We start from the raw sequence: 72,089 nt of genomic DNA on the forward strand, positions 1-72,089 counted from the left end.
GGAGCGGGTACTCAGGCGACGAGCTACGCTGTGGGACTTGACAAGAAGGTTCATGCAATTATTCACCTTGTCTCTTTAATAAAATTTAGATTATTGCTTTACCAAGGATAGAATAATCCTAAATTAGCAACAACCTATATAGTTCGATCCAGGAGTTGGGCTCCCCACTTCTGCATCGAATAAAAAGTGTTTGTCTATAAAAAGTGTTACAACCAAATCCCACAAACACAATGAGAAGGTCATGAAACCTACAGGATATGTTAGTTTACAGGTACATGTTACCTCCGGCTACAAATTCCTTGACTTGGCTTAGACATAAGCCTGAGGGCATGTACAAATAAGGAAGAAAAGGCGACATTAATGTGAATGAGGGGAGAGAGAGTGCCCTTCGTGACCAAGGCTGTTTCAACATTTTTGCGGTGCTCATGTTTAGCTGATTTTCTTCTCTCATTTAGTGTACCCACACAATTTATATATAAATTTATATATCTTTAGATATCATTATTTTGATCATCCCATCAAAACCCCCCACTTTTTCTCACTTTTATTTAAAAAATTGTTTACTCATATATAAAAACCCTGTAAAATAGATTCTACTATTTGTAGAATTTACTATTTTGGGGTTTTCACACAAAGTGTACTTCAGGTATGAATTTACAGCTCCTGGTATGTCTCACTGTAGAACAACACCCCAATATGTGTTTAGTTACATCTCCCAAGTACAGTGATACTACTCATGCATATGATATGATTTGACGGGGTAAACTGAATTGGCCAGCTTCAAAGATCTCCCAAATAGGACAGAATTATCACTGTACTCAGGGGATGTTGCTGAACACATATTGGGGTGTTGTTTAACAGTGACATATGCTGTATTTGGTAACTAAAGAAAGCCCTTCTGGTCCTGAGAACCCCCAATATACAACGATCAGCTAGAACATTATGACCACTGATGGGTGAAGTTAATAACACTGATAATTAGACTCCGGTGTCGGTGAAGTCTTCATGTTCATCTTCGTCTTCGGGGGGGGGGGGACATTGTATTCTGCGAATTCGTTTTTCGGTTTGAACGAAGTCCTGGGATCTATTTGCAGAAGGACTGAGAATGTTTACTATACTTTGCAGACTTCTGCATGAAGCCGCCAATCAGTGGCAGGAAAGTTTTCCCACTGAGATCAAGGTGAGTACTTCAATGTATGCCCCTGCCACTGCAACAAAGTCAGGATGTACTAGTATGCCCTAATGGGCATCTTGGCACAGCTTTTAAGGGTGTACTGGTATGCCCTAAGGCAGTGATGGGCAACCTTTTTGGCGTGGTGTGTCAAAAATCGGCAAAAAATCGAGCATAACTCGACAAAAAAACATAATTTTGCGCAATTTATAGTTTAAACTACAAAAATGTATAATTGCAATATATAATTGTATTTAATAAACCAAAAACAAATTATTTAACATACCTGCTTAGTAACTACTTACCTTTCAGGAGTCCTGCGGTGGGGGTGCAAGGCCTCTGTCTCCCAGCTCTGCCACTGTATGAAACAGTATAGAGTGATGGGAGTTATGATGTACTTTAGAGCATAATTATATAATGAAAAATACATTGGAAATGGTACAGCATAACACCCATCACTCTCACACACTTACCAATCCACACATATACCAATCCACATTTACCAATCCGCATTTACCAATCCACACACATACCAATCCACACATATACCAATCCACACGCATACCAATCCACACGCATACCAATCCACACGCATACCAATCCACACGCATACCAATCCACACATATACACTAATCCACACACATACCAATCTACACACATACCAATCCACACACATACACCAATCCACACACATACACCAATCCACACACATACTAATCCACACACATACCAATCCACACACATACCAATCCACACACATACACCAATCCACACACACATACCAATCCACACACACACCAATCCACACATACCAATCCACACACATACACCAATCCACACACATACCAATCCACACACATACACCAATCCACACACAGGAAATCCTGCGCGTGTCACCCCAAATGGCTACGCGTGTCAGCACTGACACGCGTGTCATAGGTTCGCCATCACTGCCCTAAGGGGTACAAACAGGTAATTTTTTCTATGGTATTTCCTTCTAATATCTAAGACTACTGATCATTCTGATCAATCAGCCAAAAATCCAAATTAGTTTTTTTAAAACAATTATTTTTTCTTTGTTCTATGTCAACCTGTGCCTCACGATCAAAGTGATCACTGCCATGAGCAATGTTTACAGATATTGCTGTTGGTAATGTGTTTGTGATTGGCTGCTTAAGCTGTAGAAGTGCCACGGCCAGTTGCTGCAAAACGTATAGTGTTCCTGAAACCTTTAAGGAAGGAGTACGCAATATTGGATTCCTGCAAAAATGACAGTTAAGCCCGAGGACGCAGCACCTGGTTTTCTGACATTGCTATTGATTGGCTGCTTGAAGCTATGTGCGCAGGGTTCTGAAGAGATCCCATGAAGCAACAGTCGCCGAGCCAGCACTGGTTCTGATGTCACATTCAGATGTCACATCTGAGCACGACATTTAGCTGGGGGCAGGAGAGGGGCACATGCATATGGGGGATTCTGCAGAATCCCCCCATGCATTTGCAAAACAGACAACAACAAAATTTGGAATGCCATATGGATATTTGAATATCCCTTTAAATTGCTAGGCCCATATGGAATTGATTAAAAAGGTTGTGTATATGAAACTGTATCTTCCATATTCCTGCATTTAAGACTTGGTTTCACAAGTTATTGCTACCTTAAAATATATAACCACTGTCACTGCCAAATTAATGCTGGTTCATGGCAAGAAAGACCACCAACACCACTGGTATGCACCAACTCACAGGATGTGGGATAAAACAAATAGCCCTACTGCTACTGCTGCGCTTTAATCCTGCTGAACAAGTTGTGCTTTAAGAGACCTTTCAAGATTTCTGTCTCCTCAGTATTGGGTAATCGCCCACACTATGAGAAAGCACAATGTTCACCTGAGGCCTGGTATATTAACTCTGACACTTTGCCTGTAAAACAGGGACGCCACCAGGGGGTACAACCATTACAGTTTTCAGGGACCTGGCTGTTCTTTTTTTGTTTTTTATACAAGAAAAAAAAGTTTGGTGGCAGCTTGTGATCCATATACTACAGGACCATCAATTACAGGGGGCTGCAGGAGCCCTCACTGGTTAGTGTCTCGCAACGCCTCAATGATGGCAGCAAGACAAATATTGCAAATAATGTAAGGTGCATTCTGGAACAAAATTAAAATTTGTAATGAGACTCCAGTACCATCTTAGTATCTGGAGAAAGGACTCTAGACCATTTGTTTTGTAAGGGGCCCCAAAATTTGATGGCAGCCCTGCCTTAAAACATACTGCTGGTGGCAATTAAAGGGTTCATTTTTTAGTTAATTAGACCTTCCAGTTCCTGAATTACTGAACCTGACATGTAAGTACAATTGTTACATTGTTACAATGGATTCAAGATTGTCACCTACCTGAATCGGCAGTTGCTGGTACGGAGGAGAGGGAGACCCCCCTCCGGCAGCCAGCAGTCTCAGCTGCTGCCATGGAGGAGAGGGAGACCCCCTCCTTCAGCCAGCAGTTTTTGTGTGTGTTGTGTGCATGATACATATCAAATACACTGACTTCATTACGATTTGACATTCATAAAACCTTGCTTTTTTCCAAATTTTAAACAGTAACTATTAGACATATTTAAGTTGAATTAATAAATAAAGGTCATACTTGTTTTTATAGCTATAATTAAGATATCATTTTACCATGAAGCTGCAAACATTCATGGATCTGGTGGAATTGTATTTGGCACATAAGTATTATTATTGATTTAAAGAAAGTCATCATGTTCTGCAGAGCTGTACAATGAGATCAATTTGTCCAAAAAGCCCCAAAAAAACGTAAACCTGTTTTCAAATTTAAATTTTTTGGCATACGTGAACATTCCAAAGCTTGTTCAGAAAAAACAAAACTTTCCTTCAAAAAATTTAACCTTGGCATGGGAATTTGGTCTGAGGTATTTAAACAAAGAAAAAAAGCACACAGAATGGAAATAAAAAGCTAATTATAATTATAATTCCTATATATGTGGTATGGTTTAATTTAACTAATCCACCCAAAGCAAGTCTGTTTATACTAGACACAAAACCAATTGTTTTTTTTTTTTTTTGCAAAAATCTAGAATTTCATGATCTTGAAGTAATTTCCATAAATAAATTACACAATTGAAAAGTGCATATAATTTATAAATGTGGTAAACAGTCCACGTGTAAGAAAAATACCATACACTTTTTTTAAAAATCTTGCGTAACTCACCGATATAAGCGATATTGCACTTTACAATGTCACGCTTGCATCGCCACTTAAAACACGCTTCGTTTTTGTCAGCACAGTCATGCGGATTAAAAATAACCAACACATTGAATTGAATTCCCATGAGGCTCATGGGAAGTGCAGCAACAGTAAAGCTGCAGATGCTAGCTGTGAACTAAAATTCCCATGATTCTCAGCCATCCAGGTGTCCACCATAATGCTGGCTGAGCATCATTGAAAGTGTAGTACACAGCAGCGGAGATTTTTATAAATGAAAAAAGGCTAATGTTAGCCTCCCTCCCAGGACCCCTACACACTGCCTTTACACACACCTGTCCATAAACACACATATAGATATACACTGCCCTTACACACACACATATATACACACACTGCCCTTAGACACACATATACATGTACACTGCCCTTACACACACACATATACACTGCCCTTACACACACATATATACACATACACTGCGCTTACACACCAGCTAACAAGTACCTATACTGCTCTTACACACACCGGCCCATACACACACACAAGCTTACAAACACATATATACACACTGCCCTTACACCCCTATCTTCCCATCTCTTACCTCTTCCTCTCTCCTTCAGTGTCCAGCCTCAAGCCTGCATCCTGTAGTAGATTGAGATCTCCCAGCTAGTCTGCAGACTGCAGCTGCTGATCGGGGAGCTGTGCATCCGATCAGCAGCTGATCAGGCAGTGTATATGTTTACACTCTCGCCTCACCCTTTATCTGCCGATGCAAAGCGGGACAGAGGAAGGGATAGGCAGGACAGCGGGACAGAGTCCCAAAATCGTGACTGTCCCGCCTGTGACGGAACCATCCATCACTGGGGCCACTGGAGAGGCCTGACTGCCAGTCCCCTTCCTATTGACTATGGGCCCTGACTTTGTAAAGACTTCTGTGGCCACCCCCAGCAGTATATCATCCCATCACTTGCTGAGGGGATTATCGCCAGCAGACAGCCAGAATCTGCAAGCAGGGAGTGACCGTCATTGTTTTAGTTTACTATCAAACCCCTCCACCCCATGGTTCATTATCAAGTTGTCCCCCCCTTCCCCCCAGTTCCACCACTACAGACATTTACCCTGGCCATCCCTGGAACTGATTTGGGCCAGTAATAGATAGTGGCGGTTGGGACCCTATTGTACTGTTAATCCCGTTACTGCCCCTGTTGTCTCTGGGAGGCAGATTAAGGGGGCAGTTTGTATCCCAATATCTTGTTTTATGTAAATGTGTGTTTTACTGGATATATCCAGCCCTGTGTGTGAGAGTCTCGGCTAGTGACTGGAAACCTGGGAAAGTGTGTTGTCCCAGGCTAAGGGAGCACAAGTCAGCGGAGGTAGTTGGTCGGACTAGCCAGCTGCATGACACTGCTTAACTTGGAACAGTTGGGGGGCATTAAATTATATTGAGGGACTGGTAGGCAAGCATGGTGTTTTATTTTTTAAATCTATTGTGACTGAAGAAAAAAATTTTTTTTATGACTACTGTTATTTCTGTGAATAGTATATAAATATTTTTATTTGTGTTTAGTATCTCACAAGAAGCACCTTATCTTTAAAAATCCCAAAATTGCTGTAGTATTCTTATATGTGCAACATGCTATTAAGCAGATCGGACCCTTACAATTTAAAGGGCATAAATATGCCCATACATAGAGTGTAGTGTAGTCTCCTTAGGAGTTTCTTTATTCCACACTGGTATTTGTAGATAAAGAAGGTAGGCAGCGGAGGGGAGTAGGTAAAAACGATAATTTTAATGTATAAAAGAAAGGCAAACTTGTCCTCCGTCTTGGATGTCACAGAGTCCAGGCTTCAAACTTCGTAGCAGCGCTACCACAAAGAGACGCCGTCTTAGTCCTCTGATCCACTTCCTTGATGCTACTCCTCCTCCCAATGTCGTCAACACGCACTACGCGTTTCGCTTATCGCTTCATCCGGTGCATGCTCTTGACGCTCTGCCTACTGGTTTATAAAGCAGCCAGTCTGTCCTAATTGGTGTAAGGCTGCTGAGGAAATCAAACAGCTGATGCCAGTAATTTGTTTCAGGTGAGTATTCACTATGATTCGTTTGATTTAACCCCTATGTATAAGTCCTGTATACATATACAATTTCTCTTTAAAAATGTATATAAAATGACATACAATAAATGAATATAAAACCCCCACATAGGTTATTCCATATAGTTATATATACAGGGTTCTCAGGAATAATAAAATAAATATAAATATAAAATGGATACAAATATATTTATGTTTATAAAATATAAGATATTTAAAAATACATATAGAGATCCGACTATCGATATTCAAAAATTCCACCTCTCAGCTCCACAATGTTCTGAATAAATATAAATAAATCTGCTTAATAGCGTTTTTTGTTTTTTTTTAAGACCTACTTTGATATACTACACCATAATATTTTCTTTCTTTTTTCTCTTCCTTTTATATACGAACCTTTTGGATACTGTGTGTGGGAACGCTCGCTGGAAGGGTATCTTTGTATATATTATTTTTGTGTTGCACATATAATTTACTCACTTATTATTTGGGTGCGCAGACATTTGTGTGGTTTTGATTGTGTTTAATTTGGAACATTTTTGGGGAGTTTGTTCCTGTGTCTTTGCAGCACCACTTCACCAGAAGGTGCAACACTTATATTTAATTTGAATATTGCGCTTCACTTTTTTGTATTTTGCTGTAGTATTCTGCCTAAAAAAAAAGAAAAGCAGGGTCAATTACCAGTCACTGCAGCAAAAGGAAAGAGTGTCCAGAGAGATGGATCTGTTCAGTGAACAAAAAAATGAGAAACCGAGAAAAAAATAAGGGTGAAACAGGGGTTTAAACAAATAGCAGCACTTTATATCCTGACAAATACTGAGTAATAGGTCTTAAGATAAATCTTGACCTGAAAATAGAAAAAAATAACAATTTTGACTGGTTTATTTACTTAGATAATTCAATAAATACATATTTTACACAGTTCCTGGGAGTATATGATTGCCTCGTACCATCGCCATGGCCTTGTATAAATTTAGCATGCTAGCATACTCAGATGCGAATGACAGGAGCATGGATCTTGTGAACAAAAGAAAGTTGGATCTTAACCCTTCATGCATCCCGAGACACTACAAACCTGTTAATAGTTTGATAAAACCTAAAATGTACATAACCATCATTATTAAACCCAGTTATATGTTTCACTACATTAGGTTTACATTCTTTGTTGCAGCAGTATAGTACATTCCAAATACTTATTTAATAAAAGTAATTTAAATGTACCTAATGTAAAAGTAAAAAAAAAGCAAAATTTTCAGTAATATGATGCAGCAAATTTGCAAAATGTGATATAATTAATAGAAAGAGGGACACTTCTCATTAGAGGGTCACCCATTCCAGGAGGATTCCTTCAGGGCACGCCAGCCAGGTGTACCAACGGCCTGCTTCACACTAGGGCCACAAGCTGTACCAAGACCACAGCTCTAGCTCTTCGCTACCTGACCCTGAACCTGCAGCACATTTACAGCATGGCTCAAGCAGACAGCAGGGGGCAACTGGCATTGTCACACACACACACCTAGGGACACCCTTTTTCCCTTTCAGTTACTACGGCCTATCTCCCTCTTGCAGGACAACGCCGAAGAGGTTCCAGTGGGGGCAGTCCACTCCTGTTTTCAGAGTTCTCATGAAGATCACCAGTTTCAGCACCCACGGCGGTCCCCCTTCCAGTCCTTCATTACACACCTATACAATTGCACCCTCACAATAAGTATCAAAAATATCAGAGCAGGGTCAGCCCAGTTAACTGTAGGGGGCACAGGGGGCTGCAGGCCCCAAAGGGGGATGGTGGTGTGCTTACACAAGTAGTTAGGGATGCACCAAAATGAAAATTCTGTACCGAAACCGCAAAATCGATGATTCGTTTTGCCGAAACCAAACCGAAAGTGACCCCCCCACACTTTTATTAAAAGTAAGTAACACACCAAAATATGACAAAAAAATGCAGTAACAAGTAACAATATATATAATTGTTAACAGCAATCACACTGCTAGAACCTGGACATGATAGGTGTGTGATTTCAATAACAATATTACAGCAATCACACTCCTATCAGCCAGTACATGCTGGAATCTAGGTATGCCTCGGCATGATAGGAATGTGATTGCTGTTAATTTTATATATATATATATATATATAGTTATTGCATTTGTTGTCCAATTTTGGCGTGTTCCCCGCACCGGTGCGCAAAAGTCTCTCTGACAGTCGGGGAAAGTCTGCGCCCATGCGTGATGGATGCAGACAACCCCCACTGCTAACCGCACCTCCTTCCGGCTGCAGCGGAAGTTGCCTACGCGAATCGCGTAGACGTCTACCCACTGCCCGGACAACACACCGGGGAGTCAGAAGCACCGGTAAGTTTGGGGGGGAGTGTTAAATGGGGGGATAAGGCATTTCTGTAGGCAGAGTGCTCTATGAAATGCCTTTTAACCCCCTTAATGCCACTCTGCCTCCAGAAATGCCTTTTAACCCTATATACGCCACTCTGCCTCCTGAAATGCCTTATACCTCCCTATATGCCACTCTGCCCCATAATATGCCTTTTAACCCCTTAAATGCCAGAGTGGGATATAGAGGTATAAGGCATATCATGGGGCACAGTGGCATATAGAGGGTTAAAAGGCATATCATGGGTGGTTCCCAAGAAGGAGGCAGGAAAACTTCACCTCAGCAACCACCTGTCTGATCCCAAGAGCAGGTCGGTGAATGGCAGGATTGACTATGATCTCTGTAAAGTTTCTTATACGTCTTTTGATCAGGCTATTCGGTGGGTGCGTTGCTTAGGAAAACTGATATAGAATCAGCATTTAGGTTGCTGCCAGTGCACCTTGAGTGTTTCTACCTTTTGGGTTGTCAATAGGTGGCGACATCTATGTGGATATGTGCCTCCCCATAGGGTGTGCCATATCATGGTTTTTTTTAGAGGCTTTAGCTCATTTTTGAACATGTGACATCACATTTTCATGTACCATTGTCTCCTGATAAAACTGAGGTACCATCAACAATGATAAAATTCTTGGCCATTAAAATTGACTCGTTACTCCTGGAATGTCTTCTCTCCGACAACTTAATTGGCATTTGCTTCTTAGTGTCCCAAATGCTGGGTTTCCGTAAGGTTCAGTTGAGACAATTGCAGTTACTACTAGGAAAACTAAACTTTGCATGCAGGATAATTCCCATGGGGCGCATATTTTGTCAAAAGGCAGTCAGGGCCTTTGTATAAGTCTGTGGACCATTCTGCTGTGGCTTTGTACCTGTACCGGTCCTGGTTACCTGCTTTTGTGTCCTTATCAAGCGGACTCTCTGCCTTTCGTACCCTTCCAAGTGCACTTTCTGCCTTTCGTATCCTTCCAAGTGGACTCTCTGCCTTTCGTAACCCTTCCAAGTGGACTCTCTGCCTTTCGTACCCTTCCAAGTGGACTCTCTGCCTTTCATACCCTTCCAAGTGGACTCTCTGCCTTTCGTACCCTTCCAAGTGGACTCTCTGCCTTTCGTACCCTTCCAAGTGGACTCTCTGCCTTTCGTGCCCTTCCAAGTGGACTCTCTGCCTTTCGTGCCCTTCCAAGTGGACTCTCTGCCTTTCGTGCCCTTCCAAGTGGACTCTCTGCCTTTCATGCCATACATCCGGTTTCTTGCTTACAGGCTGAATAACCCTTATTTGCTTGTCCTGTCATATACATACAATACATTGCATTACCTAGATTTCTGCTTGTGGTGTCTTTGTTTGTATAATCATGCATTGTGGGTTACAGACCGAACGCCAAGTATCCCCTGCACACGGGCTCCTACCCGACCTGATTACCCGAGTCCTGACACCTGGCAGTGTGAGATTCATTCCTGCAGTCTTACAATGGGCAATCTGAGCCTATGGACAGACGCTTCGGGCTCAGTTGGTATTGGGGCCTTTTTCTGGGGAAAAATGGCTTTGGGGTTCGTGGCCTGAGAACTGGTTTCAGTCGGGCCTCAATAGGAATCTGGTCTTCTTGGAATTATTTCCAACCGTGATATCAGTTATTGCTTGGGGACCAGGAAGGTCAGATTCTGGTGTGACAACTTGGGGGTAGTGCGGGCAATTAACATGGCAGCATCACCCCCAGTGATTAGGCTACTACGGGAACGTCCATATGTTTATCTGAATTTGAGTCCAAGCTATTCCAATTAGCATTTTCCTGGGCCTTTTTTTGGGACATTTCAGGTGAGTGAATTGGTCAGCCCATCAAGGAGCAGGCATGGGGGCATATTATTGGAAGACATGCTGGTCACCAATGATGGGATTCAAACAACAATCCACCTGTCCATTGTAGTGCCTTAACATATTAATATTGTCTAGACCTGTTGGTTCCTTTGCTCTTTTGGTTCATGCCGACAACTTGGCCTTATCCCGATACCAATTCATTACAGTTTTTCGCAATTGTTTGTCAGCATTGGGGCTGACACCCACCTTATTTGGCACACATTCTTTCAGAATCAGTGCCGCCACAGAGGAATCCAGATGGAGCATCTGCAATTACATAATTAAGTGTATTGGGCATTGGGAGTCGGCCAGACTGAGGACTAATATCCGTCCTCAGCTGGCTTAGGCTACAGACATTCCAGTTTGAGGCTTATAGCTCATTTAATACTACATGTTTTATATTCAATTCAAGTTAATTGACGATGTTTATGTTGCTGTTAAAACAAACAAACAAACAAAAAAAACAGATGTAAGTATATTGTTATATTTGTATACTTTCCTGCATACGTTTAAAGCACTTAATCCATTTTGACATGTTGTAGTGCGCTAAGCTAGTCCCAGGCTTAAATAATAGAAATGTATAAAATAAAGCCTACCAAACAGGCGTGAGCTTAGTGCACTGACATTTTTCTTGCTTGTATCTTATCTGTTGTGTAGTTAATCTATTTGTTTCATAAAAGCTGATATTCTCAGACTCTGGCTGCAATATCTAGGTTGCAATAGTGTGGGGGCATACTCCCCCGAGGGAATTGAACGTGCCAGAAAAAAGATAAATGGCAATATTTCCAAATTTGTGGCTTTTAATGGAGGCATTGTTGCCCGCCACACGGAACTCAATGGTGCCGAGGCTTTCTTGTATCATGAGGATGAAGTGCACAGGATTGGAGCTTTGGAATCTGGCAATCCAGTCCGGTATTGAGAAAGCGGTACCTGTGTGGAGGAGTCTATAGCGCACAAGGGATCATGCGCATGGTCTATGGCAAGAGTACCCAACGTCTGATGCTAGAGCTGGGTGTTGGCCGTCTTGGGTATGGTAGTAGCTTTGGGAGCTATCTGCATGGGGTTGATGTTCCTGGAGGAAGAAGCCAAATGACAAATGATCTAGGTAAACTGGAAAAATGGTCAGAGCAGTGGCAATTGGCATTTAATGTGGATAAATGCAAAGTAATGCACCTGGGGCATAAAAACCCAATGGCAGAGTATAGAATATTTGATACTGTCCTAACCTCAAAGTGTGAGGAAAGGGATTTAGGGGTAATTATTTCTGAGGATTTAAATGTAGCCAGACAATGCAGTAGAGCAGCAGGTAATGCTAGCAGAATGCTTGGTTGTATAGCGAGAGGTATTAGCAGTAGAAAGAGGGAAGTAGTGCTCATGCCGTTGTACAGATCACTGGTGAGACCTCACTTGGAGAATTGTGTACAGTACTGGAGACCGTATCTCCAGAAGGATATAGAAATGTTGGAGAAAGTTCAGAGAAGGGCTACTAAAATGGTTTATGGATTACAAGATAAACCTTACCAGGACAGGTTAAAGGATCTTAACCTATATAGCCTGGAAGAAAGACGTGACAGGGGGGATATGATAGAAACATTTAAATACTTAAAGGGAATCAACAAGGTAAAGGAAGAAAGTTTGTTTAAAAGGAGAAATACTACCTCAACAAGAGGAAAAGAGCCATAAGCTAGAGGGGCAAAGGTTTAATGGTACATCAGAAAATATTACTTTATGGAAAGGGTAGTGGACGCATGGAATAGCCTTCCAGCAGAAGTGGTAGATGTTAATACAGTAAAGGCATTTAAGCAAGCATGGGATAGGCATAAGGCCAAGCTAGATATAGGATGAGGGCAGGTACTAAAGGAAAGTACTCAGAGGTTGGGCAGACTGGATGGGCCTACTGGTTCTTATCTGCCGTGACTTTCTATGTTTCTATGTCCACCGGCCGGCCCCGCTAGACACCAGGGAGTCTGGGGGTGCATTAGTAAGTCAGGGGGCAGTGGCACTTCTAGGAAGCAGAGTGGCATATCAGGGGGGTATAGTGCACTTCGAAGGGGCAGAGTGGTATTTCTAGGGGGCATAAAGCATATCTGCGGGGCAGAGTAGCATTTCTAGGGGGTAGGTGGGCATTTCTAGGGGGATGGGCATTTCAAGGGGGCATAAAGCATATCTGGGGGGTCATAGTGGCATATCTGGGGCATAAAGCATATCAGGGGTTATAAAGCATATTAGGGCAGAGTGGCATATCTGGGGGGCAGAGTGGCATATCAGGGACTATAAAGCATATCTGGGGACAGGATGGCATATCTGTATGTAAGGTGCATTACGAATTAAGGGGGGCTATAAAATGGCTTTTGGTTTTCTGTTTGTATATAACATATGCTGACTAACTGCATAATAGATACCAAAAATGTTAAAATACACGTATTCCTGTTCATTAGATAAAATACTGTTTTACCATTTCACTAATGTGTATTTTTTCTTTAAAAATATTTTGTTCTTTAAAATAGCACCCAACTTTAAGGGTGCAGCCTATATTCGAGCCAAAACAGTATATGTACATTTGCATTACTGCTATGGGCTAATGCTTCATTTGTTGGAAAGCTACACAACTCCTCTACTCTAGCCCTTTTCAATGAGCTACAATGTTTATCTCTTATAATCCATTGTATATGTTTTACCAGTGTATATAATTTATAAATTTTAATCATATGGTAAAGTCAAGTATTTTTTGTGGCAACAAGGGTCTGCTACATAACACTCATTTACCATTGCGTTCTCTTTTTATAGATTTTTCCCTCTCCTCTGCTTCCTTCCTTCCTTTTTTTCTTCTCAAGGTATCCTGTACTCTGCGAGCTGGGACTCTCTGAGGAAGCCTGACAGCAAAAAGCGTCAGGGCTCCTCTGCCGCACTAGGGCTCCACCAATTTGGTGTATTTGTTTTTATATGTTATATACTTTAACATTGTATTGTATATTTCTTATTGTATTAAATCACACTTTTATTGCATCTACCTGCCTCTTTTGTATTGTATATCTGACCACCACCTAACCTACTAACCCCTAACAATACAACGTTGCAGTGCTCGCCTTATATTTGTAGGCCATTACCAGATAATACCCTTACCCAACTGTCAGGCTCACTGGAACCTCTCTTACCTTCCATCTTAACCCCTTCCTGTCCAGACGCAGCAGCCTCTTTTTATAACAATACACTTTGCCTCATGTCTCGACAGCATGGCTCCTGTTACTGTATGTTACCCTTGACAACTAAAACGCCAACCATGGCATATCAAAATCACATGCTTTCTTCAGAAGTGCTGCCGCACGGCTGAACACTGCTTCAGAAAATCCAAATCTTTACTCACTACAAATTCATGCTTCGCACCTACAGCTCTGCCCTCTCTCTCAAACTGCGAGGCCTTTTTTTAACTTCAACTATCTTCTCTGTCCCTCAATACCCACATCACAAACCTCTCTCACTGCCCAAGATCTTGCTACTCACTTCAAAAACAAGATCAATACTATTAGACAAGACCTCTCTTCTTTGCAACCCCCTCTTACACCACCCACCTCACTCTCTCTACTTATCCCATACTAACTGCCTTTTCCTCTACAACTGAAGAAGAGCCAGCCACTCTTCTTTCTTCCTCTCACCCAACAACCTGTCCCCTTGGTCAATCACTTACCCACCTATTTAATCTTTCTCTATCATCTGTAACTGTACCAACAACCTTCACTTGACTATCTGACTAACTACCACCTTATCCCTCTACTTTCTTTTGCCTCTAAGTTACTTGAACGTATTGTGTACAATCGCTTTACTAACTTCCTCTCCTCTAATTCCCTCCTTGACCCCCTACAGTCTGGTTTCAAATTCCTTCACTCTACTGAAACGGCTCTAACAAAGTTCTCCAATCACTTGCTCTCTGCCAAAGCAAAAGGTCACTTATCCATTCTAATACTCTTGGATCTTTCTGCTGCTTTTGATCACCACCTTCTTCTTGACCCACTTGCTTCTACAGGCATTCAAGATACATCTCTCTCCTGGATCTCCACATACATGTCTAACCATTCCTTCTCTGATAGCTTCTCTGGCAAGACGTCATCACCCCCAGGGGCGTACCTAGAGTATTTGGCACCCGGGGCGGATCCTGTAAGTGGCACCCCCCCCCAAAATGTAAAGACATCTACAAAATTATGTTGGCAAGAATATTTATTGAACCAATTTGTAAACTGTAAACAACAAGAAATCTGAAAAAATAAATTAATAACTTATAAGTAAAATAAACACGTTTAAATAACATTTACTGAACATATAATAGTGCTTTCTTTAATAACCCTCCAAAAAAAACGGCGTCCACATTGCCCACATAGAACCTGACCAGCACCCAAATTGCACACACATAGGACGTGCCATATTTGCCCCCAAACAGCCCAGCATGAGTCAGCATTGTTCCCAAACAGCCGAGTGTACGCCATCTTTGTCTCATAAACACGCTACCTGTGCCATCTTTGTCCCATAAACACCCTGCTTATACCATCTTTGCCTTTTTGACAAATCAACTATACACCTATGATTAACACAAACACTTTTACAGTCACTCACTAATTCACTTTCATTCACACAATAATTTATTCTTTCACACAAATTATTTACACATATTCATTGATGCATTCTCACAAATTCATTAATTCTCTCGCTCATTCACACAATTCATCCACACATTAATCCATTCATTTTCGCTCTCATTCTGACTCTTTATTTCAATATTCTTGCTACCCTCCTTTCTCCCTATCTACACATTCTCACCCCCTTCTGCCCTATCTAGCCCTTCTCACTCCCTTCTCCCTATCTACCCCCTATCCCCCCGTCTCACTCCCTTCTCCCTATCTACCCCCCTAACTATCTACCCTCTCCCCCCTTTGAAGTTCACTTACCTTTCAGGAGTCCTGGGGTGGGGGTGCAAGGCCTCTGTCTCCCAGCTCTGCCACTGTATGGAACAGCATGGTAAATGTGGATTGGTAAGTGTGGTTTGGTAAATGTGTGAGAGTGATGGGAGTTATGATGTACTTTAGAGCATAATTATATAATGAAAAAGACATTGGAAATGGTACAGCATAACACCCATCACTCTCACACATTTACCAATCCACACTTACCATTCCAGATGCCACACATACCAATCCACACATACCAATCCACAGATTCCACACATACCAATCCACACATTCCACACATACCAATCCACACTTACCAATCCACACTTACCAATCCACACTTACCAATCCACACATACCAATCCACAGATTCCACACATACCAATCCACAGATTCCACACATACCAATCCACACTTGCCAATCCACACTTACCAATCCACTGATTCCACACATACCAATCCACAGATTCCACACATACCAATCCACACATACCAATCCACAGATTCCACACATACCAATACACACATACCAATCCACAGATTCCACACATACCAATCCACACATACCAATCCACATTTACCAATCCACAGATTTCACACTTACCAATCCACATTTACCAATACACATACCAATCCACAGATTCCACACATACCAATCCACACATACCAATCCACTCTCACTCTAACTGAATGATTTCCTACCTTTCCTCTTTTCTTCTTACAGCAGTCAGCTCCTTTTCTTTCTCTTCGCTCCTCTTCTTCTGTCTTCTTCCTGGTTCAGAGGGCACGGACGGCGGTGGGCGCGGCTTCAGTGTTGTGCGCCGGGATCTGACAACAAACCCCGGCGCACAGCAGCAGTTGCCGCGCAGATCGCGAGTGAGCGGTATCGGAGGTCTTTAACAGACCCCCGGCTCCCTTGAGTGATTTTAAGCCGGTTCCACCGGCTTAAAATCACTCAAGGGAGCCGGAGGTCTGTTAAAGACCTCCGATACCGCTCCCTTGCGAGCCTTCTCCTCCAGCGGCGGACATTGCTGTCCGTCTCTGGAGGGGTGCCAGGTGCCGGCAAGTTGGCACCCCCCTGATGAGCGGCACCTGGTGCGGACCGCCCCCCCCCCCGCCCCCCGCTAGGTACGCTACTGATCACCCCTTCCACTTTCAGTTGGGATCCCCCAAGGATCAGTCCTTGGCCCTCTGCTGTTCTCTCTTTATACTTCGTCTCATGGCAAACTAATCAACTCATTTGGCCTCCAGGATCATCTATATGCAGATGATACCTAAATCTACCTGTCTTTTCCTGATCTCTCTCCAACTCGCATGTCCCGTATTACCAACTGCTTGTCTGCTATTTCTTCATGGATGTCACAAAGCTACCTGAAACTTAATCTTTCCAAAACTGAACTCATTATCTTCCCTCCTTCCATCTCCACTCCACTACCTGAATTCTCTATCACCATTAACAACACAACTATCTCTCCTACTAACCAGGCTCGTCATCCTTGACTCAAACCTCTCCTTCATCCCTCACATTCAGTCCCTCGCCAGATCCTGCCGCTTGTTCCTAAAAAACATCTCTCGCATCCGCCCATTCCTCACCCAAGAATCCACAAAAACTATGGTTCATTCACTTATCATTTTCCATCTTGACTGCTGGAACACTCTTCTGGTTGGCATTCTCGACTCTCTCTTCTGCAGTCTGTCCTAAATGCTGCTGCTAGGCTTATTTTCCTTGCACGCCACTCCTCTTCTGCTTCCCCACTCTGTGAAATCCTCCACTGGCTCCCTATTAGCTTTAGAATTAAATTAAAAAATCCTGTTACTGACATAAAAGGCCCTCCATAACACTGCTTCTCTATACATTTCTGCCCTCATAAGCAAATACTCTCCTATTCGATCCTTACGTTCTACCCATGGGATAAGGCTCTCCTCCTCACTTATCACCTCTTCTTTTTCCCGTCTACAAGATTTCACTTGGGCAGCCCCATATCTCTGGAATCTACTTCCACCAAACCTTCAGTATTCACCCTCCCTTCCAACATTCAAGAAACATCTCAAAACTCACTTCTTTAGAGAAGCATACCATCTTAAAGATACATAAATAAAAGATAATAATAATAATAATAATAATAATAATGTGATGGTCCCAGCTGCCCCCCTTGTATATTGATGCCGCCAGCCCCCACGTGTATTTGTGCAAATATCAAGGACATGCAGAAATACCCGCATAAAACATTGTCTCATTTGTATCTGTAAACATAAAAGCCATATATTTGAAAACCATGTTGATTTCAGATTTAATTCTATACATACAATCATTACAGACATGATTAGATTCAGAGTGTTAACCCCTTCTATTACCCGACATGAGCAGATTTAGAAAACGAACCCCTCTATTACCAGGAGAGGCATCAGATGTGTTGACATAGTTTTTCATGATTTGATGATGTGGTGTTCCCTCTGCAATTTTCTATGGACCAGTTTTTGTTTTGGGTTGGGTGGCTGTCTAACAAATGCTAAGATAAGAGGTTTTGGAAATACCATATTTGCTTGATTATAAGACAAGGTTTCTTTCAGCGCAAATACTCTGAAAAGTATCCCTCGTCTTATATTCAAGGTGGTCATATAATCAGACTTCAAATAGAGGTCTGACTACAAGAGTAAAATCCAGATCCCTTGCAGCGGTGGGCATCTGTGCGATGTGTGCAGACAACCTCCACAGCCGATGAACGTTTGCCGGATGAGCACAGACAATCTCCGCTGCTGCCGGAGACAGAGCACCTGCGTGACATGACCTGTTCATAGAAGCCCCGGCGGAAGTACTGGCCAGCAGCAGCAGAGGTTATCTGCGCGCATCGCACAGACCTCCACCGGCTGCCCCCACTACACACCAAGGAATCTGAAGGACAAGTCTAGGGATGCACTGGTAAGTCAGGGGGGGGGGTATAATGGTTTTCTGGAGGCACAGTGGCATATAGGGGGTTAAAAGGTATATAAGGGAGGCAGAGTGGCATATAGGGGGGTATAAGGCATTTCTGGGTGGCAGATGTGCATAACTGGGGGCAAAGTGGCAAATAAAAGGAAAATTAAAAAAATCCGTTTTTATTAAATATGAAAAAATAGTTTACATGTAAATTCATATTTACTAGTAAAACTTTTCTTAAAATGAATATTCAAATTTTGGGGGGTCCTCTTATAATCATGGTCGTCTTATAATTGAGCAAATACGTGCCCTGCAGGGGTATCTGATGGCTTGGCTGTGAATAATCTCTTGCTTAGAGTGGGATGAGTGAAAGCTGGAGCTATGGAGAAGGCTGCCTCTTTCTGTGGGTTTTCTGTAAACAAATGAGTTGAGCTTCCCACTGATGAATTTTATTTTTGTGTCCAAGACGTGGAGTCTTCTACATTCAGTAGAAGACTCCAGTTTTTATTTAATTGATGGATGGAATATGTTAAATGAGTTGGGAAATTCTTTATTGTGAAATTTTCCTCTTCTGTCAATCTAATGAATATGGCATCTACGTAGCAATAATATTTGAAAGGTTTGTGGCAGTCAAGGAATACTGTGGTGACATGCTTGTGCACATTGCAGTTCCCAATAACTGAATGTAGACATAGAAACATAGAAAGTGACCGCAGATAAGAACGATTCAGCCCATCCAGTCTGCCCAACCTCTGAATACTTTCCTTAGTACCTGGCCTTATCCTATATCTAGCTTAGCCTTATGCCTATCCCATGCTTGCTTAAATGTCTTCACTGTATAAACATCTACCACTTCTGCCGGAAGGCTATTCCATGCATCCATTACCCTTTCCGTAAAGTAATATTTCCTGATGTTACCATTAAACCTTTGCCCCTCTAGCTTATGGCTATGTCCTCTTGTTGTTGTAGTATTTCTCTTTTTAAATAAACTTTCTGCCTTTATCTTGCTGATTCCCTTTAAGTCTTTAAATGTTTCTATCATATCCCCCCTGTCATGTCTTTCTTCCAGGCTATATATGTTAAGATGCTTTAACCTGTCCTGGTAAGGTTCATCCTGTAATCCACGAGCCATTTTAGTCGCCCTTCTCTGAACCTTCTCCAACATATCTATATCCATCTGGAGATACGGTCTCCAGTACTGTACACATTACTCCAAGTGAGGTCTCACCAGTGATCTGTACAACGGCATGAGCACTTCCCTCTTTCTACTGCTAATACCTCTCGCCATACAACAAAGCATTCTGCTAGCATTACCTGCTGCGCTACTGCATTGTCTACCTACCTTTAAATCCTCAGAAAGAATTACCCGATAAATCCCATCCTCGCACGTTGAGGTTAGGACAGTATCAAATATTCTATACTCTGCCCTTGGGTTTTTATGCCCTAGATTAATTACTTTGCATTTATCCACATTAAATGCCAGTTGCCAGAGCTCTGACCAGTTGCCATTTGGCTTCTCCCTCCAAGAACATCAACCCAGTTGTACATTTTTGTGTCGTCAGCAAATAGACATACTTTTCCCATATAAATGGGTAGGGCATGTCTCTTTGGCACTTCGGGTTCAAAATTGGAACATGCGCATTTCAGTTTTCAAACATGGAATTTTGACAGATCAGTTTGTTGGGTCCATGTCTCATCTGAGACACGGTAGATGTCCCATATTTCATTTTAACCCCCTAAAACTATATATTTCCTAAAGCTAGACAGCTCAGGGAATCTAGGGTCATATTGCCCTGTCCCATGCAACTGATTCCACATCGGAACCTTCCAAATTTAGTGTAACAAAAAAAGAAAACATTTTTCACATCCGCTTTGCGGTTTCACCATGTTTATTTTTCTGAGTGGATGTGTGAAAAAACAAAATAGGTCTTGATTTGTGTTCACCCGAGTACAGCCATACCCACATGCATAGATAAGTCCTGTTTCTCAAACATTGTGGAGTCAAAACTAGAACGTGCCCATTTCAATTTTTAAACTTTTTTAAAATATTTTTTTTATCAGATTACTTGTAAGTGACAAGTTTAGGCCGTTGACACTGATCAGGGAGACTGATCAATAAATCGGTGACTTAAAATGTCACTGACAAGTGATCAGTTAATAATTATGTATTTTTTATTAATAATTTTAATTTTTATTTTAATATTAATTAAGTTTTTTCAGAACTAAGCTAGATGACCCCCTCTCTTTGTATGGCAGGGTCATCCAGGGGTTGCCATAATGATCAGGTCACCCCTATTGGCCAGGAGTGATCTGATCATCATCTGCCCACTTTGATTGGTTCTGCAGCAGTTACTAAACTCATATCATTTGACCTGGAAGAACCCTGGACTTTCAGGTAAGTGCTGTTTTTTTTTTGGTTTTTTTTTCCCATTGAAACACAGCATTGACTGATATTTAGTCTCCACAAGACTAATATTAACCCCTGCAATGCTGCGACGGAGTCATACACAATCGTGGCATTTAAGGGGTTAACACTCCACAATTGCTCTTAATTGAGGGAAGCAAGGGAGAGTTGCGGCTGGTCTTCAGACTCGTGTGGAGACTGAAGAACCCTTTCTCCCTGTCCTTGGAGCTGCCTCTGACAGCTGGGACACATTCGCTGGTACATTGGCGATTGCAGGGAGGAGTCTCTTTAATCACTCCCGTAGGTGAGTGAGGTCTCACCAGTAATCTATACAACGGCATGATCCCTTCCCTCTTTCTACTGCTAATACCTCTCGCTATACAACCAAGCATTCTGCTAGCATTACCTGCAATCGCGGCATTAAAGGGGTTAACACTGCACTGACACTCTCACGGAGCGATCAGGCAGCAGGGGAATGTTGTGTCAGGTCCCCACACTTGTGTGTGGACCCAATCAACAAACAACCCTCTTCTATGAAGCTGCCTGTGGCAGCTGAAAACGCGATTGCCGGTCCAAGGCTCAGGGTGGCTGTGCTGGTCTGGGCAGACAGCAGCAGCACCCCCGCGATCACCACAATTGTGGCGACGTGTCTTTACCTTAGACAACTGAAATAGAACCTCCGCCTTGATAAACTCACATATTTCAAATGACTTCTTTTTCCTAGCGGAGGTCCCATTCCCTCATTTTCATTTGTAAAAACTTAACAGAAATATTCATTGAGGCAGTCAGCTAGACCTTTATCCTCTTCTACATACATTCCTTTTGTTTTTAATCTAACTAATCCTTGTTTTACTTTCCTTTTCTCGTATAGATATCAAAAAAATGCTTTATCTCCCTTTTTTACTGATGGGGCAATTTGCTCTTCTGCATGTGATTTGGCAGCTCTTACAACTTTCTTTGCGTCTTTCTGCCATCTTTATAGATCTGTCTACCTTCCTCACTTTGGGTATTTTTGTATCTACTAAAGGCTAACTTCTTGTCTTTTATGATTTTTGTAACTTCTGCAGAGTACCACAGTGGTTTCTTTAATTTTTTACTCTTACTGACCAGCCTAATACAATTTTCTGTTATCTTCAGAAATACCCATTTCTCTTGGACTCCATTTAAGTTGCCCCAGTCTGATAATGACTCCTCTACACATATTCTCATTTTAGAAAAGTCAGCTTTTCTAAAATCTAAAACTTTTGCTTTTGTGTAGTGCGACTGTTTGTATATTAAACCACACAGACTGATCATCACTAGATGCCAAACATTCACCTACAGAAATATCTGTTAACAAATCTCTATTTGTGAACAATAAATCCAATATGGCCTCCTTACGAGTTGGCTCCTCAACTACTTGTTTTAAAGATAATCCCAGTAGGGAGTTCAGAATATCTGTACTCCAGGCACAACCAGTTACTTTTGTTTTCCAGTTCACATCAGTGGGATTAAAGTCACCCATGATTATAACATCCCCCTTCACTGTCATTTTAGCTATTTCCTCCATTAGTAAATTATCTAGTTCTTCTACTTATCCTGGGGTCTATAAATCACACCGACACGAGTAACTTCAATTTTACCAAATTGTACTGTAACCCAAACCGACTCTATGTTCTCCTCACCCACTTGTGTTAAGTTAGATTTTATGTTATTTTTCATATATAGGGCCACCCCTCCCCCTTTCTTGCCCTTTCTGTCTTTTCTATATAAAGAGTACCCCGGTATTGATATGTCCTGGTCATTTTTCTCATTATACCATGTCTCAGTAACAGCCACTATATCAACATTCTCAGTTGCCACAACTGTTACAAGTTCATGGATCTTATTCCCTAAACTGCAAGCATTTGTAGACATGACCTTTAGCTTGTCATTTAACACTAATGCTGCAATTGCGTTTTGTCCTTTTTGGGGGGGCAAAATATATGCTTCTCCCTATTATCTGTATAGACCAAGTCCCCAGATCCACCCACCTGGTTACTAAGTATATCGCCTTCCCTTTCTATACTGTCTAGCCTGGTACTTATCCCCTCCCCCCATTCCTAGTTTAAATTCTCCTCCAACTGTCTAGCCATTCTCTCCCCAAGCACATTGGACCCTCTTGCATTTAGGTGCAATCCATCATGACTAGAGACATCGTACCCCAAAGCAAAATCAGCCCAGTGCTCTGAAAACCCAAAGCCCTCCTTCTTACACCAAGACTTCAGCAATGCATTTAGCTGCCTAATATCCCGCTGCTTTTCTGGTGTAGCACATGGCACAGGTAGTATCTCTGAGAATACTACCTTGGAGGTCCTTTTTTTAAATCTTACTCCCTAAATCCATAAAATTACCTTTTAGGACTCTTACTATGTCATTGGTGCCAATGTGCACAAAGACAGCTGGATCCTCATCAGCCTCTCCCAATAATCTATCCACTCTGTCTGCAACATGCCGAACCCAGGCATCCGGGAGAGAGCAAACCATTCTGACCCTGTATGATCCTGATTAAATCCATAAAATGTCTTCAATTATCCAATATGCAATGTCAGTTAGGAAGATGCAAGTGTTGACCCTTCATAATAAACAGTGAAGTGAGGAAGTTGAAACCACAACTCTCCTGTTAGTGAATAAATCACTATGCACTATGCATCTAATATAAAACAATAAATAATAATAATGCACTAGAGGAAGGCTTTTTGTATGATGAGGAGTGTGTGTGTATATAATATATATATATATATATATATATATATATATATATATATATATATATATATAATTTTTTTAAAAAAATTCTATTACCTCCTCTTTTGATCTCACACAACATATTAACTCCCCTACTCATGATGATGGTCACAACCTGGACCTTATTTTTAGTAGCATGTGCTCTCTCACTAACTTCTCTAATTCCCCTTTCCCCCTCTCTGACCACCATTTCCTTTCCTGCTCTCTAACCTTGCCTCCTACTCACTCCCCTTCACCCAATCCTCACCTAACCAGAGACCTCAGCTCTATTAACCTTCAGAAGTTCTCAACCAATTTACTCAGTCTCCTCTCTCCTATCTCAAACATGACATGTCCTAACAATGCTACCTTTCTCTATAACTCCACTCTCACACCTGCTCTTGAGGATGTAGCTCCAGTTAGTTCTCGCCCTTTACGACGTTCACGTTTCCAACCCTGGTACACTACTGTAACCCGACACCTATGATGTTGTTCCCGCACTGCTGAGCGTAGTTGGCGAATCTCTCATTCCATGGCAGACTTTCTGCACTACAAATTTATGCTACGTTCCTACTACTCCGCTCTCAACCTTGCTAAAGAAACCTACTTCACCTCCCTCATCTCCTCCCTGTCTTATAACCCTAAACACTGTGGACTACCCTCTTCTTCTTTAAACTCTTCATGTTCTTGGTCTTTGTGACACTGTTCTCTCCTGGTTCACTTCCTACCTTGAGCGACTTTGTCTCCAGTAACACTTCCCCTCCCCCTCTCAGTCGGGGTACTCCAAGACTTAGTTCTAGGATCCCTTCTGTTCGCTCTCTACACTTCCTCACTTGGCAAACTAATCTCATCCTTTGGCTTTCAATACCACCTGTATGGTGATGACACCCAGATCTATCTGTCCTCTCCTGATCTCTCTCCCTCTGTCTTAGATCATGTAACTAACTGTCTCGCCTCTGTCTCTACCTGGATGTCTGCATGTTTCCTGAAACTCAATCTCTCCAAAACCGAACTTCTCATATTCCCTCCGTCCAGCACTAAGATTCCCCCATCAGTTTCCCTCAATGTTAATGGTGCTATCATCCCCCCATCTCCTCATACCCACTGTCTTGGTGTCACCCTTGAATTCGACCTTTCATTCACCGCCCACATTCAGTCTGTCTCTAAAAACTGCCGTCTGCATCTTAAAAACGTTGCCTGCATCCGTCCCTTCCTAATACAGCATGCCACTAAGGCTCTTGTCCATGCCCTTATTATCTCCCGCTTTGATTCTTGTAATTCTGTCTTAGCCCTCTCACCCCTCTACAATCCCTCATGAATGCTAATGCTGCTGCCAGGCTTATCTTCCTCTCCCATCGCTTCACTAACACCTCTCTCCTCTGTCAGTCTCTTCACTGGCTGCCTGTGTGCTTCAGGATTCATTTCAAAATCCTGACTCTTACTTTCACAGCAGTTCCCCTACCTACATTTCCTCACTCATCTCTAAATACACTCCTCACAGGTCTCTCCGCTCATCCAATGATCTCCTTCTATCCTCTCCTCTGACTTCTAGCTCTCATGCACTCAGCTGAAGTTCCGGAACCGGAAGTTGTATACGCGTATTGCGTAGATTTCCCCCACTGGCCCCACAAGACGCCCGGGAGTCTGCTCTGGTAAGTCTTGGGGGCAGAGGTAAAACGCATCGTGCGGACGTTCACCGGCTGCGGCGATGCGCGTAAACAACCTCCGCTGCCGGCACGTCTACACGATGTGCTTTAACAATCTCCCTTGCCGGGACTTCCCTCGTGGGAATTCCCGGCAAGGGAGATTGTTAAAACACACCGAGCAGATGTGCCGGCAACGGAGGTTGTTTACGCGCGCATCGCTGCAGCCGGTGAACGTCTGCGCGATGCACTTAGACAATCTCCCGTGCCGGCACTCCCCCCGTGGAAAGTGGCGTCAGGGGAGGCTGTCAGAGCGTATCAGAGAGTAGGATTCGGGTCCCCTGCACTGCTGCGGGGGATCTGTATCCTAACCCTGCTGCCTGCCCGGCGCCCGGAACTGCATGTCCCAGGCGTCGGGCGCTAGACCCTGAATATTGGCCGCACCCCCACATTAAAGACTTAAAGTGGAGGAAAGAAGTGTGGTCTATATTCGGGCCACTAAGGTATATATGTATGTGTGTGTGTGTGTGTGTGTGTGTGTGTGTGTGTGTGTGTGTGTGTGTGTGTGTGTGTGTGTGTGTGTGTGTGTATATATATATATATATATCCAACAATAGTTACCAGCACTCCAGGGACTTTCAAAATAACGAAAAACTTCGATTTTCAGGTCAACGTTTCAGTCTATTTATTGTAGACTTTCATCATATGTATATGTGTGTGTATCTATATATATATATATATATATATATATATATATATATATATATGTATATATATATATATATATATATACATATATATATATATATATATATATATATATATATAGATACACACAGATTAGTGATTGTTAGTTTTAATAAAAAAACTGAATATAAGTGCTGTTCTACGGTTACACCTAAAAATAAATAATGATCCCAAAGCATATAAACAGATTTGCGACAGCTTCAGTAAGAGCAATCACCCAGCTTTCCCAGCTATCTCCCAGCCTCAAAGCTGTTCGCTGTAACACTTGCACAAGTCTTTAATTGTTTAGTTTAAGAATTGTGTTTTGACCGCAAGGGGATTTTGGCTAGAGTTCAAGAAGTGATAATGGTATTTTGCTGCCAAAAACGTCTGTCGAGCTCTCCGCATGTTAATGTGCACTTTCAAGAAGCTCCAATTAACTGCATCAACACTCCTGTGGAGAACTAGGAAAGAAAAAAAGAGAGACAGTGAACGGCTTGTCTTAAGACAAAAAAAACTTTTAAGACAGGGGTCAGATAACACACAGGTTTCGGTTTATTATTGGAGAATGAACTGTAAGGCTAATGGTTAATGTAATATGTTCAATTACAATGTAAAGCCCCCAATGTAAAAGTTATTTGTGCAAGAAGTAATGTAATGAAGTTGACCACAACTGTATGTTGCTTCATCGCTTGAGCCACACAATGTGGTAGCATCCTATTGTAACACTGCTCTGTCTGTTTCATACAATGCTGTGTGCCTACCACTTGTAATTTGCATATCTTTTTACAGCAAAATTTAAGAATAATGGTGACAATATCTTATGTTCTCTCTTTCTAAGGCCACAGTCAGAGTCAGGTGACGCTGCACAAGAATAAGTTAGTGATCAAGAAAGGAGAGATACATTAATACTATATGCATCTCACACAGTAAATGTCTTTTTATAAAGATGTTACACATAAAAATAAAAGCTGCAAACAGAAACATCATATACAAAATGAGGAATGGGACTGGCTTTTAGAGTGTATTTATAACCTCCAAGTCCAATAACCTCCAAGCCACCTCCTTAAGTTTTCTCACACTAAATCCAAATAACAACAAATAGTCCAGTATGCAGGGACTAATGGGGGGTCATGGTTCAGAAGAAATCCAAACTAGCAGTGGATGCACTGATCTGATATTTGCACTCACCTTCAATCAGAAGGAATTCTGAAAAGGCACATATCCCACCCCTGTTTATTCAAATAGAATAACACCGCACACCCAAAGGTGTGTGCTCGATGCCGACACAGGTCACATTGTCTTTTATGATAAGTCTTTTCTACATTTTTTTTTACTAAAGTAATGAATAAAAGTCAAAACAAAAGTCTTATATGTCCCCGAAAAAAACTATATATAAATGTATATACAGTATATAAGATGTAGGTACACTTAATATGAAAAAGTGAATCATTAAGAGGAATTAAACCCCTGGTTATGAAGAGATGTGTACAAATAATTTACACAAAACAAGATGTCTAGTGAGACTAACAATGATCAGGCTACTTAAGCTAAGGTGTAGTACAAAAGCAAAAAGGGAAAAAACTAATGCATTTAATTAAAATGTTTCTTGTTCATTGACGGGGTAGTTCATTGAGGGGGTACAGTATGTTTCTTATCATTACAGCATATCTCCCATCACTATATACTAAGCCAGACAATAACGGTGTTACAGCATAAATCCCAAAATCACATCAGTATATTAATATCACTTTTTAATTTTATGTGCTGGGTCATTGGTTCAAGCTTACACCAAGTAGCTGTATTGTGCACAATAATGATACATTATTAAGGGCCAGTTTAAGTATATAAAAGGACCAGTTAGAAGAAACTATGAAAGGTTAGCCCATCAGAATGCACAATTAGGAATATGAATGATTCATATTCTTCCTCCTTTGTAGTTCACTTACCCTGCTGAAGCTCTGAGGTGGAAGCGCAAAGCCTCTGTCTCGCATCTCTATCACGGTGCTCACGGATTCTCTGCTGAGTGCCGGAGTATGGCGTCATATTCCATGGCGCTTAGCATGAAAGGTTGACTACATGACCGAGGCCTTATGCTCCGACCACCGCAATCAGCGCAGCCCCAAGGCGGTTGGCAAGACACCGGGGCGGCACCAAAGCTGTGGAGACACAGGAAGGTGCCAAGCGGTTGCTGAAAACTTTTTCATGAGCGAACAACACAGTGCCTCTCTCTCATCCACTCCCTGCCTCCTGGGTGCTGTGTTCCTTGTGCACCCGCCCAGCATGGACCTGCTGTTTATTGTCTACAATTATTCCCAGTCCTTTTCATTTAATGATTTCCCTAACACAAATCCATTTAAGGTATAATTTACATATTTCCAAAAATGCAGAACATTGTTCTTTTGCCTTATTTAGTTAATGGGCTCATGGGGTGAAGATGTGTAAGGGACTGTGTGATGAGTACCAATACCTAGTATTTCCTTCGGCTTTAACTCAGGTCTAAGACCTCTCATTTCCTCTGTGCATTATTCTCTCCTAAAAGTATATAGCTATTTAATTTTGCTGCCCAGTCATGAGAATCATCCAACCATGTTTTGCATGAACCAATTTAGGACATAATGTTCTCGATTGCCAGCAACTCTAGCTTCCCAATTTTGTTTGGCACATTCTTGCATTTGTTAACAAACTTGTCAGGTTACTACCAGTAACTTGCTCTGTGTTGAACCAACCTTTAACATACTATAAATTAGCTACCTCCTTACCTGAGCTGATCCAACAACAACTGGGAGTAGTTTTTTCTATGGCTCTTTGGTGCTTATGGAGCTATTATTTCTTATTTGTGTGTCTTATCTTTCTTCTTGTTTCTCTTATCTTTACTTGTTTCTTGGCACACAGCCATAGTGTAACCACATTGTGTTTGTATAGTGTTTGCTTGCTATATCTTGGACCACTGTCCATTCAGAGAAGTAAGCGTCTATCTAGGGAGTATAAAAGATCTGTTGTGCAGTTATTAATCTGAAGATATAGTTTGTTTATTTTTATTTATATTTATTGTGTATTCGTGTCGAGCAATTCTGTACTCCAAGTTATCCAAGCTGAGATAACATGCAATTTTTCACAGTAAAATGGTATAAAATAAACATTGTTCTGTAAATCTATGTACAAACAATGAACACATTACCTTAAATGCCAGGTTTGAGAAAAATACATCTGTACCAGGCTCTAGGTGTAAGGAGGGAGGGGCAAGCAGCATAATTGAAAGTGAAACCTTCTAAGCAACTTACAAACCTTGGGGTCTTTGTGCACATAGCCTGACCTGAAGTTCTTTATCCCCCCCCCCCTTGAGGAGCAAAATGGCACCAGACGGTAAAAGAGACCCAGTTTGGGAATATTTTAATGCAGTTCTTCTACCTGATGGAACAATGAAATGCAATGCCTGGTGGCCCAAATGAAAACAACATCATGAGAAGTTGTCTTTCAGTTTTTCAATTTAGAATTAACAAGTCCAAAGGAAGGGGGCTGGAATCACCCCAGTGTAAAGGGATCAAAGCCTTGGCTCCCCACACCTCCAACATTCATCTTTCATTGTGGGGTGGTACCGGGCTATCGTCGATGGAGGGGTCTATACCATAGGGCCAATAACTTGTATGACATCTCCTGCTCCCTGTTGCTAAGAGAGCAGCGGTGAGTACACAAATCTTCTCCCACTGTTCTTCAGTAAGGTTAATTTGTAGTGATGATTCCCATTTGCCCATATGAGGCGGGGAGGAAGGATACAGAGCCGAAAGGAGCAGGCCGTATAGGAGAGAAATGCCATGAGCAGGGGGCTTGTCATAGGTACATAGTGTTTCGAATTTGGTGAGATCTCTGAGAACCTGATGTTTACGAACCAGTGACTGGAAATATTTTCCTAGTTGGGCGTATCGGAACTTTTCGAGGGTTGTTTGGCGGGTCCATGCTCACCAGGGCCTCCAAGCGCTTTAGGCCAGTTGGTGAGAGGTATGCCCGGATCCCCAGCGATCCTCCTGCAACCACCTCGGGAAACAGGTCCCCCCCACACCTGGGGGGAAGCTTGGGTTGTGTCAGGACCCTGGTAAGCAGGTCGGGTAGGAGCCCAGTTGCAGGGGATACAAGGGGTTCTGTTTGCACCCAACGATGCATGGCGGTAAGTGATGTGGTACGGACAGGCGAAATAACACACAGCACAACAGAATGCGAGGAAAGGTACTGTATTGATGTAGGATATCACCAGGAAGTAAAGGCAGTAGTCTCTAGGCAGGATGCCCACTGGCAGGGCTGACGGGTACGGAGGCCCACTGGGTGGGCTGACGGCAGGAAGCCCACTGGCAGGGCTGACTGGTACGGAGACCCACTGGGTGAGCTGACGGCAGGAAGCCCACTGGGAGGGCTGACTGGTACGGAGGCCCACTGGGATAGTAGAGACGGGGCACATTGGAGCACTGAGTGGTAGACACCCAGCGTTGCTTGTATGAAGGGGTGAGCTGAAGCCTTACGATGGGCACAGTCAACATCCAGCCATGGCAATGAACCGATCGACATGCCCAGGAGAGCGCTCTCCACTTCGACCCACTGCTTCCTCCGGCAGCCACTCGTCCACTCCAATTTCCGCAGAAGGTGAAATACCCTGTAATACGTGCAAGGACAAGGCAGGGCCAAACCACCCCTTGTTTTAGGGAGAATCAAAACGCTGTATTTTATAAGTGGGGAGCAGTGACCCCACATAAACCGGAGGAAGGCAGAGCGGACCGTAGAGTTTTTCTAGGAAGGGGGAATGCGTATGGGGAGGGTCTGAAATAAAGTCGGGGCATCACATTCATTTTGAAGCCTCTAAAGAGTCACTGGCATCTCTGGGTAAATTAACCTAAAACTTCAGATTTAGTCATATTTATTTTAAAGTTTTAGAGGGCGCTATAATCATTAAGTACTTTCATAACAGATGGCAGGGAAGTGAGAGGTCGGATATTGCAAAAAGAAGGTCATCTGCATAGCCTAAGATTTTGTGTTGGGTTCGTCCCACTCATAGTCCCTTAATGTCCAGGTTCAAGCGTACTGTCTGCATAAGAGGTTCTAGGGATAGGACAAACAGCAATGGAGACAATGGGCATCCCTGTCGGGTCCCGTTACGGATTGAGAAAGAGTCAGAAAGGAGGCCATTGATGCAGATTCTCGCGGAAGGGGTGGTGTACAAGGATTGAACCTAAGTCAAAAAGCCATCGCCAAAGCCCATGTGTCACGTCTACCACAAGCCTGAGCACTCACCGCGGAAGTTCTTCTCCTGGAGGAGTGCGCAGAGACGCAACCCCCAGGTATTCCATGATCCCAACAGTGAGGAGGCCCCGGAGTAGGTAGATATGGAGAGGTAGATAGTCTCTGGGTACAGCTGGAGAGATCTCCACCAAAACAGGGCTTCCGGATTTTTAAATTTGGCGCCGGTAGCCACCACGCCCCCAACGCTGACGTCACACGCGCCCCCTACCTGCCAAAACGCGGCAGCTGCGGCTAAACCTATCTGCAGTTACGCGCGTGTCCAGCAGGGGGAGCACGACCGCAATGCCGAGCACCCGGACGGACAGACGCAGGAAGACGGGGGACAGCGGATCCACGGGAGTGGGTGACATTACCCCCTTCTCGAGGGCCGGCCGAAGGCCGAAAGTTACCTGGCTTATCAGGAAATTTCTTGTGGAAATTCTGTAAAAGGCGAGGAGCATTAATGTCCTTGACGGATACCCAAGACCTTTCCTCTGGACCGTAACCTTTCCAGTGTACCAGATATTGAATAGTATTCCGGAATCTACGAGAATCCAGGATCGATTGGATCTCATATTCAAGGTGAGTATCAATTAATACCGGACGAGGACGCGAGATACTCTTGGCATAGCGATTACAAACAAGGGGCTTTAGTAAGGATACTCTAGGAATACGAAGACTAGCGGGAAGTTGAAGTTCATAAGCAACAGGGTTAATTCTCCGAAGAACACGAAACGGACCAATAAAACGAAGAGCCAGTTTGGAGGAGGCGACTTTGAGCTTGATGTTCTTCGTGGAAAGCCAGACACGATCTCTTGCCATATAAGATGGACCCAACCGGCGATGCCTATTGACCTGGCGTTTATAGGTTTCAGACGCTGTAGATAAACATTGACGTGCCTTGGCCCAAATGGAAGGGAGTTGAAGTAAATAATGGTCAACAGCGGGAACAGGAGTCTCCGGAAACACTGAGGGCAAGGCGGCAGGGTGAAAGCCGTAGTTGCAAAAAAAAAGGAGAAACTTTAGAGGCTTCATGCGTGACATTATTTCTTGCAAATTCAGCCCACGGGAGCAATCTGGCCCAGTCGGAGTGATGGTCTCCAATAAAACAGCGAAGGATCTGTTCTAGGGATTGATTGGTTCTCTTGGTGTACCCATTAGTTTGAGGATGGTAAGCAGATGAGAGGGCTAGAGAAATCCCTAGTGCTTTACAGAATGTTCTCCAGAAGGTGGCAGTGAACTGAACTCCTCTATCAGACACAATCTGCGTCGGGAGACCATGGAGTTTAACGATTTCTCATACAAAAACAGGTACCAATTCGGGTGCAGAGGGGAGTTTGGGCAAAGGGATGAAATGTGCCATCTTCGAAAACCTATCAATGACGGTACAATAACGGTACAACCTTCAGAAACAGGTAAGTCCACCATAAAATCCATAGCGATATGGCACCAAGGACGAACAGGAACAGGCAGAGGTAGTAACAATCCGGCAGGACGGGAGTAAGAAGCTTTAATAAAAGTAGGTAACACACAACTGGACAAAATTAGCAATATGACTTGGCAACCAGTAAATGCTGGCAACCCAGGCAACCAGTAAATGCTGGTACCTAGGCATGATGGGACTGTGCTCGCTGTGATTGCTGTTAGCAATCACACTCCTATCATGCCAAGTCAGCCAGTACATGCTGGTACAGGGTGGCTGTAAGTGATGTGCAGACCCCATACTGCTGGCAGCATCACTACACAAGGGGGGCAGCTAGCTAGGTTTCAGCATGTACTGGCTGACTTGGCATGATAGGAGTGTGATTGCTAACAGTAGTCACAGTCCCATCATGCCTAGGTTCCAGCACTTACACATCCATCCAGTAAATGCTGGAACCTAGGCATGATGGGACTGTGATTGCTGTTAGCAATCACACTCCTATCATGCCAAGTCAGCCAATACACGCTGGTACAGGGTGGCTGTAAGTGATGTGCAGACCCCATACTGCTGGCAGCATCAATACACAAGGGGGGCAGCTAGCCAGGTTTCAGCATGTACTGGTTGACTTGGCATGATAGGAGTGTGATTGCTAACAGCAATCACAGTCCCATCATGCCTAGGTTCCAGCACTTACACATCCATCCAGTAAATGCTGGAACCTAGGCATTATGGGACTGTGATTGCTGTTAGCAATCACACTCCTATCATGCCAAGTCAGCCAGTACATGCTGGTACAGGGTGGCTGTAAGTGCAGACCCCATACTTCTGGCAGCATCAATACAGAAGGAGGGCAGCTGGCCAGGTTTTTAGCATGTACTGGCTGACTTGGCATGATAGGAGTGTGATTGCTAACAGCAATCACAGTCCCATCATGCCTAGGTTCCAGCACTTACACATCCATGCTATCACACACACACACACTCATTTATTCATATAATCATTCATTCACAGATTCATTCCCTCAATCACACACACTCATTCAAACACCCTCCCCACCCCCTTACCTGCTCTGCAGCTCCTCGATGCCGCTTACAGATTTCAGCAGGGGGCGCGGCCTCCCTCTGCCTTCTCTGCTAAAGCACAGGGGAAGTAGGATGTCACGTGAACTCCGCTTCCTCTGTGTGCAGTCCAGAAGACCCTCCCACAAGTAAGTAGCAGGGCTTGAGGTGCGGCTCCCGTAAGATCGGTTGCCCTGGCTGCCGATCTTACGCGGGCCGCACCTCGAGGTCTCGCGGGCCGCATTTGGCCCGCGGGCCGCATGTTGGACGCCCCTGGCATATAAATTATTCTGCCGAAGACGCTGAAGGACTATACGGACGTGCTTCTGATGAGTTTCGAGATCCGGCGAATGAATCAATATGTCGTCAAGATAAACAATAACAAATTGAAGTGCAATGTCACGAAAAATGTCATTTATCAATTCTTGATCAATTCATAATGTCCCATGCATGTATTGAAGGCCGTCTTCCATTCATCCCCCTCCCTAATGCGAATAAGGTTATAAGCACCTCTCAGGTCTAATTTAGTAAATATTACAGAGTCTCTCAAACGGTCAAACAGTTCAGGAATAAGAGGAAGGGGATACTTGTTTTTGACAGTAATATTATTGAGCCCTCTATAGTCAATGCAAGGACGTAAACTGCCATCTTTCTTAGTAACAAAAAAGAACCCAGCACCAGCCGGAGAGGTGGATTTACGAATGAAACCCCTTTGAAGGTTGTCTTGGATATATGCTTCCAGAGCCTTAGATTCCGGAAGAGACAGCGGATACGTTCTTCCCCTGGGGGGCATGGTACCAGGAAATAATTTGATGTGGCAGTCATAGGGACGATGGGGAGGTAGCACCTCCGCTTTGTTTTTATCAAAAACATCTGCGTAATCCAGACAATAGGCAGGCAACGGCACAACAGCGACAGAGGCTAGGTTAGCCTTGGTACGGGAAGGTTTTAAGAGGCAATTCTTCTGGCAGTGCAATCCCCAGGCTGTGATATCTTTAAGTCTCCAATGAATGGAAGGATTGTGCAATTGCAACCACGGGAGCCCCAGGATAATGGGGCACTTGGGTGATGAGATGACCATAAGGGAAATAGTCTCTTGGTGAAGTAATCCAACGTGCAGCAGGAGAGGCAAAGTACTATGAGTGACGGCAGCGGGGTGTAACGGGAAACCATCAATGGCAGAGATGGCAATGGGAGAACCGAGAGGGGCACAGGGAACACGGTATTGCTTAACGAAGCTGGAATCGATGAATGAACCAGCAGCCCCAGAGTCAATCATAGCCGTGGTACAAATCTGGTGACCGCTCCATCCCACGGAAATAGAAATAAGGAATCGGTCATCAGGAATCGGAGGAGCAGAAAAATGCTCACCCAGGACAGGCTCCTTAACTGCGCCTAGGTGCAGAAGTTTCCCGGCCTCCAGGGACACAGTCTGACAAAGTGACCCTTCTGTCCGCAGTAGAAACAAAGAGTCTCCTGCGAGACCTTTCTTCAGACATGAGTTTCGTAGCACCCAGTTCCATAGGTTCATCCACGGGGGGACTTGGACTAGGGCTGGAGAAGGTACGAGGAGATTCATACGACGATTTGGTCCATCTTTTAGTCTTTTTGGACTGTCTCTCTCGGAAGCGTGTGTCAATCTTTAGGGCCACACGCGCCCCCTACCTGCCAAAACGCGGCAGCTGCGGCTAAACCTAGCTGCAGTTACGCGCGTGTCCAGCAGGGGGAGCACGACCGCAATGCCGAGCACCCGGCAGACGCTTCCTCCTGACCTCGCCACGAGGTAAGTATAGCGGCGAGCCGGGAGCTGGACGGACGGACGGACGCAGGACGACGGGGGACAGCGGATCCACGGGAGCGGGTGACACCATGTGCCTGAGGGTGGCTAGCATGAATGATCAGTCCACCCTATCAAAGGCTTTTTCAGCGTCGGTGGAAATTAAACAGGGAGTGGAGGTAGACCTTGCACAGTAAAGCAAATTAAGAGTACAGATGGTCCCATCCCGCGCCTCATGGCCCGGGATAAAGCCTGATTGGTCAGGGTGAACCAGGAAGCGCAAGAGAGGCTTCAATCGATTTGCCAAAATTTTGTCGAAGAGCTTAAGGTCGGTATTGAGGGGTGATATGGGTCGGTAACTACCGCAACACTCTGGGTCTTTACCCTCTTTAGGGATGAGGGAAATAGTTGCCGGCATAGTATGGGCATGGATCCGGTCTCCCTCCAAAATTGAATTAAAGGCCTCTACGAATTGAGGACCTAATAGGTCTCGGAAGTGAGAGTAATATTTTAGTGGGAACCCATCCGGGCACGGACATCTCCCGGATTGGGAAGACTTGAGAGCAAGAGTGAACTGCGATAAGGAGATAGGGTTTTCCAGTGCTGCTGCCTCATCAGTCAGTCTGCTGCACACCGCGTGGGTGTGAAAATCTCGAAGTCGCGAGTCTCCGGTAGGCGACGCACGCCCGAGGGAGGAGAGGTTGTAAAGGCCAGAAAAATAGTCAAGAAAGCATTGGGATATGTTGGAGTGAAGTAAGTGTAGACGATCTAACCTTAGGGATATAAGTTAGTTGGCGAGTATGACGGAGGACCTGTGCTAGATATTTCCCAGGCTTGTCACCATGCTTGTGAAAGAGGGCTTAAGATCGTAGATATGCTCTGTAATGCTTAAGATTTAAAAGGACTGCCAATTGTCCTCTAAGCAGCTTGAGTCGCTGCGGAAGTTCCCCAGTTGCGGAAGCCTTATAAGCTTGTTCTGCTACCGCGATTTGTTCGCAGAGAGAGGAAATTTCCTGTCCCTCAGCTTTCTTAAGCTGCGACCAATGTCGAATAATACGCCCACTAATCACAATTTTGCATGCCTCCCATACTGTTAGGTGGGGTGTATCGTTGCTCAAGTTTTATGCAAAGTAGAGGGAGATGGCCGAGGTCAGATCTGCACCCATCACCACATCTGATAGGAGGGATTTGTTCAGATACCAAGAGTGCTCCGTAGGGCGAAGAAGAGGTGAGTCTAGTGACATAACAACTGGGGCAGGGTCAGACCATGTAGTCAGACCAATGTGGGGTCAACGCAGAAGGACAGAATGTTGATAGGGGAGAAAGAAGCAATCGATTCGAGAGTAGGACCCATGATGTGTGGAGAAGAAAGTGAAGTCCTTAGCAGTAGGGTGGAGGGCTCTCCAGCAGTCAACTAAGTGGTGTTGGGAGAGTAGGGAAACAATTTTGCGTGGAATATGTTGTGGAGTGTGAGGATGGCCAGAAGATGTGACAAGGGCATGATGAAGAGCCACATTGAACTCACCCCCTTACACCTGGATACCTTCACTAAAGTCCTGTAGGCGCGCCAAATACTCTTTCAAAGGCACATGTTGGCCCCAGTTAGACAGGTAAAGATTAGCAAAAGTATATAGCTGATTTGCAATAAGCCCCTTAAGGAAGTGAGCATGGCGAGTTCCTGAAACGGAACGGATCTTTATACGAGAATAGCCACTCCCTTCGTCCTGGCTTCAGTGTTATTGCTAAAGAATCCCACCAGATAAGGGTGGTTGGATAATCTAGGGGCACGATACGCCTGAAAGTGTGTTTCCTCAATAAGCACAATATCAACTCTCTCCCTCTGCAGATCGCAAAGCAAATGTGATAGTTTCTCGGGAATATTAAGGCCCCGGGCGTTGAGTGATAGGAAGGTGAGTGGTTTCATGCGGGGAGGGGAAGACATATCGGTGAGAGAGGAAAAAAAGAACAAAAAAAAGGTGGGGGTAAGTCAGGATAGAGTATCAAACACAGAGCACACGGGTTGGAGGACCCATTCGACCTCAAGGGTAGGCGTACAGTGTAGGGTCGTGTATCACACAACAAGGAAAACAGCGTAGAAAAACAGAACAATGTACAATGGTGACAAAAAGAAAAGTGTAACAACCAATCTGTCCACCGCTGCTTGTAAACAGGAAATTAAATAATAGGTGCAACCCAATAACAACAAGGTCAAATGGAACATAGAACCGTTTATATATAACAGAACATGTAAGGTGTAGCAGCATCCAGACATATAATGAAGACATGCATAATGATGCATACACATAGGGGAGCAATTTAGGCTTCAGGAAGTGCAATCGTTCAGCCTTCGGGAAGGAGCTCAAAAACTAGGGCCAATATGGTGGGAGGGTATGAAATACAAGGGGAGTGTGGTTGGCAAGGTGGAGCCCCTAGCCAGGGGAATAGTGCACCCATCATCAGGGAGGAGAGGATGTGAACACTATATACACATTGCCCTTGGTCTAAGCGGCACAATGTGTATTACAAGTCGTATCCCGGTACATAGCTACCAACGGAAATGGGGATCTGGAACAGTCCGGAAGAGCAGGATGAGCCAAATGAGAAGGCGGCGGGACGGTCACTCGGGGGTCCAGGTCAATCCCGCGTAGGAGTCACACATCAAAAAGAAAAAAAATGCATATATAATTGGACAAATCGGGCGGCACCACAAACATTATGCAGAAAAGTGCTGCGCTGTGTAGATGTCTCATAATGAAGATCGTAGAGAGCCCACAATGAGAACACGTGGCCCAGAATTCACAAATCTGGTTGCAGGAGTCCCAGATAGTATCCCAAGACATGTGTGCATTCCGATGCGGCGGGAAGAAAAAAAAAAGACATCAAGGAGCTCATAGTGGTAGCAGAGCGTGAAGGAGGTAGACCTATGTCGGATCACCAGGCAAAGGGATGACCCCAGCAGTATGGGATGCGCAGCCTCTGTAGCTCAGATGCTAGAGGCCGCAGGGCCCTGCGCGATTGTAAGGTGGATAGGTCTTGGTAAAATTTGACTGAGTGGCCCTGTAGAGACCATGTGCCGACTTCACGCGCCTGCGCCATTATGGCTTCTTTCAGCGGGAAATCAATTAGGTGGCATATGATATCCCTGGGCGGGCTAGACGGGTTACCTTGGGGCTGAATGGCCCGGTGTACTCTGTCAACCACTGTGGAGGCATCTATCGAGCGTCCCATAAGGTCGGTTAATAGGCGAGTCAGAAGTGCAGGAAGGTCTCAGCCTAAGGTACACCTCGGATCCAGATGTTCTGCTTACGGCTTCTGTTTTCTAGGTCTTCAAGGCAGCGTCTAATAGTATGTAGATAGCGAAGGTGTTGGTTAGTGGACTGCTGGGTCTGCAAGAGAGTGTGATGTTGAGCTTTGGAGGTGTCCTCTAGCGACACTACCCTGTGTTCCAGAGATGTTAAATCAGTGAGCAGGGCAGCTACTTCGTCCCTGACCACCTGCTTCAATTGCAGGATCAATGTGGAGAAATCCGTCCTCCACGGTGCCGAGGAGAAGAGTTGCAGCACTTCGGACGTAGGAGGCAGTTGGGAGAGAGGTGGTGTAGACTAATTCTTGACGCGGGAAGGAGAGCTGGTGGAAGACCCTTCCTCATGGTCATCCGAGGCCTTTTGAGGTAAGATCAGCCGAGGTCTGGAAATATTCCTGCAGGGAAGAAGAAACCTGGCGAGAACGGTTCCCCAGGGTAGACTGGTCCAGGTTAAGCTTTTTGGTACGGCCCATTACCAGGGTTGCAGGTGATCGCAGAAGAAAAAGAGCGAGTAGCGGCGGAGCAAGTGGTTCAGGCAGCCATCTTCCTCGGTGGCCGCACACGCCCCCCGAGAATATTGGTACATAGATGTTTTGCACCCAAGATGGGTCAAATAGTCACATATATTTCACTTAACAGAAAGGATTAACGAATCACATAACAGAAAAGATCAACAGTCTCCAGCTGGCAGAAACAGCAATAAAGAATGCAATTTCCACTTTTCCACATTATCATTTGTCAAGCAATCAACAGAAACCAAACAAGAACCTTACCCCCTCCCCCCACCAAGGTATCTCTTAGGTCAGAATTCTCTACAGTACCTGTTCCTAGAAGCAATTATAAGTCCAACAATCGTCCATGTCTCTGACATCAGGAACTACCAGCTAAAGTCAGTGGAGGTTTGCCTACCAATATGTGTCTACAATACCAGGCTGTCAATTCAAATGTGTCCTTAATCTTAGTTTTTATGTCAACATCAAGAGTTGTAATAAAGGTTTTCCACACCTCAAAGAGTCTCTGAGATTTTTTTTATCTTTGTTAAGCGAAGTATCCAGCCAGTCCATACGAAAAATATAATATAACTTAGATTTGAACAGTGCTAGAGTTGGGGGTTCTGAGTGGTAAAGAATTGTTTTCCTAGCAGCCGCCAAGATAATATGCTATGGTGTGATAAAGGGGCCTGCATAACACCCAACACCGCCAACTGTGTGGAAAGCGTAGTCAAAGGAAAACCCAAATTCAAACCAAACCCCTTCACCTCCCCCCAAAAGGTTTGAATGACTGGGCAGGCCCACATACAATGATAAAGATCTCGGAAGCCCATGTACAGCAAAAACGTTACGCTGAGTAATAGGCATAATGTCCTAACTTAAGGTGCACACCGGAATATGAGGCATTGGGGAGGATCATAAAGAATTTCACAATATCAGTTGGCTTTACATTGGGGAAATATCTAAGCCGGTTGTGCACCCTCTTAAGCAGTAGTGTCCTTTCAGTCTCCAATTTAAGTAGAGCATAAAGTATCTTTGTGGAGTAGAAACCACAGTTAGATTTGGTTACTTTATAATCTTTTATTTATATAGCGCCAATAATTTACGCAGCACTTAATACAATACATATATGCAAGGGGTATAACAAGACCAGAATGGACAGACTAAGACAAATCGATACATTAGGTTGAGATAGCCCTGCTCGCAAGCTTACAATCTTGAGCATTTCTAAGGGATTATTGCAGTCTCTATCTGTAAAATGTCTCGTCATCTGGGCTACAAAGCTTGTGGCTTGGATGAATTGAAAGACCGTTATAGCAATATAAGGCAGAAGAGCCACACATTCTATGCGTCAAGATCCTCCTGTCTGGTTTAGATACAAATTTACCAAATGTGGCCAAACTTACCTGTTGCCACATCCTGAACACACCATGAGCACGCATATCTTGAAACTCTGGGTTATCCACCCAGGGAAGCAAAAAAAGACCAGCGCCAACTTAGAGTCAAATGTAATCTGAATAACTTCCTAGCTTTAACTGTTACAAAACCCGCTTATATGTGGTTATATATTACCTCATCCGGTAACTGAAGGTATGGGGTATGGAGAAGAGAGGTCAAACAACATAACTGCGAAAATGCCCAATCCAGTAACGTATCAGTGTATATGGGGATGGGAGAAATCCAATCCACCGCATAATGGAATAAAGCCGCTATATTATATAGTTTGGTATTGGGCAGATTAACACCCATAAGAGATTTTGAATATTGTAACTTTGACAATCCAATTCCTTTTTAAGAGACTTATCCGACGCGAGAATGAAGGGCTGCCCATGTCTTGAGTTCAGTCAATAGTTTTGATATCAGTGGAGTGTAGTTATGTGAATAGCAGGTAGATGGCAGCTTAGTAAGCTTAATGCCCAGACAATCAATGGCAAGAGGGGCCCATTTTATACCCAGGCCATGTAAACCTGGGGGTTGAGCAATGAAGATAAAGCCAGACTAACTGATAAGTATATAGTAAAACCAGTGATAGCCCCCCAGACCTCGAGCTGCTGCAAGATAAAAGGAATCGAAATGGAAGGGTCAGTTATAAAAAGCGATGAATCGTCATCGAAGCCTTAATGACCCTAGGGCCAATCCTAGTACCCCTGAAAATATAAAACCCAAATTAAAGGGTCCAGGCAAATATTAAAAAGCAGAGGAGATAGCTGGCATCCTTGTCGTACTCCTCTCTCCATTACAACAGGCCCCAAATCCAAGCCGTTAACTCACATCTTAGTGAGAGGATTAGTATAAAGTTTTCTTTAAAAAAAATAAAAAATTAAGTCCGTAATACTGAAACTTAAGCACCCTAATGAAATGCAGCCCGCCACCTTATCAAAAGTATTCACCGCATTAAGCCCAAGGAGCACTCTACTCTCAGCTAGCTCATAAGCTCGTGACAGACACGTTGCTACAATAGCAGTCCGCACCCCCACCACCGAGTGTCTACCACGGATTAAGCCCCTGTGAGCCGGATGCAGTACACTCTCCATAACTGTAACCTATTTGCCATTATTGTTGCCAAGATTTTAACATCCTGTTTAAGTAAGATAATAGGTCTGTATGAAGTAAGTAGCTCAGGATCTTTATTGGGCTCCGGGACTAAAACAGTGCGGCCTTGCGTCATATAACCAAATTGTGTATCCCCCACCAAAATGTCATTAAACAGGTCAACCAAATGGGGTACTACATGAGAAGTTAACCATCTGGGCCAGGACACGTATTTGACTGAAGACACTTAATGACTTCCTGTTATTCTGTTATTGGAGCATTGAGAGCCTCCCTGGAAAGGCATTAATTTTGGTAGTCCAGCTAGGGTGACCACATTTTATTTCTGCCATTCAGGGGATACACTATGAAGCGGATGAGATTACACACACACAGGCTTTTTTTGCTTTTACATGGTTAAAAGTACAATTAGCATAGTGCTACGTCAAAAAAAATGTTTTAAATGTGGTCATCCTGGGCTCATGTCCTATTTGAGACATCTTTGAAGTCAGCCAAATAAAGTTTTCCACGTCAAGCCATATATTTCAAGTGTATTTTCATACACTAATTCTACCACCAGCCTTTGTAAATTTTTTTATTTTTTGTATATACAACTCCTGGTATGTGTCACTTCCAAACAACACCCCAATATGTGTTCAGCAACATCTCCCTAGTGCAGTGATACCCCCATGCATAGGTTTGTCTGGTTGTTTAGGGGCTAAAATGCCACATTTGGTATATGCATATTTATGTTTTTCACCTTGGAATTTTGACATCTTTTTTTATTCTGCATCCATGTTCTTATTTGTCCTCTTTGAAGTCGGCCAGATCAATTTACCTTAATTAAACCATATATTTTTGGAAACTAGATACACCCAGAGTATTTCCAACGCTGGTATCTTAACTGTTTCCATATATTAATTCTACCACTACCCTTTGTCAAAGTTTGTGGTAGTAATTTTTGTGGGGTTTTTTTCCACATACATTGCAATTTAGGTGTTAATTTACAGATCCTTGTATATGTCACTACCTATGTCAATATCTACTGAGAACAGTGCCCTCCATGTATGGGTGTATTGGGTTCTTTCAGAGGTAAAAGGCCACCTTTGGGAGGTGTGCATTTTATTTTGTATTTCTTCAGTCTGTGCCTGTGTCTATGTTTGGGACATCTTTCAACCTGGCCAGTTTGATTTACCCCATCAAATCATACATTTCTTAAAACTAGACAGCCATGGGCATTTAAAACGCCAGTATTTTAACCTTTTCCATGCAAGAATTATTGTGAAGATATAAAAATATATATTTTTGGAACTGGATGGTTCCCCTGATGATGACATCAGTGGGGAATTATTTTTAAATGTTACCACATTTTTTTAACCTTTTTTAAAATTATTTTTTTAATTTATTTTTTAATTTTTATTTATCGTGATTAGTAAGTTGGGCTCCATTGACTTACATGGTTGAACAGACCCTCTGTGAACTCATTAGCGTTTCTGTTGGTGCCGCCGTCTTGTGAGTAGAAGACCTACATCCACACTAAGTGAGAAACAGCTAGTTACGCTTCAACATAATGAAGAGGAAGCTACTCTCACAACTTGAGATCCACCAACTGCATAGTACAACCCAGATGCAAGGAGATCTAGAAAAACAACAGACTGCGCAACTGACACCAGAAGTTGAAACTTCACTACCACGCCTGTTATTACAGAGCCCAGCAGATGAGATGAGATATAAAATCATGGATAAACTAGCTACAGTCAAACACCAAGAGAGAATACCAAGGTAAGGACAAGGACCATTGCCTAGTATGCCAAAATATTCCAATAGATGCCTCACGCCATCCCTACTACCACGATAACTCAGACAAGTAAACTGGTATATGCTACAGCTGCTGTAATCCTAGAAATGTTTGGTTACATGCTCAGGATGGACAAGAGAACATACCCTCCATGGAAAATGAGATCAAGGCAAGACGTTAAGAACAAGACTTGCCTGCTGGAAAAATACAAGGGCCTAACTCCATCTGAAGCTAAACAAAGGCACTAGCTATCAGCTAGAGAAGCTGAGGCCTAAAAGCTCAATGCTCTGTTCTCCAAAGAACCATCCAAAGTGTACTCCCAATTGCATTGAGATGTACTAGAAGGACATATGAGAGGAAGAAGAAAAAATGCATAACACCGAGGTAAAGTGGCTGGAGGACCTGAGAGAAGACAACAACAATCTCCCAGAATACGAACCAGTCACCATCACAGTAGCAGACATTCAACAGCAAGTCAATAACATGAAGAGCTGGACAGCACCTGGCCCAGACATGGTCTATACCTACTGGCTGAAGAAACTGACAGCAGCAAAGATGCCACTTACATTGGCTAACTCATAGAAGGACATTGCTGATCATGACTCTCATAGGGATACAACACTCTTCAACTATCAACAATAACATGCCCCAAAACATGGAAAGTCCTATGAAGCATCATAGCCACCAAGGACTGCATGGGCTCAGGAGGGCATTGGGAACAACACCAGAGGCTCCAAGCACCAGTTGCTCAAGACACAAAGTCTGCACAGTCCAGCCTGGATTGACTATAGGAAAGCCTATGACTCAATGCCACAGACATGGATCTGTAAATGCCTGAAGCTATACAAAGTCAAAATACACTAAGGACCTTCCTCAAGATCTCGAAGGAAGTCTGGAAGACAATACTGGAAGCCAACTCAAGACAGCAAGCACAAGTGACCATCAATTGCTGCATATAGCAAGGTGATGCACTGTCCCTGCTGTTTTTCTGAATAGGCTTGAACCCCCCCAGCCAGCTAATCTCAAGAACTGCATACAGGTACAAGTTCAAGGGTGGAACTTTCATCAGCCATCTCCTCTACATGGATAACATCAAGCTGCATGCCAAGAGCGAACAAGACATCGACTCACCTAACACAGATTTACAGTGAAGGCATTGGGATGTCATTCGAACTGGAGAAGTGCGGCTAGATTGTAAAAGGAGGGTAGATATTTAAGACAGATGGGATGGAACTAGCAGCAGGGCATATAGCAGACATACAGACCAGCTACAAATGCCTTGGTATCCCACAGTCACATGGGAACCATGATGAGGAGACAAGGAAGGCAGCAACATCCAAGTACTACTAAAGTATAAGGCAGATCCTGAAGAGCCAGCTCAATGGGAAAAACAAGATCCGTGCCATCAACAGATACGTTCTGCCATTAACCTTGCCTGCATAGTGAGCTGGTGTCATAAATCTACTCACCCTCTTCCCGGCTCCAGCGTCGGCAGAACTCGGCATCGGGTTTCCTCTCTGCCTCTGCTCGCCGACACAGACACGAGCAGAGGCTGTGTGCAGGCACGCCCCCTCCACTGCCAGCAGAGACCAGCAGGGAGGAGGACGCGCTCTCAGGTTGCTATGGAGACGTGTCTACTCTCTGCTGCCGCTAGACGCCGGCAACGAAGGAGTCGCGTATGCGTTGCCATGGCAACGCGTCTCTCAGTATGATGTCATTTTGGCGCCAATTTCAAACCATAAAAGCCCCTTTCACTCTGTAATCAGTGCTCAAGTATAAGCTGATTTATTGCCTCTATACCTAAGCGTTCCTGTTTGTATCTACCCGTGTACCAGACCTTCCTTTGTGATTTTTGACCAGCATTCCTCGCAGCCTGCCCCGACCATTTACGTGTGACCTGACTTTGATTTTGGATTTTCCCTTTTGTACCTCGCCTCGGACTTTGTGTGTGTTTTGTCGTTTGCTATTAGGAACCACCAACCTTTTAGCTCACGGGTCAGCCATGATAGTTGGAGGCTGATGTGAAGACCCGGAAGCTCCTTGCAATTTATGAAGATTTCCACCCAGAACAACACCCAGCTACTGTACACCAGCAGGAAAGAAGGCAGGTGGGGTCTGGTAAGCGTCAAAGACGATCCTTGATGAAACCCAGAGCATCTGGGAGTACATCAGTAAGGCGACACTCAAAGATGAGCTTCTGAGAGAGAGTGCCGGAACCAGCAACTTACATGTAAGGAAGATCAAGTAGAGGAAGTAATGTGGCAAGCCAAGACGATGCATGGGATGTACCATTGACAAATAGCTGAGGTGGCTGACATTGGGGAACCCCATCGATGCCTGGAAAGGGCTGTACTCAAAGACAGCACTGATGCACTGAAAATGGCAGTACACAAGAGCAGACACTAAGTACCAGATCTACCTCACCAGACAAGACCCAAGGTGCATACTATGTGTAGAGGTTTCTGAGACTGTCCAACACATAGTGGTGGGGTGTAAGATACTCGCAGGAACAGTGTACACTGAATGGCACAACCAGGCAGCTAGCATTAGAGAATAGTCGAGCTAAGATCCCGCGGCACTTCCAGATCCAGACAGACAAGCAGGTAATGGACAATCAACCTGACACTGTGGTAGTAGACAAGGACCAGAGGACAGCGATGGTGATTGATGTGGAGGTGCCAAGTGACAGCAACATCAGGAAAAAGGAATATGAGAAGCTGGAGAAGTAGGAGCACTCAGGACTGTGATTCCGATGGTGGGAGAGTGGCTCCAACAGATTCCAGGAACAACATCAGAACATTATGTCCAGAAGAGTGCAGTGCTATAGATATATATATTGGGTCTTTATCAGGTTCTGTGTTTTTTCTATTAGATTGCACTGAGCGCACTTTATCATTGTTTGGATTTGTTTGTACTATTTGGTATATGTGGAAAGGGAAACCACTTTGACAAGATGCAGCTGGTGTTCTGGATAAGCGCTGGGATAGTCACTTTTAGTGATTTTGTTTATTATTTTTACCACTCCGCCAGTCTGCAACCAAATCAGTCAGGGAGATGTCTTCTCCTTCAGCTACTGTTGAGCCTTTCTCACTGATCACAGCATATCAGCCAGAAGGGTTAGGTATCTGGTTTAGTTGTCTGCAAGGATGCTCCTGCCAGACTCTCCAGCACCCCATTGCACACCTTGATGATCAGGCTGCAATCACAAGGGTCCTTCTCCTTCCACATCCAGCACTGCACTCCCTCAAAACTCCCAATTGCCTCTTTTATAACCTTGCCTATGTGCTTTGTAGTTCACCATCTGCTGGTCATTCGTGAAGAACTGCAGGTGAGTCCGAGACACAGCAGCAATCCCCAACTTATGCTTCTCTGTCGTGGATTTTCAGGTACTTTACTTTGATATCATACCTTCATTTGTTCCGTTCCTCCATTTTTGCTGTAGCCTGAGAGGCCAACTCAAAGGCCCTGTGAAGATTCTGCTTGAGGGTCCTCACATACTGGAAGTGCGAGCCTGAATTTATACCACTTGGGGACACTCCCAACCAGGCATCTATTGGTAGTCTGGCTTCCCTTCCAAATTTCAGGTAGAGTGGGAATCCTGTAGACTCACGCCTTATGCGTGGACCATGGCTTCCACATGCTTCAAAGTTCCAAGCATATCTAGGAGGGCCTATTGAGGGTGTCGTTCATGACTTATAAATCTGCAACATATTTAATAGCTCTTTCATCAACTTGCTCTTACACTTTGATCAGAGTGTATTCAACAGCAACAGTTACAGTCTTCTGGTGTTTTATATCTTATATATGTTTTATCTTAAATTAAATATAATAACGACTTAAAACATATTTGTAAATTAAATTAATAGTTTATTTAAATTGTATTTGTATGTATTTGTGGTTCTATTACTTTTATCAACAGCTACTAGCCATTATTGTGTCAGTATTGTGCTGATCCTAGTCACCGCACAGTTCCATGGATTTCCGGCTAGGTCCTGGTCAGGCGCATGGAATGTTTCCGGCCCATTAAACCCCCCATCGCCGGCTAGTTCATAGGAGTCTGGTTAGGGCAGATCAGAAATTGCATTGGCTGGCTTCAGAGATGTCCCAAATTACACATGGGGGCAGAATGACCAGATTTGGAAAAAATGGTTTTGAAATAGCAAAACGCTACTTGTAATTATTGCCCAATGACTTGCAGAAAAAAGCAAAAATACATAAAAAATTGGGTATTTCTAAACTCAGGAAATATTAAAAATAACGGCATCTAAGCTGAGATCCAGCCTCCTCCCCATTGTCTATAGGCCCAGGCCTTGTAAAGACTTCTGTGTGTGGATACAGGGGGTCAGTTTCTACTGATTTTCCCCAGGTACATGTTTTACTACATTTCCCACTCAGAGTCTCAAAACTGTAAATCTCAGCTGGACATCTTGTTGTATGAAGAAGGCTGATTGTCTTTGCATTGTGTGCATTGTTGATTTTATAGGTGTGAAGTGTTTCCCCTGTTATTGTGTGAGTTAGCTCTTGTCTTGGTGCCCCTTGTAGGTATGACTAGGCGTCACTACTGTATACCTAATTATCAATTACACAACAGGTAGCTGTTAATACTGTGAGCTCCTGTTAGCGCTGTGTCCTAGCCATTGTCTGTTTAAAACCAATTATATGCCTGTCATCATTCTATGTCTGCTTCCCCGATTAATGTAATTATTTATGTCTCATGTCATTCTGTTCTTCCCTGGATATTGTGTTGCAGGATTTGATCTAATTACTTCCTTCCTGGCATGGTAATTAGATCCTGTGATATTTGTCTAACCACTTTTCTTACTTGTATATAAAGTTCTGTATTTGGTTTAAATAAGTAGACATGACAAATATAGGGGAGCATGTGCATGTGGGGTAAAAACAGAAAAATAATAAAAAATAATAGTGTAATATTTTCAAAAGATAAAATGATATAAATGTGATGTGAATGCATTCACAAACACAGCCGATGTGAGAGGCTCTTCAGGATAATAAGAGGATCTTTATTTCTTCCATAAGTCTAAAATTAGATAAATAAAAAGACCAAATGGTGCAATATCTTCCTGCAGATGTTAAACAAGCAACAAAATACAGGATAGCAGATGTAAATAGGCCACTTAAATTTAAGATTCCGGAGGTGGAGGGAAATAAATCCCAAACTGCTCCTATCGGATGATACCGCAATGTTGCGTCCTCCTTCTCTTCTCTTCTCAACGCGTTTCACCTTACCGGCTTCTTCAGGAGAAAATGACAAATAAAAAGCAAGTAAAAAGTGTAATCCGCATTGGGTATTAAAATGTCCGTGACAGTTCGAGGTCTGTTTTTAAATCCTGTCCATCCATGTTACGCCTCCAACGTCGTCTATTCCTCACGACTTCCGAGTACGTATTCGGCACGTCAGTACGTTAGACCATCCTCTATCTGCGGTGTCTCTATGCAACGGGGACGCCTCAGTCCTCAATGTGTTTTAAGCTCCTCCCCACCAACGTATGTAGTCCTTCCTCTTGTTATTATGTCCGTACGTTCCGGCTATCTCTTCAACAGTCGGGCACGGATTTCAAATATCGGTAAGTTCTTAACTAATGCTTGTTTAAGAGGATTTTTGTGGGAGGAGAAGATACATATATCAGGGGTCTTTTTCAGAGAGTTATATATGATTTTTGTGGTGAGGCAATTTTTAGAATAGGACAGTGACAGGATAGATGAGACTTATAATAGAGATATATAAGATTGTATATATATACACATATATATATATATATATATATATATACACATATATATATATATATACATATATACACATATATATATATATATATATATATACATATACATATACATATAAGATGTATATGGATGTATATTGTCAATTGGAGAATACAAAAATAGAGATAATAAATAATACTTTATATAATTTATGATTTTAATTCTTATAAGAATCCTCAAATAAAAAGGGAGAAGACATGCATGTATATATAAAGAGTATATATTATTAATTTAATTTATAATATAGAGAATTAATTTAATTTATAATTTAGAAGATACAAAAATATTTATAATTTATATAATTTATGGTTTTTCAGAGATCATTTTTTTTTGCAGAAAATAAAAAGACATACATATATGGCACTAGGAATATTGGGTAACCATTAGACATCCCACTAAAAATATTATTACTTAATTACTTAATTTTATAATCATAAAAAATCAATATATGCATATGAATCTTAAGCTATTGTTACTCACCTGCCCTCGGCTCCCATGTTGCCGCAGCAGCCGCCACCACGCAGGAGAGGGAGACCCCCCTCCCACGCACGGCCACCTCCGCAGCAGCCTCCACGAGGGAGAGGGAGACCTCCCTCCACCGCACAGCCACCTCCGCAGCAGCTGACACGAGGGAGAGGGAGACCCCCCTCCACCGCATGGCCACCTCCGCAGCAGCCGCCACGAAGGAGAGGGAGACCCCCCTCCACCGCACGGCCATCCACCGCACGGCCACCTCCGCAGCAGCCGACACGAGGGAGAGGGAGACCCCCCTCCACCGCACGGCCACCTCCGCAGCAGCCGCCACGAGGGAGACCCCCCCTCCACCGCAAAGCCGCTTCCACTGCCTTCCTCTGAAGTGCCGCGCAGGAGAGGCAGACCTCCTGGTACACGGCGTCCTGCTGCTGCGCGCGCCCTCTAGTGGCGAACTCGCATACTGCGGGAATTTATGAAGGGAGATTACGCCATCCACAAGATGGCCGCGATTCACAGACACCGGAAGTGATGTCATGAGGGGCTGATGGGAGATTCAGACTTCCTCCGCGGTTCTCCATTTAAACCCCTCAGATCAGTTTCACCTTGCCTTCTGATGGTCATCTATGCCTTGTGCTAGCACCCAGATAGCGTTTACCTTCTTGATTCCTGTGTTTGACCTCGGCTTGCCTGACTACGTTGTTATCCTGTATCCTGACCTCGGCTTGTTTATCGTTTATCCTGATCTCCTTAATCCTGACCTCGGCTACGTATACCGGCTATCCTGTTCTCCGGAATCCTGACCTCGGCTTGTCTGAACTGTTCTGTCCTGGAGTCCTACCTGACCACGGTGTCTCTAAACTACTTGTACGTGACAGAATCAGAAGGCCATCATGAGACCCGCTTCGGTGGGACTTCAAGGTTCCTGTGAGAATCGTCTGGATGAGATGGATCATTGTCTGGATCAATTTGCCCAGGCGCTCCAGACTCTTCTTCAGCGCACTGATCCCGGACTACAGATGCATTCTCCAGCAGTAGCGCCCCCACCACTTTCCCTTTACGCCTTTGCTTCTGACCGGGCTAAGGTTGGGTACATTATTTCGCTCCTCACCGACAAGGCTCTGGCATGGGCATCTCCTTTATGGGAGAGGAGTACTCCAGTAGTTTGCTCCTACTCGGAGTTTGTCTCTGCACTACGCTCCGTATTCGACGTGCCAGGCAGGAGGTCTACCGCTTCTTCCTCTCTGTTTAACATTCGTCAAGGGGAGCGCCCTCTGATGGACTATGCTATTGAATGTCGCACCCTTATGGCGGAGGTGAACTGGACTGGTGAGGCACTTATTGCAGCTTTTCTGAATGGATTATCAGAGACTTTGAAGGACGAGATCGCTGCTCGAGATCTTCCCTCCGATCTGGATTCTGTAATTTCATACGTGACTCAGATCGACCTTCATCTCCGCGAGCGTCAGGTGCAACGGGACAGTTTGAGAGCACGTGAGAGAAGACCTGCTTTGGGTATGCTGGGTCTGTCCTCTGTTTCTAGCAGCACTCGGATGACGGTACCGATTCGAGTATCCTGGCCTGAGGGATCCTTTTGCACAGAGGCTTTTTTGGACTCGGGAGCTGCAGAGAACTTTATCGATGCCCATTTTTGTGTACAGCAGCTCATTCCCACCATGCCTAAAGACTTGCCTGTCAGACTTGAGGCCATTGACGGCAGACCGCTTCATCCGGCTCAGGTTACTCAGACTACTATACCGGTGACACTCTCCGTAGGCATGCTTCACAACGAGAGACTTCAGTTCCTAGTTATCTGCTCTCCCTCTACTCCAGTCGTTTGGGTTTCCCGTGGTAGGACACACAATCCTACCATCGATTGGACGACAGGAGAGATCACTTCTTGGAGTCGAACCTGTGGGGAACACTGCACCGAACCCATTAGACTGGCCATGGTGTCTACTACGCCGGAGATTGTCGCAACAGCCCTTCCCAGTCAATACCGAGACTTTGCAGATGTGTTTGACAAGAAGGAGGCTGAAAAGTTGCCCCCGCACAGACCTTACGATTGTCCCATTGATCTCCTCCCGGGTACCATGCCACCCAGAGGCCGAGTCTACCCCTTGTCTGTTCCTGAGACTAAGGCCATGGAGACATACATCGAGGAGAATCTGAAGCGGGGTTTCATCCGTCGGTCAACCTCCCCGGCAGGCGCTGGGTTTTTTTTGTCAAGAAGAAGAACGGGGAGCTGAGGCCATGTATCGACTATAGGGGCTTGAATAGGATTACGAGACGCAATTCATATCCTATTCACCTCATCTCCAAACTCTTCGATAGGTTACGTGGGGCCCAGATCTTTACCAAGTTGGATCTTCGTGGGGCTTATAACTTGGTTCGTATCCGTGCCGGCCATGAATGGAGAACAGCATTCAACACACGTTCCGGACACTACGAGTACCTAGTCATGCCGTTCGGTCTGTGCAATGCTCCGGCGGTGTTTCAGGAGTTTATCAACGAGTTTTTCGGGACTTCCTTCAACAATTTGTCGTTGTTTATCTGGACGACATCCTCATTTACTCTGCGGACTTACCCACCCATCGCGAACAGGTTCGTCAAGTATTGCGTCGTCTGCGACATCACGGCCTGTTTGCCAAATTGGACAAGTGCGTCTTTGAGACCCGCAAAATGACTTTCCTGGGATGCGTTATCACTCCTGAGGGGTTCGATATGGACCCATCTAAGGTACTGGCGATTAAGGACTGGCCACGGCCTATAGGCCTCAAGGCACTTCAGCGTTTCCTTGGTTTCGCCAACTACTACAGACGCTTCATCCGTAATTACTCAAGGATTGTTGCACCTCTCACAGACTTAACCAAGAAAGGGGCCAATGTCTCAGAGTGGTCCTCCGAGGCCTTCTCTGCGTTTGCTCTTCTCAAAGAGAAGTTTACGACAGCCCCGGTGTTACGGCATCCCAATCCTCTTCTGCCGTTTGTTCTGGAGGTGGATGCTTCTGAGTCGGGAGTTGGAGCTATACTCTCCCAACGGGCTTCCTACAGCGGACCACTGCATCCGTGTGGCTACTTCTCCAGGCACTTTTCCGCAGCTGAACGGAATTATGATGTCGGGAACAAGGAACTGTTGGCGGTTATCCTGGCCTTGGAGGAGTGGCTTCACCTGCTGGAGGGGGCTTCTGTACCTACGTTGATCCTGACTGATCATAAGAATCTCCAATATATGGAGTCGGCCAAGTGTCTCAACCCTCGTCAGGCCAGGTGGGCTCTCTTCCTCTCCCGCTTTCCCTTTGTGCTGACTTACCGTCCCGGTTCAAAGAACGCTAAAGCGGACGCGCTATCCCGCATGTATACACGACCAGACGAGGAGAATAGAGCACCTGAACCCATTGTCCGCTCTACCAAGGTCGTTGCCGTCATTCGGTTGCGGGGGTATGCTCCCCTGCAGGATCGCATCACCCGCTCTCAAGGTCAAGCTCCAGATTCCTTGCCTCCAGGGAGATTGTATGTTCCTCCCAGTTTGCGGCTCCCTATCCTACGCACGCTTCATGGTGCCAGAACCTCGGGACATGCGGGAGTGGCGCGCACCAAGGAATTACTTTCTCGGACCTTTTGGTGGCCTCACTGGGGCAGGGACGTTACAGCTTTCGTCCAGTCCTGTACTAGGTGCGCAGCCAACAAGTCCTCTCGTACTCGTCCTGCTGGTCTCTTTCGACCTCTTCCTTGTCCCTCGGTTCCCTGGACTCATGTGGCCATGGACTTTATTGTTGAGTTGCCTCCGTCCAGGGGACATACTGTGATCCTCGTGGTGGTGGACCGTTTCTCGAAGATGGCGCACTTCATTCCACTACGGAAGTTACCCAACGCCTCCACCTTGGCTGATATCTTCATCCGAGAGATTGTTCGGCTCCACGGAGTGCCGTCTGAAATCGTGTCGGACAGAGGCACCCAATTCGTAGCAAGGTTCTGGCGTGAATTTACGGCGTGAAAAAAGTCCTTGGGCATCACCTTGGCCTTCTCCTCGGCTTATCACCCTCAGACGAACGGTCTAGTGGAGAGAGCGAATCAGCATCTGGAGCAGTACCTGCGTCTCTTCATCAATGACCATCAGGATAATTGGGTCAATCTGCTGCCGTTCGCAGAATTCGCACGGAATAACGTGCTCCAGGAGTCTACCAGGATCTCTCCGTTTTTTTGCCTGTATGGTCTCCATCCACAGTCTCTCCCAGAGACGTTGCCAGTTTCTCCTGTTCCGGATCTGGAAGAGAGGCTTGCTTCCATCCGTGACACCTGGGATTCGGTTCACTCTGCACTGGAACGCACCGCTCAGCTCCAGCAACGTCAGGCCAACAAGAAACGTTCTCCCAACCCCTCGTATCGGCCTGGCGATAGGGTTTGGCTGTCTACACGGTTCCTGAGACTCCGGGTCCCTTCCATGAAGTTGGCTCCACGGTTTATTGGGCCATTTCCGGTTTTACGTCGGATCAATCCAGTGGTTTACGAGCTCTCGCTACCCAGAACGCTTCGCATTCCTCGGGTATTTCACGCCTCGCTATTGAAACCTCTGGTCTGCAACCAGTTTACCCGAGGTGCACGTTCCACGGCTGAGACTGCCAGGAGGGCTTCGGAGGGGCACACTCCTCAGGTCATCCTCGATTCCCGGCGGCAGCAAGGCAGCCTACAGTATTTGGTGCAATGGAGAGGTCTCGGGCCTGAGGAGCGTTCCTGGATACCAGCGGCACGACTCTCCGTTCCGCGATTGATACGCGCATTTCACGCTAGACGCCCTTCTCGTCCTGGTGGTCGCCCTGAGGGCGCCCTTTTGAGAGGGGGTACTAGTTACTCACCTGCCCTCGGCTCCCATGTTGCCGCAGCAGCCGCCACACAGGAGAGGGAGACCCCCCTCCCACGCACGGCCACCTCCGCAGCAGCCTCCACGAGGGAGACCTCCCTCCACCGCACGGCCACCTCCGCAGCAGCCGACACGAGGGAGAGGGAGACCCCCCTCCACCGCACGGCCACCTCCGCAGCAGCCGCCACGAAGGAGAGGGAGACCCCCCTCCACCGCACGGCCACCTCCGCAGCAGCCGCCACGAGGGAAAGGGAGACCGCCCTCAACCGCAAGGCCGCTTCCACTGCCTTCCTCTGAAGTGCCGCGCAGGAGAGGCAGACCTCCTGGCACACGGCGTCCTGCTGCTGCTCGCGCGCGCCCTCTAGTGGCGAACTCGCATACTGCGGGAATTTATGAAGGGAGATTACGCCATCCACAAGATGGCCGCGAATCACAGACACCGGAAGTGATGTCATGAGGGGCTGATGGGAGATTCAGACTTCCTCCGCGGTTCTCCATTTAAACCCCTCAGCCAGTTTCACCTTGCCTTCTGATGGTCGTCTATGCCTTGTGCTAGCACCCAGATAGCGTTTACCTTCTTGATTCCTGTGTTTGACCTCGGCTTGCCTGACTACGTTGTTATCCTGTATCCTGACCTCGGCTTGTTTATCGTTTATCCTGATCTCCTTAATCCTGACCTCGGCTACGTATACCGGCTATCCTGTTCTCTGGAATCCTGACCTCGGCTTGTCTGAACTGTTCTGTCCTGGAGTCCTACCTGACCACGGTGTCTCCAAACTACTTGTACGTGACAGCTATGTGGAATATTGCTCTCATAAAGTAGCCATGAATAAATTAATAAAATATAATTCATCTAGAGATGTTTATTAGCAGGGATGTGTGAATTATAACTGTTTAAAAATCTTAAAATATAAATATAATAGCCGGAACGTAAGGACATAATAACAAGAGGAAGGACTATATACGTTGGTGTGGAGGAGCTTAAAACACACCGAGGACTGAGGCGTCCCCGTTGCATAGAGACGCCGCAGATAGAGGACGGTCTAACGTACTGACATGCCAAATACGTACTCAGAAGTCGTGAGGAATAGACAACGATGTTGGAGGCGGATTAAACTTTTTACTTGCTTTTTGTTTGTCATTTTCTCCTGAAGAAGCCGGTAAGGTGAAACGCGTTGAGAAGAGAAGAGAAGGAGGAAGCAACATTGCGGTATCATCCGATAGGAGCAGTTTGGGATTTATTTCCCTCCACCTCCGGACTTTTAAGTTGAAGTGTCCTATTTACATCTGCGATCCTGTAAGTGCATTTCGTTGCTTGTTTAACATCTGCAGGAAGATATTGCACCATTTGGTCTTTGTATTTATCTAATTTTAGACTTATGGAAGAAATAAAGATCCTCTTATTATTCTGAAGAACCTCTCACATCGGCTGTGCATTCACATCACATTTATATCATTTTATCTTTTGACAATATTACACTATTTTTTATTATTTTTCTGTTTTTACCCCACATGCACATGCGCCTAATGAAATTAAAGCGTCCGGCATGCACGCACCGCGCCGCCCCAATAGCCGTGCCTCAGCTCTTTATCCCACCCCTTTTAAGACGTGGGACGAAGAGCTGAGGAATGGCCGTTGGGCCTGACTGCCGCACGACGCAAGGGCGTACCTAGAGTATTTGGCACCTGTGGCAGATCCTGTATGTGGCACCCCCACCCACACACACACACTTTAAAACTGCATAGTTTCTATGGTTAGGCAAACATTGACAGGGGTACAGCAAAATTGTTATCATTATATACTGAGGCACACATTGACGGTGGTACAGCATAACTGTTATCATTATATACTTAGGGATTACGCTGTACCACCGTCAATGTATGCCTATACTTTGAGCCAGACACTGACAATACTGCAGTACAACCCCTATCACTATATACTAAGCCAAACATTGATGTGGTGTAGGTCTAACACTTCAGTGACTGGCTTAGTACATAGTAGGGATGTACCTAAATGAAAATTCTGGACCGAGACTGAAAATTCTGCATTCATTTGGCCAAAAAACGAAAGAAAAAAAAAATACTTTATTAAAAGTAACACACCAAAATTAGACAAAAAAATCTATAACAATATTAATATATATACATATATATAATTAACAGCAATCACAATCCTATCATGCCCAGGTTCTAGCATGTACTGGCTGACTAGGCATGATAGGCGTGTGATTGCTGTTTGCAATCATATATATCTATTAATACTGTTATTGAATTTTTATGTCCAGTTTTGGTATGTAATTTACTTTTAATAAAAGTGTTGTTAACACACCACAGTTGGACAAAAAAAAACTGATAACAGCAATCACACTCCTATCATGCCTAGACAGCCTCCCTATGCCATGCTATCCCCCCACACTTCCATGCAATCTCAAACCCTCATTCACAAACATTCACCATAAACTATAGCATAACACCCATCACTCTCACACACTTACTAATATAGGCACCCCTCAGTGAGCGGCACTCCAGGCGGACCGCCCCCCGCCAGGTACGCTATCGGCACGGCGGACAGTCCCGGTGGCAGCTGCTTAGTTTTTAACTTTGCGGCTGCCATGAATGTTCGTCTGCCGGCCACCCGGCCAGCCCGGATTCAGGGCGGCCTGGGGGGCAATTGCCCCCCTGCCCCCCGGCCCAGCACGCCCCTGTCTGTGCTGTCCTTGTCAGGACAGTAAAGCACTGCATTGCTATGTCACAGTGCCACCGAGGTTCCTGAGAGGCTGTATTTCCTGCTGTCGTTAACATTATTTCCACCGGATGATCCAAGCTCTGATGATCACGGGGGCACTGCTGCTGTCTGCCCAGGTGTCTGGGCAGACCAGCACAGCTACCCTGAGCCCCTCCCCAAGCCTTCGATCACTCCCACGGAGAGATTCTGTAGGCTCAAAACACAATCGCCAGCGATTGTGATATCAGCTGCCGCAGTGAAGGGGGTTGTTTGTTGATTGGGTCCCCACACAAGTGTAATGACCTGCCACAACATTCCCCTGCTGGCTGATCACTCCCTAAGAGCGACAGTGCAGCGTTAACCCCTTCAATGCTGCGACATTTTAGGGGTTTATACCCGTTTTGTACGGGGCTCTGCTGCTGCTGGTCAGCAACACCAAAAAAAAGCCCCCACAAGCCTTTTGATCACTCCTACAGGATATTACTGTATTTGCTCGATTATAAGACAACCCTGATTATAAGACGACCCCCCAAATCTGAATATTAATTTAGGGGAAAAAAAAGAAAAAGCCTGAATATAAGACAACCCTATAGGAAAAAAGTTTTACCAGTAAATGTTAATTCATCTAAACTATTTTTTTTTTAATAAAAGCTATGATTGAGAAAAATATTTTGGTTTTATTTCCTTCTATTTTCCAACCTGCCCCCCAGTTATGCACATCTGCCCCAGAAATGCCTTATACCCCCTATATGCCACTGTGCCCCATGATATGCCTTTTAACCCTCTAAATGCCACTGTGCCCCATGATATGCCTTTTGACTCTATATGCCACTGTGCCCCATGATATGCCTTTTGACCCCCTAAGTGCCACTCTGACTCCAGAAATTTTAACCCTTATTTTAACCCTGGCATTTGGAGGGTTAAAAGGCATATTATGGGGCAGAGTGGCATATAGGGAGGTTTAAGGCATTCAGGAGGCAGAGTGGCGTATAGAGGGTTAAAAAGGCATTTCTGGAGGCAGAGTGGCATTAAGGGGGTTAAAAGGCATTTCACAGAGCACTCTGCCTCCAGAAGACATGCAGCTTGTGCGAGGGCCCAGTATGCCAACCCGATCCATGTGGACTGGATGGATCAATTAAAAACGGAGAGTCTAGGCATACAAGTCTGAAAGACGTCTGTGACGAGAACAGGCTAATAGTAACCTCGGCCTAGTTTGGTTCAAGTGGACAAGTAAGAATGTTATGAGTATTGTACGTGTGACGTATGTAGTACGGGCAAGTAGACTGAACACCAGTCAATTAAAAAACGAAGTCTCAGCCCGTATGGACTCATAGGCGTGATAGGTCTGGAACAACTGGAGCTCGCCTATCCCGACTACAATGGAAGGTGTAGGTATAGAACTATGCGTGCGTGATAGAAGATGAATATGAAGCCACGGTAGGTTATGTAAGGTACGTACAAGCAGGTCAACTCAACAAGGCTTATAACGGACAACGATGGAAACCGTTAAATATTACCAGCCCCCCAGGAACCTAATACAACATAAAATATCTATGCACATAAATGTACCAAAGTACACAACCCCTCAGGACCAGCGATGATGCATAATTCCCACGTAAAGCAAGTAATTTGGATCGGTGCGGAAGTTGGAGCACCAAGGGTTAAAAGCCATTCTAACACTAAACCACCACCCAAGCCCACATAAAGATTGGACAAACCGACGTTTGTCCGTTTACCTGGTAGCTGAAAGAGCGAAGCAACGTGTAGGATACCGGAACGCCGCTAACACAGCTGACTGTGTTCTTGGCCGCCCGCCAGAACTTCAGGCTGCTACTCGGTAAGAGTGTGACCCCGACGCAACGCATCGCACCTGATGGTGAGTGGTAGGGGTTAAGTAGTTAAGTAGTTGAGTGGCGGCAACGTCATTTACATGGTGGCACTTGTGGTTGCTCTTCGGAGCAATTACAAGGCGATCGGGGTAGGGGGTTGTGTTGAAACATGCCTCAACACCGTTTATGCTTAGGAAGCGATTCCGATCACTTCCTAAGCTATTTTAGCATGCCGGCATTTTTCTTGTGGGGAGGGCTTTCCTCCCCGGATCCATGATCTGCCTTACTTCTGAGGCTTCCGTGGATGCTGCAAAGCCGCTGATCGCGGCAATGCAGCTGTTTAACAGCAGCCCGTACATATATACGGACTTTGTCGTTAAGGGGTTAATAACATATATAAACACATTGTAACCACATTACACCCTTGGCCCAAACCCAAAGTGAAAACCAACTTTAAATAAGCCCAGGCCAACCACTCTAAAGCCAGAAGACCCATAAACCACCGGTTCACCCAAAACCCCACAAATGGACAATTAACCATTTGTGGACCACCACATAAAAACCATGGCCTGCTCCACCATATTTTGTAAGTTCAGGTTCAAAATAGCATTGCCAATATCAGATAAATGTATGCCATCGCTCCTGTAAAGACCTTCACATCCACCTTCCAGATCAATGTGCCTAAAACTAACTTCCCCTTCCAGCGCCATAAATTTCTGCATTGATCTATTTAGCTTGCGCCTAACCCTATTTAGCGCTCTAAACTCTGGTCTATTGAGCCATATAAGGCTGGGTATAATTTCAGACCAAATAATTTTCGCTTTTCTAAAATATGTTTTTATAGTAACAATAAGCTTTTTGAAGAGTAGCAATAGCTCAATTGATTTTACTTTACCCAAATCATTGCCACCACTGTGGATAATGAACACACTTGGCCATGGAACGATATTAACATATTAAAAAAAAATACTCTCTAGCTGGCAAATTCCCATACCCCGAACACCTAACCTATAAACCTTAACCTCATCAATTTCAAACCCGAGGTTTCCTCTATATCTCCCACAATCCACACCACTTTTGGATGTCGACCTAAAAGAAAAAAATCATTAGCATTCTACAACAGGTTAGGTCTAACATAAATCTTAAAATGGTCCATTTGCCACCTCCCGATTCTCTTAATGATTGACTTATCTAGGCCCAGTCTTGCAGCCTAAGTTACTGCCCCAATCCTAAAAGAGTGCGTACAATAATTTTCTTTCTCCAAACCAAGTTCCACAAAACATTTCTTTAACACACTTCTGAACTGAACCATGTACCCACCAACTGCCTTAAACCTTAAGACGCAGAGCCATAAAAGCCTCACAAGGCAAACGCCAACTCCATTAATTCTTTGCAATACTATCTTAGACAATCTCAAAAATAACCTTAAATTCTCACCACAAATAACATCTTCCACCTGTAAACCCGTAAATTTGTTATTATCCAACATAGTCACACCTTTTGTACTAATAAAACCTGACCACAGTTTCCATGACTTCCTATAGCAATCCCAAACACTTAACTGGGTGAAGTACCGGTAAATTCCCAGAGGCTCTTTGGAACTCTCAACCCTTCCTTCTCTGCTTGAGGTATCAGCTTCCTGAACAGCTTGAAATCAAATGCTTAGCTTTTAACCAAATATTATTGTTTAAAAAAAAGTAAACTAAACGCCTTAATAAATTTATCACTGGCGCAGATTTTGCTTTCAATGTATTAATAACCCAAACCACTCCCATGTTGTCGCAATTTAACAAAATCCTTCTATTATACCATAACTTTCCCCAAAATTCCAATGCCACTACTGGGAATAATTCCAGCAAAACCATATTTCTAGTCCAACCTGCTTTATACCATTCTTGCGGCCACTTAGCTGCTGCCCATTTATCCTGCCAAAAAATACCGAAACCTGATGCCCCTGCAGCATCAACAAAATCTTCCTGCTAAATAGCTGCACAGTGGAAGTCTTTAAGAAACAAATTCCAGATCTTCTCTAATTTGCTTAGTAACATGCACCCTATGATATCCTTCTTTTATTCCAGCAATGGTTCTCGCCATATGCCTAGAAAAAACCCTACACATAGGAATTACTCTTGTAGCAAAATTCAGCAAACCAAGCAAAAACTGAAAACTATTTACCATCACCTTCTTTGCCCTTAAAACCACCTTAATCATGAACCTAAAACACGAAAAACACTTAATCGCCGGGTGGCTCCCAGAACAAAAATGGTGCTATTTATAGTGCAAATTCTCGCCTTTTGCACAGCGCAAGACAACCTCAAATGTAAGTCTGGAGCACGGGCGGCAAGTCTAGGGATGCATAGGTATGTCTGGGGGGGCAGAGTGGCATATCTGGTGATATAAAGCATATCTGGGGTAGAGTGGCATATCTGGGGGCAGAGTCTTCCTGTTCATTAGATAAAATACTGTTTTACCATTCCACTGATGTGTATATTATCTTTAACCTCTTAATGACAATTGACTGTCCAGGCACGTCACCCGAAAACGAAGGGTTAACGACAATTGCCAGGACCGTCATGACTTTAAACGGTTGCAGAAAGGGATCTACGTTCGCTTTCTACACCCAAACGGTGTTGCTGTAATGCCTCGATCGACACTAGGGGCCGTGTCTGGCCCCTCCCCGGAGCATCAACGTCCTCCATACACTGTATGGTGGCTGCCGCCCGTTTTAAAAGTGTTTAGGAGGCGTTCAACAATCACCTCCTAAACTTCAATGGTGTTGCTGAAATGCCTCAATTACGAGGCATTCAGCAACACCAAACACTCACCCCAGGACGGGCTGTGACCGCTCCAGAGAGCGGTCATAACCGCCACTGCGAGTGACTTCACCAACCGCAAGATGGCGGCTGCCCTGTAAAAAAAACAATGAAGTTGAAAAAGTTCGCTAGATGGTCTCCAGACCCTCTAGAGAACTCTGGCTCCACTTGCAGGTTGAATACAGGTACTGCATTCAACCATGCAAGTCAATGGAGCCCAGCTTTCTAATCACAGTGTGATTAGTAACAATAAATAAAAAAAAAAATAATACTAATAATAAGAAGAAAAAAATAGTTAAAAAAAAACAATAAAAATGTAAAAAATTATTTCCCACTGATGTCACCATCAGGGGAACCTTCAAGTTCCAAAAAATTTAAAAAAATAAAAATGTAAAAAAGGCAAAAATATATATATATATATATAAAAATATGTTTTTGTGAGCAAGTCCTAAAATTAGCACATTAGCTTAAAACAATTCTCGCATGGAAAGAGTTAAAATACTGGCATATTAAATGCCCATGGGGTGTATGATTTGATGGGGTAAATTGAATTGGCCTGGTTCAACAATGTCCCAATTAACACGGGGGAAAGGATGGCCACACATCTAATTACCAATTAGAAAAATGCACACGTCCCAAATGTGGCCTTTTAGTTCACCCCAAAAATGGGGCATGGGCAGTGGATCACCAAATGCCATAGTTCAACATTGAAAAATGCGCATGCCCCAAATGTGGCCCTTTTTCTCCCAAAGAGCCAGGCAAAACCATTCATGTGGGGTATCGCTGTACTCAGGAGATGTTGCTGAACACATATTGGGGTGTTTTATGATAGTGACATATACCAGAACCTTTTAATTCATACCTGAAGTAAAATATGTGTGAAAAAAATGCAAAAAAATGACTACCACAAAGTTTGACAAAGACTGGTGGTATAATTAGTGCATGGAAAGAGTTAAAATACTAGCATTTGAAATACCCTGGGGTGTCTAGTTTTCAAAAAAATATGGTTTTATTTTGCACACTGAAATGGCCGGGCTCAAAGATGTACCAAATTGATGCCATAATAATTAGAAAAAATTGGAAAAAATGGTTTTGAAATAGCAAAACGCTACCTGTACTTATTGCCCCATAACGTGCAGAAAAAAGCAAAATAAACTCAGGACGAATAGTAGAATCTATTTAGCAGGTTTTTTCATTACCTTTCATAGATGAGTAAAAGATTTTTCAACTAAAAGTTAGAAAAAGTCATTTTTTTCTATATGTTTCACCATATTTTATACTTTTTTAAATAGTAAATAATATGGTGCAATCAAGAGAATGGCATCTAAAGAAAGCCCTTCTTGTCCTGAAAAAAACAATATATTTCTTGTGTGGGTTCAGTAAACGGGAAAGAAGAAAATTACAGCTAAACACGAGCAGCGCAGAAATCAGCCTTTGTCACAAAGGGGTTAAAAAACTTTTTTTCATTAAAATAGCATCAAACTATAAGGGTGCGGACTATAATTCGCCCAATACTTTATATGTGTCCTAGAAAATATGGTGGATGTAGGGTGACCACCAGGCCCCGGAATTGAAACGCGTCTTTTTTTTTTGTTGACGTGAAGGAGAGCGAGGGAAGCCGAGTGGTCGCTCATGAAGTTTTCAGCAAACGCTCTGTCTCCTCCATGAGGCCTCTAGCTTGGTTGCGGTGCGGCATGCCATGCTGAGCGCTGGAATATGACATTATAATCCGGTGCTCAGCAGTGAAGCACCGCGGCAGAGTAGGGAGACAGAGACCTCGTACTCCCACCGCAGGACTTCTGGAAGGTAAGTGAACTAAAAAGGGAAAGATGGTAGATAGTGAGAAAGGAGTGAGAGGGGTAGAAAGTGAGATGGGAGGGAGAGGGGGTAGAAAGTGAGTGAGAGGGGGTAGATAGTGGGAAAGGGGGTAGGTAGTGAGAAAAGGGGGGGAGGTAGATGAGAAAGAGCATAGTAAGAATATTTAAATAAATAAAGAGTGTGAATGAGTGAGAGTATGAATTAATGTGTGGATGAATTGTCTGAATGTCAATTGGTGAATGACTGTAAAAGTGTTTGTGTGTATCATAGATGTATAATTGATTTGTGGAAAGGCAAAGATGGAACAAGAAGGGTGTTTGAGCCTTGGGGACCAAGATGGCACAGGCAGGGTGTTAAACCCTTAAGGACAATAGGGGTTCTTACTCGTTGTATATTGTGGGACAATGGCTCTTTTAAAATTTTTCAGTGTTGCTGTTTAGCTGTGATTTTCTTCTCTCTCATTTCATGCTCCCACACATATTATATATAGTTTTTTTCCGGACAAACAGGGCTTTCTTTAGGTACCATTAATTTTATCATATCATCTAATTTACTATAAAAAAATGATAAAATATGGGCATTTTTTGTTAAAAAAATCACTTTTTCTAACTTTTTAAACAAAAAACTTTTACTCATCTGCAAAAACTAATGAAAAAACCTGCTAAAAAGATTCTACCATTAGTCCTGAGTTTAGAAATAACCAATGTTTTTATGTTTTTTTTTTTGCTTTTTTCTGCACGTTATGGGGCAATAAGTACAGGTAGCATTTTGCTATTTCAAAACTATTTTTTCCAAATCTGGTAATTTTTCCCCCCATTGTGCCATTTCGGGTATCTTTGAAGCCGGCATATGCAATTTACCCCATCCAATCATAATACCCCAAGGTATTTGAAATGCTGGTATTTTAACCCTTTCCATGCACTAATTTTACCACCAGCCGTTGTGAAACTTTATGGTAGTAATTATTTTTGTATTTTTTCACATACGTTGTACTTCAGGTATAAATTTATCGCTCCTGGTATATGTCCGTGTCAAACAGTAACATCTCCTGAGCACAGTTATACCCCACATGCATGGGTTTTTAGGGTTATTTGGGAGGTAAAAGGCCGCTTTTGTGAGGTGTGTATTTTTTGCCATTTAGACATCTGATCCTACTGCCCCCATGTCCAATATTTGGGACATCTTTGAACCTGGCCAATTCAATTTACCCCATCAAATCATACATTTTTTAATACTAGACACTCTATGGGCATTTGTAATGCCAATAATTTAACTCTTTCCATGCGGGAATTATTGTGAAGATAAAGAATTGTAGGACTTGCTTATTAAAAATTATTTTTTGTTTTTTTTTGGTGACAGTGGGGACTTTTACATGTTACCATATTTTTTTTAACATTTTTGAACAATAATTTTTTTTTGAATTAATATATATATTTATTTATTTTTAACTAATCACTCTGATTAGTGAGCTGGGCTCCATTGACCTTGCATGGTTGGATGCAGTACCTGCATTCAACCTGCAGGAGGAGCTCGAGAGTTCTCAAGAGGGTCTGGATAGACCCTCCGTGAACTCATTTTCTATTGTTAATGCCATCCTGTGAATGACGGCAACGCCATTTAGAGGATGGCACTTGTGGTTGCTCTTCGGAGCAATCACAAGGCTATCGGGGTAGGGGGTAGTGTTGCTACATGCCTCGATATATATATATTGGCGGCAGGGTCATATATGTATATATATATATATATATATATATATATATATTGGCAGCAGGGCTACTAGAAATATATATCGGCAGCAGGGTCTAATATTAATATATATTGGCAGCAGGGTCTAATATTAAAGAAACTGCCAGTTCAGCTCTTATTTTGAAATCATATTTCAATAATAGTCTTTACTTCAAGGAGATAAATACATATGATGTAGTTAAAAATGCAAGTCTATACACACACCTGTGTGTGTGTGTGTGATCTCATCCGCTTCATAATGTATCCTGAATGGCAGAAATAAAATGTGGTCACCCTAGATAAATGTGATCACCCTAACACACACAGTTGTAGGAAAAAGAAATTCTACCCTATTTTAATTCTTTGGTTTTACATTGTACATTCGTATTCAGGAGAACATGCAAATGAACACGAATGTGTTTAAGTTGTTCAAATACCAAATAAACGAATATGGCGGTGGATAAAGACGAAGACGCACAACACGAAGAATCCTTGTTTCTTTGTATTCACCTTTGTTTTCACGACGCGCCTGCCCCTTCTTTAAAGGAGGAGGGACATTTAGAGGAGGGACATTGAGTGAGCTGATCTTCATTTGTCCAATTAGCTCACTCTTGTGACATCATGCATTTAATAACACCTATTAAATTTATTATTATCTAGTATCTAAGTACAGATAGCCTGGCCTCTGCTAGGTCCATTGGACTCTTACATCAGAACACTTAGCTACTAGGTAGGTAGTATGGCAAAGTTGCTTTACTACGCGATAAGGCACATGCCAAGCAGCCTGTAATTTGCCTGTCTGTTGATTTTAGGACAAGAACCTTCTGTCCCACCTGCAGAGTACGGTCTCAGGCAGTACAATCGTACCACCGTTTCTGCCGTCTGCCTGGTCCGAAGGTTCTCCCACACCATGTTGTTGAGTTCCTTCAACCAGTCCCTGAAGGCTAGGATATACTGTACTAACAGGGTCCCGTCTGCCCACTCCGCTCCTTCCTAGTGGGCTGTATGCAAATCTAGGGGCACCCGGACTTGCCTTCGATACACCAATTTGAAAGGGGAGAACTCTTGTCGTACCTTCCGGTAGATGTTTCTCCCAGTCCCTGTCAGAGGTAGTAAACGTCGGAAGCAGTTACTTCAGGGTCCCATTAAACTGCTCACACGGTCCGTTTGCCTGGGGGTGGTATGGGGCGCTGAGCAGAGTTTTTATTCCACACAAGTTCCATGGCTGCTGTACAAACTCAGCCATAAACTGAGTCCCCTGGTCCAAGATAATTTCCTGGGAAAAACCTACTACTGATAAAGATCCGGAGTAGAGCATCTCCACATGGATGTCAGGGGGATTGCCTCCGGGTACCAGGTAGCGTAATCCACCACCGTCAGTATATATCTCTTTCCAAAGCGACTTGGTCAGGATAGTGGCCCTATTAGGTCCTCTGCTATCCAGATAAAGAGTTTGTCTATGAAGGGTAGGGATGTAGGAGCGCTTTAGACTGGTTACCCCGTTTGCCCACCCATTGCCAGGTGCAGCAATACTGTTCTCCTGAGCCATGTTGGCCGGGGATGGCCAAGAAAGGGTAGGAGTACTTGGGAGTACAGGGTTCGGGGTCAAGGGTATCATCCGGGTCTCGTCCTCTAGTGCAACTTCCGCTCTCTGTTCATGTTGTCGGGAAACTGCTACATAGTACATATATCCACATGGTAAGCAGAGTTTAGGTGTCCCAATTCAGTGTCAAGGAGAACCTCTGCAGGCAAATTTTTCATCATCTCCACCATATCACAAGCTCCTGCTCCCCAGTCCAAATGTACCTGGGTGGTGGGGGTTCGTAGCGCTTTCCCTCCAGCCACTTGGACAGCTGCTTTCGGTGGTGGACACCATCTAGTGCTGGAGCAGGGTAATTCTGGCCACGTTGTCCCATAATCCTTGAGCTGGGTCCTGGGTTGGTGGGTGGAAGTGTAGCGACAGTTTTTCCCCATGTGTCCCACTTGGTTACAGATGTAACATTGGCTACTGTATGCTTTGGTCTCTGGAAGGATTGGGGCGGTACACTGGGCAAGGCGCTGCAACAGCTTGAGCACGGAGCAGTATGTAGCGATCAGGATAAACTTCACAGATTGGGGCGCAAGGACATGTGGAAAAAAACAAAAACAACAATAATAGTGTAGTAAAAAATACACACTTAATAGTGTAGGTGTACAGTGCACTCACAAGAATAGCAGTATGAGAAGCTCATCAAAAAAGACCATGGGACTTGAGTTCTTCTTATAATCTGGAAATATATAGGCAGAAACCCAAATGGTGCAATATCTTTTATCAAAGTTTAATAATGAAAAGTAAAACACTTACAAAATAGGTAGCATAACTCAAATGATGTTATGCAAAACCAGCAGTAAAGTATGAGAATCCCGAGACTCAGGTAACAATCAAACGTCCAGAGTGGAATCAGGATCCAGAATCTTTATGCTGAGTAAAATGAAATAAAATGAAATAATCTCAACGCGTTTTGCCGTGTCAATAAATGGCTTCCTCAGGAGAAAAAAGTTTATAATTAACAATAATTAACAAGGCTTTTTTTTTTTTTTTTTTTTTTTTTTTATCAATTCCGTTTATTGCAAAGAGAACCACAATGGCACACAGTCACAAAATGAAGGAGCATAAAAGAAACAGAGGTACGGAAAAATCGAGGTGTACAAAACACGACTGGAAACCACAGTAAAGGGCCAGCGGCATAAATGCATACGATACAAAGTACCCATAACCCGAGCGACAGGGTGACACCAAGTAAGTTGCATAAAATGTGGTTCAATTGAGGCAGCAAACGCAGTAGATGCAAAAGCCTGTGAGAATCAAGTAAATACTGGCAATAAACGTGTGCACATCGCCTCAGCGCGTGGAAACACAGAATTGAGAGGTAAAAATCAAAACAATCAAACGGCAAACATCAAAACGAGAGCGGCATCGACAGTAATGTCAAAAATTAAAGGAGAAGACAAAAACAATAAGGGGAGAAAAAACCAATAGTGTAGGAGAGTGTGCATGTGCGAAGTAGGGAGAGAATAGCCCTCATAGCGACAACGGGACATCAATACCCACTATGGCAGGAAACCGCGGAGATAGGAGGAAGGACTTCCAGTGAAACCAACGCAGTTCATGCTTATGCGACAGGCCCCTAGAGGCCATGACCAGGGACTCCATATGACAAAGAAAATTAACCTTCCGCAACCACATCGCAATCGGAGGTGTGGAACGCGACCTCCAGAGCTGAGGAATCAGGGCCCTGGCCGCGTTCAAAAAGTGTAGGGTCAGGGAGCGCTTATAGCGGCCAATCGGGACAGGAGGGGCTTGTAAGAGAACCAGCTGAGGCGTCAACTGGTAGTCAGGGTCACAAACCTCTTTAACAATCGCAAACACCAGAGACCAGAATGGACGAACCAAGGGGCAGTCCCACCAAATGTGAACATAGGAACCCGCGGACGACTCACAGCGAACAAGGCTTTTTTTAGACAGGGGGCTATCCCCAAGAAAAAGGCCTATACTAAAGGATCCACCACAATATCCGACAAACGAAAAGAAATTCCCAATGTCACTTCATTCCCCGTCAAAGAAAAGAAAAACCAGGAGACTTTCAGGGGACATAGAGGAAAGGGAAACTTAGACATCACAAAATCTAAAAATGAGATTTTTATCTCATCAGAACGCCAACTAGATGAAGCTGAGTTGTCTCTATTAAACAAGGGCTTAAAATTTGCCCCAAATAGAAGACCAAATGGGTTCAATCTATTTATAGATGCACAAAAGTACATTAGGAAATTAACGGTAAAACGTTTTTTTCTGAAGAAAAATAGTGATAATAGAGACAATATTAATCAGATAAAAACAATAGATCATTTTTCACACACTTCTTTTAAGCCAAAATCCATTTTTTTCCGCAACAAAACAAAGGAGAACACCTAGAGGTCTTTTCAGATATGCTCCTTAGAGAATTTAATAAACTTGAAAATAATAACAAGAGACATTATAATCTTAGTAAAAAAGAACAAAACAGTATTAAAACTCTTAAGGAAAATAAACAAATTGTTATGAAAGCAGCAGATAATGGAGGTGCCACGGTAATCCTTGATAGATCTTATTATATGGAAGAAGCATATCGGCTTTTAAACGATCACACAACATATACACGACTATCAGAGGATCCAACTAAAGTTTTCAAAAAATAATTAACAAATCTTTTACAAAGGGGAAAAGATAATAATATTCTGAATAAGAATGAATTTAATTTTTTAAATGTGGGTTTCCCAAAAATAGCCATTTTTTATTTTCTACCTAACATACACAAAAATTCAAAAACTCCCCCAGGTAGACCAATAATAAGTGGGATAAATTCCCCGACGAATAATGTATCCCAGTATGTTGATTTTTTCCTTCAAAAATATGTAGTACTGGCCCCATCATATGTTAAAGACACCACACATATTATAAAAATATTGAATGAGATAACATGGTCCAGCAACTACATATGGGCAACTGTGGATGTCTCATCATTGTATACAGTCATGCCACAACAACAAGGACTAGAATCCATCTTGAGAACATTATCCACTGATGAGAAGATGGATGAACAACAAAACTAATTTATTCTGGGATGCATCCAATTTATTTTAACACACAATTATTTTTTGTTTGATAACCAATTTTATTTACAAATATGCGGTACAGCCATGGGAACCAGATTTGCACCAAGCTATGCCAATCTGTATGTTGCAGATTGGGAGACGAATTACATCTGGTCTAACAATCCATTTGGTGCAAATCTGGTTCTTTGGAAACGTTATATAGATGATGTCCTCATTATTTGGCAAGGATCTATGGAGGAGCTAAATTCATTTATTTCCCATATCAATCACAATACTTATAATTTGAAATTCACCTCCAACATTGATCCATATTCAATTGATTTTTTTGGATCTAACACTAAAGGGGACTAACAATGAAAAAATCAGCACGAAGACGGATTCAGATGGAAACGGGTTCATACATTACTCTAGTCGCCATCATCTTCAATGGCTAAATAATATCCCTAAAGGTCAGTTAGCTCGAATCCGTAGAAATTGTACCTCTGATGCAGATTTTCAGTCCCAAAGTCAATATTTTATAAACAAATTTAAGGAGAGGAATTACCCTGATGATCTTTTAATAAAAAGTTTTAGGGAAATTAAGAACAAAAAAAGGGAAGATTTCTTATATGGTGATAAAAAACAAAAGAAGAATGAGGACTTTAATTTTGCCTTTTTAACTCAGTTTAATGATAAGGCACATTACATTAAAAAAGCCATAAACAAATGTGGGCCTATACTCCAAGGTGACGCCATACTTCAAGATTATCTTCCACAAAAACCAAAAATAATTTATAAGAAATTAAATAATTTGAAAACAATTATAGCTCCCAGTGCTCTTCCATAAGAAGAATTAAATAGAGAGGAATCTTTTTTACCATATAGACCTCCCGGTTTTTTTCGATGTGGCAACTGTAAATTCTGTAAAACTGTCACCAACCTGGATCAGCGGCCACTGGTACGAAGGAGACCACCTTCTGCGTGTCTCCAGCCACAGCTGCCTCCACGGAGGAGAGGGAGACCGCCCTCTATCAGCCTGCAGCCACAGCAGCCTCCACGGAGGAGAGGGAGACCGCCCTCTGCCAGTCTGCAGCCACAGCAGCCTCCAAGGAGGAGAAGGAGACCTCCCTCTGTCAGCCAGCAGCCACAGCAGCTTCCAAGGAGGAGAGGGAGACCCCCTTCTGCTAGCTACTCCAGTTTTCTCCAGTTTTAAAATGATAGGAATAGATCTGGTATCTCCCCACTGGCGTGGAGGAGATATTAAAGAATCCTTGTCAAAGAAAGAAACCGAGTGGATTTTTAAATTTCAAACTTTCAAAAAAGAGGGTCTTAATTTAGATTTGGATATTTTAACATTTATTTGAGAAATATATTATCGATTAAAAATCCATTTGATATATTTATACTATATTTATACTATTTTTATACTATTTATAATCTTTTTAATATTTTAATTACATATTTATTATTATTTATTATTATTTATAATATATAATAATTTCAATAAAATTAAAATATATATATACTAATATTAATTTATTTTTATATAAAAATAAATTATGTATTACATTTTTTTTCTATTAAATAATTTATCAATTAATATAGATATAACATAGATTTATCTAACTGACAGATTAATATATATATGATTTTATTATATATAGAATCCAGATTAGAATCATGTTTTTTATCAACATTTCACTCTT

The sequence above is a fragment of the Spea bombifrons genome, chromosome 2, assembly GCF_027358695.1.
Source record: "Spea bombifrons isolate aSpeBom1 chromosome 2, aSpeBom1.2.pri, whole genome shotgun sequence".
Taxonomy (NCBI): Eukaryota; Metazoa; Chordata; class Amphibia; order Anura; family Pelobatidae; genus Spea; species Spea bombifrons.